At 40.3% G+C, this 67997-nt stretch overlaps 1 protein-coding gene and 1 pseudogene across 3 annotated transcripts; one reads left to right on the forward strand and one right to left on the reverse strand.

Moving 5' to 3' along the window:
• Positions 1-11680: 11680 nt before the first annotated feature.
• On the reverse strand, positions 11681-12918 carry LOC136156583 (olfactory receptor 7D4-like; annotated as a pseudogene).
• Positions 12919-32628: 19710 nt separating this feature from the next.
• LOC136155704 (zinc finger protein 26-like) lies at positions 32629-60227 on the forward strand. Of its 3 annotated transcripts, none has more exons than XM_065917700.1 (6): positions 32629-32669; positions 49417-49506; positions 51376-51502; positions 52114-52194; positions 53032-53114; positions 53598-60227. In XM_065917700.1, the coding sequence occupies exons 2-6, from the start codon at positions 49474-49476 to the stop codon at positions 55476-55478; spliced, it is 2205 nt and encodes a 734-aa protein (XP_065773772.1). In that variant the 5' UTR covers positions 32629-32669; positions 49417-49473; the 3' UTR covers positions 55479-60227. The 3 variants fall into 3 exon arrangements, with proteins under 3 accessions (XP_065773772.1, XP_065773770.1, XP_065773771.1); XM_065917699.1 differs by lacking the exon at positions 32629-32669 and adding an exon at positions 32713-32842; XM_065917698.1 differs by lacking the exon at positions 49417-49506 and having other exon boundaries at positions 32638-32842.
• Positions 60228-67997: the final 7770 nt, after the last annotated feature.

Consider the following 67997-nt stretch of genomic DNA (forward strand, 5'->3'; position numbering starts at 1 on the left):
AGCCCAACCACAAGGAAATTGGTTACAAAAACAGGGCCACTATGTCCTTCCCCGATTTTGGTCCACACAGATTCTTAAAAACATTCATCAGGCCCTACACATAGGCACTAAACCTCTTTATCATCTCTTAAGACTTCTTATCACCTAACCTTCTCATTCCTAAAACAAATCAGTCACTCTTGCATTATCTGCTCTTCAGTCTCACCACAGGGAGCCCTAAGGCCTATTCCCTCATTCCCAACACGAGGATATGTCCCAGGAGAGGGCTGGAAAATTGACTTCACTCACAACCTCTTTAAATTACTACCAAATCCTTTTTGAAGACCTCACTGAGAACCTAGAAGAAATAACTACTAGCCTTATCACTGTCCCAAACCAGCCAGATTCTCTGGCAGCCATGGTCCTCCAAAACAGAAGAAGGTTAGACCTCACAGCAGAAAAAAGAGGCCTATGTCTATTTTTGGAGGAAACTTGCTGCTACTATGCCAACAAATCAGGCATTGTAAAGGAAGCAGGAAGAAATCTGACAAACAGGGCCCCAAGAATACGTCAACACCTCAGTAATTCATGGGAAAACTGGCTAAGCAATTGGAATTGGATACCCTGGGTCCTAACTTCTAGGCCCTCTCCTTCTTAGCCTTGTTCTAACTTTTGACCCATGTTTAATCTTTTTCAAAATTTTTTCAGGACCACTTACAAGCCTTCACCAACCAAACTATCCATTATCTACTTCTAACTCACTCAAATTATAAAAAATTTCAACCCCACACAAATCCCCTTGACTCACATTCCAGCCTTTTCTTCTCTTACCCCCATGACACCCCTGTCCCACAGGAAGCAGTTATGGAAGATTGACCTTCGGCCCTTATTCCAAATCAGAAAGGCTGGAATGATAGGGCCTCCATGGGGACTCATGGTTGAAATGGCTCATTATGTTGACCTCACAAACAATAAAACCACAGTGACCCTTGAGACTGAACAAATTACCCAGATGACATTCTGTTTGCCCACTGGCACCTACCTTCTTAAGGCTACAAGACAACCAGATTCCAGACCTCTGGCTATGTGACCACAGGACTTAGCTACAGGCTAAAATTTAACCATCCCTTTAGTGAATTTTTTATTGGTGAGGCATAAGAAACTACTCCATCAGAAAGGGAGGATACTGGTTCTCCTTAAGGGCCAGTCTCCCTCTCATTTCCCTCTAATAAGTTTTGTTTTCTTGTCTGACTGCCTGGCTCACTCTCTTTTTCTTTGTACTTGCCTTATACCATCTTAATAAATGATAGCTTTATTATTTTTTCTTCCTATGAAAATAATTTTGATACATAATTCTCCTGAAGTACAGTATAGAGTTGTGGTTTAGACAATGGGACCTTGAGTCAGGCTTTCTAGAATGGAATTTTGGTCTATCTGTGTGACCTTGACAAAGTTATTTAACCTCTTTAGTTGCAGACATCTCAACAGTAGGAGTAATAAACTGTAAAGTGTAAAATCAATGAGTGAATTAAATGTATCTGAAAAGAGAAAATTAAAGCTACAATTTAGTGAATTTATGGGGTCACATCTAATTTCAAGTGTAATGATGGTATTTAGTGCAAGCATTTGAATTCAACAGGAATTTCTGGGTGCATAATTCACAGAATGCTTTATACACTCTAAACCAATGACAGTCATAATATGCTGTATCTCCAGTTTATAGGACATGGATCCAGGAATCAAGGGTTGATAGCAGAAGTTAACCCTTTTAAGGTCACTCCCAGGAGCCATATGAGGAATTTGTGCTTCAGATCTCCACATATCTGGCCCCTGTAGGTTTGAAAGCCTTGACACCTAAAATGACAGTACTTCCAAAGACACGAAAAATGTCCCACTGAACTTCATTCAATGCTACTGCACGACATTTCAGGTTCTTCATGGTAAGAACAGGAATCATCCTCCAGGCAAGGGTAACTGACCCTGGTGATCAGTGTCATTGTGTCACCATGGCAATGAGCACTGGTTCCCTGATGTGCTCAGTCAGTGGCTGGGAGCAGGAGCAACCTCAGGGCAAGCACAGTGGTGGATACAGATGGTGGTCAGTTATGCTCCCATGGCAAGAGATTCAAGTGATGTGATCTTGTGTGAGGCAGCTTCCTTAGCTGAGCACAGTACTTAAAGAGAAGGCCCAGGGCTGCTGGAAAAATAAGCCTTTAATTCTGAAGGGAGAAGTGGGTGACAGCCCAGGATTGGCTACAGTCCATACCATAGGCTATTTGGAGTGCCGTTTGCAACAACATGGACTGTGTCCCCTGGGAGCTTACCTGTAGTGCATGGGTGTCAGGAGGTGGGAAGGATTTTCCTATGGATGTGAGAGCCAATCCAAGAACTGAAGCATCATGTATAAGACTCAGCCAGGCATAATCTACTTACTACCACTGCTACCATAAAACGGAACACCAGACCAACCCATGCCGCTCTGAAATCGAAGTTCTCAGTGGGGTATTTCACAAACACAGAAAATCAAACCTTAATAGGGTTAAACTAACATTTTTTCCTTCCTTTTAACTCCAAAAACTTGGTCAGAGTAACACCACTGGGAAAGTAAACAGATCCACACATGGAATTGTTCTAGATAGCTATGTAATATAACCTTTTGTTAAAATAATTTTCCTAACTAGACTTATGCTTTTCTTGGCACTTATCTGAAAGTCTAGTTTTACCATGTATTTACATGTTATTTTATTTTCTGTCAATAGAATGTATGTTCTATGAAACTCAGGACTTGATTGTCTTCCAAATCATTGACCAGTAACTAGAAGTGAAAAACTGCTGTGAGCTGTGTGCTATGCCAGGATTCTTGACCTCCAGAGGAGAGGATTTTGATCCGGGGCCAGAGATGGGCTTGGCCACTTGGAGATTTTGTGTAACAGAATCTTATTAAAGTGTAAGAGAAATAGAAAGCTTCTGACATAGACTTCAGAAAGTGGGAAAAAGAATGTCCCCTTGCTAGTTTTTTGCAAGGTGGTTTATGTCTGTTAGCAAGCAGTTAATCAGGTAAGAGAGACACCTCAAGGCTGAGGGAGTTTCACCAGACCCCTCTCCCACAATATGCATTTTTGAGATAGGATGGCATGAGTTGTGTCATCCCCATTCACACAACAATTGACATGAATACTGGCTTTTTGAGCCATTATCAGCCCAAGGTTTGAGGAAAGAAAAAAAAAGAGTCTTAGGTGGACCCATTTTGAAGAAAGGCAGATTCCAAAGCAAATACATAGTTTCATTATCATAGCTTAAGAGAAATCTTAACATAAGAAAAAACGCATTGGTTAGCTCAATGCCGAACCAGGTGTTGTCAACACAGAATTAAAAGAAACCTCTTAATTTTGTGTGTGTGTGTGTTAGTCACTCAGTCGTGCCCGACTCTTTGCGACCCCATGGACTGTAGCCCTCCAGGCTCCTCTGTCCATAAGATTTTCCAGGCAAGGATGCTGGAGTGGGTTGCCATTTCCTTCTCCAGGGGATCTTCCCCAACCTGGGTCTCCTGCACTGCAGGCAGATTCTTTACCGACTGAGCTACAAGGGAAGCCCAATGTAGAGAAAGGAAAAAAAAAAAAGTCTGCCACTTGCAGTTTATTTCCTCCTGCCACTTGGGGACCTCTGGCCTTCCTACCTGTTACCCTCAGAAGGTAGCAGGAAATATTTAAAGGCATGGGTCAGTCAATCACATCACTGCTATTACAAGAACTAAAAATAAACTTGTTTCATCTTCGTGGGGGGGGAGGGGGAAGGAAAGAAAAATAGAAAAAGAAACTCAAAAGCACAAAAATCTTCCCATTTTTTCTTTTCTCTTCCCTAGTCTTTCCCTGACACAAAACATTACCTATACAATATTTGTAAGTATCAGAAATTTTATAATAGATGTAATGCATCTATTAGTTCCAAAATGTCTTGCTTTCTATATGCTTTTTAATAATGTCAATTATAGGTAATTTTTCTATTTTAGGAAAAATTTCAGATCTAATAATGGTGTAAAGGAATATGAAAGAAAAAGAAACTACGGTCTAACAGCACCACCAAAGAAGGTGGTGATATGTATGTGGTACGATTGGAAGGGAGTCGTCTTTTGAGCTCCATGCGAAAAGCCAAATGGTTAATTCTAAAAAGTACTGCTCCCAATTAGAGCAACTGGAAGTAACACTTGATAAAAGCATCCAGAATTAGTCAACAGGAAACACATAATCTTCCATCAAGATAACTAACGCAAGACCACATGTTTCTTTGATGACTAGGCCAAAACTGGTACAGCTTGGTTGGGAAGTTCTGACTGACCCATTGTGTTCACCAGACATTGATTGCACCTTTGGATGCCCATTTATTTCAGTCTGTATCAAATTCTCTTGATGGAAAAAATTTCCATTCCCTGGAAGACTGTAACAGGTACCTAGAACAATCCTATGTTCTAAAAGACAAAAAGATGGAATTGTAAAGTTGCCTGAAAAAAATGGCAGAAGGTAGTGGATCAAAATGGTGAATATGTTGTTCAATGAAGTTCTCGGTGAAAATGATAATTGTATTTGCTTTAAAAGCAAAGGAAACTTTTGGCCAACCCAATATTTTGGACGGAGTTGTATTCACTGAAAATTTCTATGTTGGTGTCTTAATCCCAGTGCCTCAGATTGTGATTTTATTCAGAGAAAGTGGCTTTAAAAAGAGGTAAGTAATTTTAAAATGAGGTCATTAGGGTGCACCCTAATGCAATCTCACTGCTGCCCTTATAGGAAAAGAAGATTAGGAAATACAGAGAAACTAGGGCACACGTGCTCTGTGGAATGACCATATGCAGAGGCAGTGATAGGATGTCTATATTCAATCCAAGGAGACATGCCTGAGAGGAAACTTTGGCAGCCCCAGCAAACTAATAATGGCACCAATGCAAAAATCCTCCTGCCCCATCATTTATTTGGGCCATGCTGCTGTAATTATTTAAATGAAAGCAGTGACAAACTTTGCCCAGCTCCAAGTAGACAGCACCTTGCCATAGACCCATGCTAAATACCTCCTGCTGCTTGCCCTGAAGCTCGTCTGACACCATACTATAGGACATCTGAGGGAATCTGCTCTGTATTCAGACATGTGCAACTCAGAAAGTTGGTGATGGGCCTTCCCTGGAGGTCCAGTGGTTAAGACTGCTTTTCCAATGCAGAGCGTGCAGGTTTGAGCCCCTGGTCAAGGAATTGAGATCCCTCCACATACCAAGTAGCACAACCAAAACGGGGGAAAAAAGAAATATGAGGATGCTAATCCCTCCTGGATGTACTTGTTCAGCAGAAGATGTGCACTGAAGTTTTTTTCATTTACTGAGTGGAAATTTCTGAGACATATATCATATTGTACGTAAGAAGGACCTGGTGGGATTGAACAACAGTCACCAAAGAAATCAAGATTATGATTATTTAGATTGGTTTGGTTTTTCTTCCTTCTCGCACAGTACACAAGAAGAATGAATACATACATGTATTTTTCACAAAAGCATTACTCATAACATGTACAAACTGGAAACAACACAAAGGTTCATCAACTGATGAGTAAATAAAACATAATGTATTCATAGTATGGACTATCAATCTGCAATACAGAGAAATGATAGATCCTCCAGCACATATTGAACCTGAATATAAAATGAAAAATTAAATAATTTACTTTATTCACATTAAATATCTAGGAAAAACAAATCTCTAGAGAGAGTAGAATCATGAAAGCTTGGATGTTATGTAGGGATATGGGTGTATAACAACAAAGATGTACTTTATAGTGGAACCAAATTCCATTCTGTTTTTGAAATGGAGCAGGACCATATGGTCCTTGTCCCCCCACCCCCACCATATCCTCTGCATGCCTTTTGCGTGTGGAAAACTTTAATCAAAGAATAAGTTTAATCAGAGAAGTGAGAAATGCTGAAACAAAAACAGTCTAAGCAGACTAAATAATTAATGACCTAGGCATTAATGACCTAATCATTAAGTATAGTCAAGGACCTTTAGTTCTTTCTCAAGGGCTATAGATAATATTCTGAGCTATATCCTGTGAGCTGTCTTAATAGATACCAAAACACCAGGTGGAGAAGTTAACTACATGATGACCAGACTGTACCCAGGACTTAAGCAGCTACAATTCCAGAAATTGACCTCAAAGATATGGGAACAAGTACACCCCAGAACTGAAGATTAACTGTACCTAAAAACAACCAAGATGATGCTAGTCAGACCACTGATGACCAATTGAAGATGACTGTTAAAGATGACTGTGCTGTTTCTGCATGTACCACCGCCCCCCCCCCCCAACTCTGTCTATAAAAGCTCTCACTCCCTGTTTGTGGGGAGGGGTGTCAGTCTTTGAACAAATGCCTGCCATTGTTCCCCCCACAGTTTCTGGCATCTGAAATAAAGCAAACTTTCCTTTTGACCAACCTGGCATGTTTATGTTTTTGAATGGCAAGCAGCTGGACCCCCACATACATTTTGGTAACATTTTGATGACTAGATATTAAAATATCTAAAGTATTGTTATAAAAAGGGTCTGATACAGGCATAAGTAAATATTACTGGCACACAAGTGTCTAAAACCTAATGTAAGTATGCATACAAATTTACTGTTTAATAAATGTAGAATTTCAAATCAGTATGTCAAGAATGCCAACAAAGGTCCATCTAGTCAAAGCTGTGGTTTTTCCAGTAGTCATGTATGGATGTGAGAGATGGACTAAAAAGAAAGCTGAGCACTGAAGAATTGATGCTTAAGTGATACTACAATTGATCATCTTTCTAGGGAATAAGCAACTGATCCACTCTCCCATACTACATGCCCAAAAACATTCTTTGAGGATTAAACATTAAAATGACCTTAGAAACAACAATTTTAGAAGATATTTAAGAAATCTGCTTGTAACCCAGTGTTTGAAAAGAATTTTTAAGGCAACGCAGGAAACTCAGAAGTGTTTTTAAAAAGAAAAGGGGTCCTTTGAATTCATGGAAAGCAAATATTTTGTACAACTAATGAAACATTAACACAGCAAAATATGTTTCTCATAATGCATATGAACACTTCTGGTGAGAGGTGCTCATAAATAGTACTATTCTTTATTTTTTTTATTAAAGGATAATTGCTTTACATAATTTTGTTGTTTTCTGTCAAACCTCAGCATGAATCAGCCATAGGTATACATATATCCCCTCCCTTCTGAACTGCCCTACCATCTTCCTCCCCATCCCACCCCTCTAGGTTGTTACAGAGCCCCTGTTTTAGTTTCCTAAGCCATACAGCAAATTCCCATTGGCTGTCTATTTTACATATGGTAACATAAGTTTCCATGTTACTCTTTCCATACATCTCATCCTCTCCTTCCCTCTCCCCATGTCTACAAGTCTATTCTCTATGTTTCTCCACTGCTGCCCTGTAAATAAATTCTTCAGTACCATTTTTCTAGAGTCCATATATGTGCATTAGAATACGGTATTTATCTTTCTCTTTCTGACTCATTTACTCTATAATAGGTTCCAGGTCCATCCACCTCATCAGAACTGACTCAAATGCGTTCCTTTTTATGGCTGAGTAATATTCCATTGTGTATATGTACCACAACTTCTTTACTCATTCTTCTGTCGATGGACATCTATGTTGCTTCCATGTTCTAGCTATTGTAAAAAGTGCTGCAGTGAACAATGGGATACGTGTATCTTTTTCCATTTTGATTTCCTCAGGGTATATGCCTAACAGTGGAATTGCTGGGTCATATGGTGGTTTTATTCCTAGTTTTTTAAGGAACTTCCATACTGTTTTCCATAGTGGCTGTATCAAGTTAGATTCCCACCAACAGTGCAAGAGCATTCCCTTTTCTCCACACCCTCTCCAGCATTTATTGTTTGTAAATTTTTGATGATGGCCATTCTGACCGATGTGAAGTGAAATCTCATTGTTGAACTAATCTTGAATGAGTGAAGAATGCCTGGTATTGATACCAAGCAGGACACTGTGAGGCTCCTAGGCACATCCCCCACTTCTGCAACCCTTCCCCCCCCCCTTTTTTTTTTTTTAGAAAAGTCGGCTGACAGTTTTATTGCTTTGGGGAGACAAGAGATTGCTCAGGAGCTCTTGATGGGGTGGTTGTTTCCTTGTCTCCATCACTTGCTTGCCATCTGGACAAGCAAGGTGGCACTGGCTCTGCAGATGGCGGCCATACACAAATCCAGGGAGTACCTGTTCTTTCAGATCATGTGCCAGATACTGCTGGCCTGGGCATCTTCATTAATAGTGGTACGCACATAGAAAATGGCCGACTTTCACTGACTGGGTCTTTGCTTTATGACCACCATGATGCCTTGCCCTCCACTGATGGATCTACAACCATAGTCTTGAGGAAAATGAGCCCACTGTAGCAGATGGAATTACGGGCCATCAAGTTTTGTGTTTGGTGTTGTATGTCTGCTTATGGCTGTTAATCAAGAAGCTGGAGCAGTTGCATGGCCATGGTGGCAACTTCTGTTATTTTGGTGGCCAGAAACAGAAAGAGACCCTGTTTCTTGATAACAGGAAATAGGCTTCATTCAGTGTTCATAACCTTCCCTGAGTTCCAATGAGCTGTTTCAAATAGTTGCTAATAAGAGAAAATAGGATATTTATTTGACTTTTTTCTTGTTTCTTGAGGTAAGCCTGTAATGCTATGAACCTTCCCCTTAGCACCAGCCCAGGCTGGATGCATGAGACAAGTGCTCGGGCCTGGTGCACTGGGAAGACCCAGAGGAATCGGGTGGAGAGGGAGGTGGGAGGGGGGATCGGGATGGGGAATACTTGTAAATCCATGGCTGATTCATGTCAATGTGTGACAAAAACCACTACAATATTGTAAACTAATTAGCCTCCAACTAATAAAAATAAATGGAAAAAATAATAATAATAAAATAAAATCTAAAAAAGAGAGAGAGAGAAAATAGGAGATGTGGCTTCCCTGGTGGACTAGTGGTAAAGAAGCCACCTACCAATGCAGGAGATCTAAGAGATATGGGCTAGATCCTTGGGTCAGGAGGATTCCCTGGAGAAAGAAATGACAACCTACTCCAGTATTCTTGCCTGGAGAATCCCATGGACAGAGGAGCCTGGTGGGCTACAGTTCATTGGGTTGCAAAGAGACATCACTGAAGCGACCTAGCTTGTATGCACAGGGGATGTGGACGTAATGGAGGAACATTCAAAAGAAACAATACTGCAGCCTTGGGGCAGAGGCCTGGTTCCCCATCTAGCAATACGTATAACAAGATCTTTGAGCAGTTTTGAAGGTAGTGAAAACCCCCTCATGTGGGAGAAGTTAATGGTATGGTGCACACAAGCAAGTAGACCCCAGACTGGAACCAGAACACTGATGATGCTGACTCTCACATACCTCAGTACCAGCCAATCACAAGAATGTGTTGCCCTCTTTGAACCATTACTATTAAACTTCTCACTAGCCCCTCCAGGTTGGGACACACACTTCTGAGAGAATTAGCCTGCTATATCCCTTTTGCCTGGCAAAGCAATAAAACAATTCTACTTCAATTCTCTGAGAATTGATTTGGAGTCAGAATACAGAGTCCCAATTCCATTTCAGTATCAATGCTGTTTCTCAATTTAGTTTTGGAGGCCTAGCTGGTATTTGAAGATCATAACAATTACAAACAGAAATACATATTTGAAGAAGAAAAACAGAAAGGTTACAGAAAATTGTCACTACTTTGAAAATGCAAAGAAATCAACGAATAGACTTTACCACGCCATCCACAGTTCATAAAAAATATTTATATATAAGGAGACATATATGTAAGGTTAAATATGAGATTGACTGAATTTGGGAGATAGACCCTTTCATGGATTGGCACATTGATCAACAGATCAGAATCTTATTCTAAGCCCTCCAGGAAACTGAGAACAGTGAAGTAGAAAAGGTTTTGGAGGAGCATCCCATTGGATGAGTACCCATCCCCAGTCTCTCCCTTCTGACCTCTAAACACAGAATTGCTACCGGTCCAACCTTCAAAACCACTTCCAGATATGGGCCCATCCTCCAAACGCAGCCCTGCCCATTGGCTTAGTCCTAGCCTCAGGCTCCTCTACTGAACCTGTTTGTGCTTCCAGTCCATGCTGTTAAGTCAACCCAGGGTCCCCAGCCCCAACACCAGAAGTTACTATTTCCCTGCTAATAGGGATGGAACTTGACTGTCTGCAAGAGTCACAGAATCCCGCCCCTCTACAGACAAGGCACAAAACAGCAGTGGCCTCACTGGTTCAGGAAGGCTTTTTTGTCCAAGAGCTCTGCACCTAGGGCATCCAGTCGTGCTGGTTGGTTGTGTGGGTCAGATTGTTCTTGGTAAGTCCCGCATCAAGGGAAGGCTCTGGAATACAAGGACATCATTAAAGAGCATGTTGGGACCAGGCCCCTGATGGGACTCCTTAGAGAGGACTGGCCCCTCTGCTTGGGTCCACCTGCACCTGAGGCATTTTTGAGGGTGGAACATGCTTTAAGGATGCATCTGCAGGTTATTGTCGTTCACTGTGATTCCCTATTCAAAAGCCACCTACGAGGAAAAGAATTTCTACTGTCCAGTCATTGTTATACCATCACCTACATCCTCCGAGTATTATGAACCTGACAACCCTGCCTTATTGTCCAGTGTATTAGGGAATGTTGGCTTATGTGTCACCTCTTCTTTATGGAAAAGAACGTTTCACCTGAGAATCTGGCTCTGTGCATTCTTTATTTTTGAATATGGCATAGTGCTTTAAATCTAACATTATAAATCTTAAAGTGAAAGTGAAGCTGCTCAGTCATGTCCAACTCTTTGCGACCCCATGGACTGTAGCCTACCAGGCTCCTCCATCCATGGTATTCTCCAGGCAAGAATACTGGAGTGGATTGCCAGTGCCGTCTCCAGGAGATCTTCCCGACCCAGGGATTGAACCCAGGTCTCCCATATTGTAGGCAGATGCTTTATCATCTGAGCCACTGGGGAAGTCCTATAAATATTAAGGGGATGACAGCAAAAATCTGGCTAAACATGGAATTTTTTTGGACAACATATAAGTAAAAAAATGTCAAAAGGAAAATACTGGAGAGGTTGTTGAGGAAAAACCAATACAAAAATAAACATGGGCCTTCACTAGTGGTCCAGTGGTTAATAATCTGCCTGCCAATTCGAGGTACATAGGTTTGATCCCTAGTTCGGGAAGATCCCACGTGCTGCGAGGAAACTAAGCATGTGCTAAAGCTACTAAACACATGCCCCGCAGCCCATGAACCCCAATTGCTGAAGCCTGGCCACTCTTGAGCCCATGCTCTGCAACAAGAGAACCCACCACAAGGAGAAACCCATTCAACTAGAAAGTAGCCCCACTTGCTGCAACTAAAGAAGCATGTGGGCAGCAACAAAGAGATTGTGCACTGCAACGAAGACCCAGTGTAGCCAAAAATAAATAAAGAAACAAAGAAATGTGAAGTCAAAAATCCTTTGGAAATAGAAGAAATCAAGCATGCCATTTAGGGGAGGAAAAGAACCAAGATAGTTAAATTCAAAATATGTGCCTTGGACATCACTGACCACTTGGTTCTGAAGCCAGAGGCCCATCACAGACAAGGTGCTCCTCGACTGAGGAGCCTTCCCAGGGCCCCCTACACGTCCTTGTTCCTCAGGCTGTAGATGAAGGGGTCCAGCATGGGGGTGACCACAGTATACATCACTGAGGCAATGGAACTTCTCTGGGAAGAATAGGTCACAGAAGAAGTGAGGTAAACCCCCAGGCTTGTCCCATAGAACAAAGAAACCACAGCAAGGTGAGACCCACAGGTAGAAAATGCTTTATACTTGCCCTCAGTGGAGGCCATATTCATTAAGGTGGAAACAATCTGAGAGTAAGAAAAGAGGATCCCAGTCAGAGGAAGCATACACAGCAGGGCAGTGGCCGCAAACAAGCAGATGTTATTGATGAGGGTGTCTGAGCAGGCTCCCTTGAGTATCTGGGTCAGTTCAGAGAAGAAATGTGGAATTTCCATGTCAGTGCAGAAGGTCAGCCTCATCATCAGTAGAATATGAAGCAGGGAGACCCATAAAATGATGAACCAACACATCAGAGCCAAGAGCCTACAGAGGCAAGGGTTCATGATAACCATGTAGTGCAGCGGGTGGCAGATGGCCACACACTGGTTACAGGCCATCACAGTTAGAAAGAAATCATCCATTCCAGTGAAAACCATAAAAAAGCACCTGAGTGAGGCATCCTAGATAGGAGATGTCTTTACTCTGTGTCTGAATGTTCACTAGCATCCTCGGGATAGTAATAGTGATGAAACACATGTCAACAGATGACAGGTTGGCGATGAAGAGGTACATTGGGGTGTGGAGATGGGAGTCAGAGCTTTTGGCAGGATGATGAGAAGGTTTCCAAGCACAGTGACCATGTACATGGATAGGAAAAGTCCAAAGAGGAGGTTCTGCAGTTCGGGATCATCTGAGAGGCCCAAGAGGAGGAACTGTGTTACTCCTGTGTGGTTTCCCAATCCCATGTAGCTAGTGTGTCTGCTGGGGAAGGAGACAAAAAACACTTTCAGTGCTCAGCCAACTGGCATCACAGCTAGTTATCACCTTTGATTCCACATTTTCATGGATATCATTCTCCGTTAGTCCTTCCAATACGTAATTCACTCATTCAAGTGGTAGCCCATTTCCATTTTAATTGTAGGTAATTATTCAGACTTTAATGCAGCAGAAATGCCTGTGTCTCTTTTTGTCTCTCACTCACTGGTTCTAATTTTCCTACCCAAATCTATGAACATAAACTGAGTTCTTCTTTGATAAGAAGTTTTGAAAATAACTGAAGATACCTGATAGTCTTTGCTTTGAAAATCTCCATACTTCTTTCATTCAGTAACTCTTTTAGTTGTGATTAAGATATGGGGTCCAGTCCATGGGGTTGCAAAGAGTTGGACACGACTGAGCAACTGAACAACAAAAAAGATATGGGTTATCAATTCCAACAAACTTAATTCTGTGACCCATATTGATGTCACAGTTAACTCTCATGTATCTCATGTGATTTTTTTCTTACTTTTTTTCTTTCTAAAATTGTGATTACTGTTATTACATTCTTTGTGAGGTTTGAAAATGCCATCTTAATAAATGATAGCTTTATTGTTTTTTCTGTTTTTACGACAATAATTTTGATATGTAACTCTCCCAAAGTACAGTATAGAGTATAGAGTTGTGATTTAGACAATGGGATCTTGAATCAGGTTTTTTAGAATAGAATTTTGGTCTGTGAACATATTATCTGTGTGATCTTGACAAAGTTATTTAATCTCTTTCAGTGCAGACACGTCACCTCAACAATGGGAGTAATAAACTGTAAAGTGTGAGACTGAAGAGTGAATTAAATGAGATGATACAATTTTTCAAGTGTGGTTCTTATCACATATACAGCAGACCCTTGATAAATGTGAGCATGTTCAAAAAATGATAAATTTGTCCTGTACAACTATCATTGATCACTAGTCCCCTTAAATAAGGACAGCCATCAAAGATGGAATTCTGATTCAAGCACAATGGATCTGTTACCTCTTTTGCTTGCCATGCAGCACTTCTGGTTACTGATGATTCTTATGGCTGTCTCTTTCAGAGACTGCCTGCCAGGTGGATTCTTCCAAGAAGATGAAAGAAAATAAATGAACTACACATAGACAAAGATGGGGAAACATGATTACAAAACCATTAATATAAAATACAAAGTGTGTGGGAGAGTTTGAGCTCATGTGTTCGTGCTCACAAGTAGGGTTGTATTTTATTAAAAATCAGTGGACATAATTGCAAAAAAGTATTGAAAGTTTTAATTAAAAATATTCAAAGCCTCTATGGATCATCCTTAAAATTGAAAGGCAAATTTAAAATGGAAACAAATGTGTATTTTCTCCATAGTAAAAAAAAAAAAGTATTGACATTGTAAAAGCCTAGAAAATGCAGTTCATTAAAGAGAGAAAAAATCATTGAGAATCACTTTGCCCTGGAGAGGTAGGTAGGAAAGGTCTCTCTGACATATGAATATTAAGTTATGAGCAGAAAACTGGGTAATTGTTAATCAGAGGAAATAAGGAATGGGCAAGCATTTTGGATGAGAGGCAGAATTCCCATTTGCCAAATGGGTCAGTGAGCTTGGTAACAGAAGGGACATGAGAGGCCTGTGAAATGGAGAGCACAGTGAGGCTCAGGAGTGCTACAGGGAAAAACAAAATCTGACCTGTTGGATCTGTTTCTTTCACTTTAACCTTTGCTTCCAGTTCCTTTTGTTCACTAAAAGGATATTGTCTATACATAATAGCCTGCCTGGTGGAACTCTGCCCCTGTGTCTGAATGTTAAACTTTTGTGCCTTTATTCAGGACCTTGTCACCTGTGAATGGCTGCAGGAAAGAAGAAACTAATACATCCTTCTCTGACGCTGACCATTCCAGGAGATAGTTGCAAGATTAATAGCCTTTTTACTTTACTTCCTCACCTACCCCCATCTCTGTTCTATAAAAGAATCTGGCATCTAGACCCAGATAAGATGGTTGTTTTGAGATATTAGTCTGCCAACTTCTCAGTCTGCTGGGTTTTGAAATAAAGGTATATTCCTTGCCTCAACATCTCATATGTGGATTTATTAGCCTATCATGCAGTGAGCAGAGTAAACTTGGACTTGGTAATGGAGCACAAAGTATGAAGCCCCAAAGTTGAGCATCCTGTACTATTTTTTATTTGCTTCTCATGTTGATAATTTTGTATTTATTTGTTGGCCAGAGGTCATGACTGTATTTGCTCATCATTGTCTTTCCAGGGACCTGCATGGTGCCTGGCACATAATAGGTGCTCAACACACGCAAATGATGCACATGTAATAAAGATTGAGTTGAAAAGCATAAACTATTACACAAACAAAGAAAATTTCAAGCTTATCATACATTGAATTTAGAAACAAAATTGAATACTAGTATTAGTTAAATGCATTCATATCTATAATATATCATGAATAAGTTATAACTATTCTCAGAATGTAGAGCTGATTTAATACAACAATGTTTGTTAACATACTTCAACATAAAAATAGGTCACTGAAGAGAAATCATAATCACAATTACAATAAAAAATTCATTTGAGAAAATGTACCAATCATTACATTTAACAGTTGTGGTTATCAGACAGGACAAAGCTTCTCATTAACTGAAGAAATCAAGGACAATTTTTAACTCAGTAAAAATGCTTTTAAAACTGTATCCAAAAGGCTATTCTACATTAAAACATGAAAATATTTTTTATTAAATTTATGAACAGAACAAGTCAATCTATTCCAACGTCAATATTTCATTAGTCTCCTGAACAACTAAAAAGATGGTAAGATGAAAAGAGAAAAATAGCCTACATAATGAATGTCAGATTTAATTAAATTGTGATCAGATAATATCATGGACACTAAAGTGAAACAAAAATAATCAATACAGAACTATTAAGTGCTAACAGTACTCAGTTCAGTTCAGTCACTCAGTCATGTCCAACTCTTTGGGACCCCATGGACAGTAGCCCGCTAGGCCGCCCTGTCCATCACCAACTCCTGGAGTTTACTCAAACTCATGTCCATTGAGTCAGTGATGCCTTACAACCATCTCATCCTCTGTTGTCCCCTTCTCCTCCCACCTTCAATCTTTCCCAGCATCAGGGTTTTTTCAAATGAGTCAGTTCTTTGCATCAGGTGGCCAAAGTATTGGAGTTTCAACTTCCACATCAGTCCTTCCAATGAACACCCAGGACTGATCTCCTTTAGGATGGACTGGTTGGATCTCCTTGCAGTCCAAGGGACTTTCAAGAATCTCCAACACCGTAGTTCAAAAGCATCAATTCTTCGGCACTCAGCTTTCTTTATAGTCCAACTCTCACAGCCATACGTGACTACTGGAAAAACCATAGCCTTGACTAGATGGACCTTTGTTGGCAAAGTAATGTCTCTGTTTTTTAATATGCTATCTAGGTTGGTCATTACTTTCTTTCCAAGGAGTAAGCGTCTTTTAATTTCATGGCTGCGGTCACCATCTGCAGTGATTTTGGAGCCCAGAAAATAAAGTCTGCCACTGTTTCCACTATTTCTCCATCTGTTTGCCATGAAGTGATGGAACCAGATACCATGATCTTTGTTTTCTGAATGTTGAACTTTAAGCCAATTTTTTCACTCTCTTCTTTCACTTTCTTTTTTTTTTTTTTTTTTTTCTTCTTCTTCTTTCACTTTCATCAAGAGGCTCTTTAGTTCTTCTTCACTTTCTGCCATAAGGGTGGTGTCATCTACATATCTGAAGTAATTGATATTTCTCCCGTCAGTCTTGATTCCAGCTTCTGCTTCATCCAACCCAGCATTTCTCATTATGTACTCTGCATACAAGTTAAATAAGCATGGTGACAATATACAGCCTTGATGTACCTTTCCCTATTTGGAACCAGTCTGTTGTTCCATGTCCAGTTTTAACTGTTGCTTCCTAACCTGCATACAGATTTCTCAAGAGGCAGGTCAGGTGGTCTGGTATTCCCGTCTCACTCAGAATTTTCCACAATTTATTGTGATCCACACAGTCAAAGGCTTTGGCATAGTCAATAAAGCAGAAATAGATATTTTTCTGGAACTCTCTTGCTTTTTCAATGATCCAATGGATGTTGGCAATTTGATCTCTGGTTCCTCTGCCTTTGCTAAAAGCAGCTTGAACATCTAGAAGTTCCCAGTTCACATCCTATTGAAGCCTGGCTTGGAGAATTTTGGACATTACTTTACTAGCATGTGAGATGAGAGAAGATACCTCATGTCCAATGTCAGGAGTGGCAGCTGCACTTTGCTGGACCGACCATGTGGAGATACCCCACGTCCAAGGTCAGAGAAACCCTAATAAGATGGTAGGCACTGGAGTGGCTGTGAGGAGATACCCCACATCCAAGGGCAAAGGAGAGGCCCCAGCAAGATGGTAGGAGGGGCGAATTCATGTTTAGAATCAAACCCCATTCCCACCAGAGATGCTCAGAGGGCTCAAAGAAACCTTGTGCATGCCAGGACCCAGGGCCCCCACAGTCTGAGACAGAACTGTGTTTGAGCATCTTCTGTGGAGGTGCGGGTTGGCAGTGGTCTGTCACAGGTACAGAGGCTTTGGGTGCAGCAGACTTGGGTATGGCATAAGCCCTCTTGGAGGAGGTCACCATTAACACAACATAGAGCTGCCAGAACTTACACAGGACTGGAAAATAGATTCTCAGAGGGCACAACAGAACCTTGTGCACCAGGACCCAGGAGAAAGGAGCAGTGACCCCACAGGGGACTGACCCAGACTTGTCTGTGGGTGTCCAGGAGTCTCTGGCAGAGGCATGGGTCAGTGGTGGCCTGCTGCCATGGGTTGGGGGCACTGAGTGTAACAGTACATGCATGGGATCTTTTGAGGGAGGTCACCATTATCTTCATAACCTCCACTATAGTTTGGCCACCCACCAACAGAAAGTTGGATTAACAATTTACTGAGCATGGCCCCGCCCATCAGAACAAGACCCAGATTGCCCCTCAGTCAGTCTCTCCCATCAGGAACCTTCCATAAGCCTCTTACACTTCTCCATCAGAGGGCAGACAGACTGAAAACCACAATCACAGAAAATGAACCAGTCTAATCACATGGACCATAGCCTTGTCTAGCTCAATGAAACTATGAGCCATGCCATGTAGGGCCACCCAAGATGGACGAGTCATGGTGGAGAGTTCTGACAAAATGTGGTCCACTGGAGACGGGAGTGGCAAACCACTTCAGTACTCTTGCCTTGAGAACTCCATGAACAGTATGAAAAGGCAAAAAGATAGGACACTGAAAGATGAGCTCCCCAGGTCAATAGGTGCCCAATATGCTGCTGGAGATCAGTGGAGAAATAACTCCAGAATGAATAAAGAGACAGAACCAAAGCAAAAACAACACCCAGTTGTGGATGTGACTGGTGATGGAAGCAAGGTCTGATGCTGTAAAGAGCAATATTGCATAGGAACCTGGAATGTTAGGTCCATGAATCAAGGCAAATTGGAAGTGGTCAAACAGGAGATGGATGGCAAGAGTGAAGGTCAACATTCTAGGAATCAGCAAACTAAAATGGTCTGGAACAAGTGAATTTAACTCAGATGACAACTATGTCTACTACTGTGGACAGGAATCCTTTAGAAGAAATGGGTTAGCCATCATAGCCAATGAAAGTCCGAAATGCAGTACTGGGATGCAATCTCAAAAATGACAGAATGATCTCTGTTCATTTCCAAGGCAAACCATTCAATATCACAGTAATCCAAGTCTATGCCCTGACCAGTAACACTGAAGAAGCTGAAGTTGAATGGTTCCATGAAGACCTACAAGACCTTCTAGAAATAACAACCTAAAAAGATGTCCTTTTCATTATAGGGGATTGGAATGCAAAAGTAGGAAGTCAAGAAACACCTGTAGTAACAGGCAAAATTGGCCTTGGAGTACGGAATGAAGCAGAGCAAAGGCTATGGAGTTTTGCCAAGAGAATGTACTGGTCATAGCAAACACCCTCTTCCAACAACACAAGAGAACACTCTACACATGGACATTACCAGATGGTCAACACCGAGATTAGATTGATTACATTCTTTGCAGCCAAAGATGGAGAAGCTCTATACAGTCAGCAAAAACAAGACCCAGAGCTGCCTGTGGCTCAGACCATGAACTCCTTATTGCCAAATTCAGATTTAAATTGAAGAAAGTAGGGAAAACCACTAGACCATTCAGGTATGACCTATATAAAATCCCTTACAATTATACGGTGGAAGTGAGAAATAGATTTAAGGGACTAGACATGATAGACAGAGTGCCTGATGAACTATGGATGGAGGTTTGTGACATTGTACAGGAGACAAAGAGAAAGACCTTCCCCAAGAAAAAGAAATGCAAAAAAGTGAAATGGCTGTCTGAGGAGGCCTTACAAATAGTTGTGAAAAGAGAAGCAAAAAGCAAAGGAGAAAAGGAAAGATATACCCATTTGAATGCAGAGTTCCAAGGAATAGCAAGGGGAGATAAGAAAGCCAAAGAAATAGAGGAAAACAATAGAATGGGAAAAACTAGAGATCTCTTCAAGAAAATTAGAGATACCAAGGAACATTTCATGCAAAGATGGGCTCAATAAAGGATAGAAATGGTAGGGACCTAACAGAAACAGGAGATATTAAGAAGAGGTGGCAAGAATACACAGAAGAACTGTACAAAAAAGATCTTCATGACCCAGATAATCACGATGGTGTGATCACTCACCTGGAGCCAGACATCCTGGAATGGGAAGTCAAGTGTGCTTTAGGAAGCATCACTACAAACAAAGCTAATGGAGGTGATGGAATTCCTGTTGAGCTATTTCAAATCCTAAAAGATGATGCTGTGAAAGTGTTGCACTCAATATGCCAGCAAATTTTGAAAACTCAGCAGTGGCCACAGGACTGGAAAAGGTCAGTTTTCATTCCAATTCCTAAAAAAGGAAATGCCAAAGAATGCTCAAACTACCACACAATTGCACTCATCTCACACGCTAGTAAAATAATGCTAACAGTACTAGAGGATAGTTAATGGAATATAATAGAAAAATCCAGTCACATGAAGAACAAATTAGACAATATCTTGTGCACAATAAATCTCCAGTGACTAGTTAAATAAAGGATGCGGCATGAGAAATCAGACAGGAGCCTACTGTAGGGAATATGCTATGCACAGCCCTGTACTATAATTAACAGGGCTTCTTTGAAAAATAAGAACGACTTTCTCATTACCCCCAGGCGAAGGGCTGGGAGTAGTAAAAAGTTCATCATGGGAAAACATCTTGAAAACAAGATGCTGAAGTACCGATGTGACTCCTGTGAGCAGAGCCTTGAGGGGGTTGCTGAGAAAGGGCATCACTAACCTAAGGGCTAAACAAAGTCATGAAAGGCCTGAATGTTTGACATTGAGGACTGTGCATTGTATATCTTTATCCCCAACCTGAGATTGTAAAGAACAAATATGTCTAGAACAGGAACCAGGAAGTAGAAGTTAACAATAAAAGTCATGCAAGGATTAGGATCTGGGCTTTTGCCTGGGAATGGCATCAGCCCCCGATCCCACTTTATTTCTGAGTCTTCTTTCTTCTTATTCTTCTGCAGCACCGCTCCCTCACGTTGGTTTGTTGTTGGGCTGGTCCCAACACCTAGAATTTGGGAAAGTAGGGAAGAGGTGGAGACTCTCTGGAAAAATACTCTTCACTGGAAGAGGCTCTAGATCCCAAGAAGGGAGAGAAAGAAACAGCCAGAACTAGAAAAGACTAATTTCACTTGAAACTAAAGCACCTTCAAAAAACAGGGACTTCAGTGTTACACATCAAGTAAATATGAGACTCTCCCAGTCTCACTATTTTACAAGTCAAGCCAATGAGAATGGGTTGTTTCCTGCCACATTAGTAAACAAGGATGTCACAGTCTTCAATAATTGCAGCCCTCCTTCATGAACCTGTGAGCCCTGTGAGCCCTGAGGAAACCTAGGATGTGAAAGCTCAGGATACCGGCCCTACTTAGCCGATATGCATATCAAAGGAATGATCTCAGTAAGCCCAGACTCTTGAATCTTCACAGGCATAGAAAATCACTAAATTCCTAAAGTGGCATACCCAATTTCTTTAATTAACAATAATCTTTTGACATTCAGATTACTTGTCCTTGGTTATAAAACTTCTATATAACCTGGCTGCCCCCCTCCTCACCTTCTCAAAGTAGTTCTCTCAGAATTCCTTTAGATGCTGCCTCCCAGGCTTGAAGTCCTAAAAATTCCTGCTAAATAAAACACAACTTTCAACTTTTAGGTTGTCAGTATTTTAAAGTCAACACCCAGTACCCACTATCTCTCTATTCCTTCTTATTCCAGCAGCACATTCTGAAGGACATACTCTGTTGTTTTCACTGAAGTTCTCTGTTCTCTATTGTCTGTTCTTGGGAAGCCCGATTGTGTTTTCACTTGGCTAGAGTCAGAAAATTATAGGAATGGGACAATAGAAGATTTTTAAAGTCTTCAGCATCTCCGAGGTTGGATCCTCATAGCTCCTCATCAAATAAACTGTTCTATTGTCTTTCTGCTCTCCAAACAATTCACCTCCTTTGGGGTGCAAAGATAAAAGAATGGAAATTTTTCAGCCGGTGTGGTGTCCTTGCAAGTAGCATTGGAGGGAGATGGATTTATTTCCTCCAAAGGAGAAATTTTTCTTTCTTTGTCTTGACTTAAAATTACAAGGTGTCCCCCAGAGAAACTTTAATTTCTACAGGAACCAACTTTCTATAATGCTCTTCCCTTGATGAATCTTTGGAGGTTTCATGGATTATTTGGTGTCCACAATATCACGGAGAAAAAAATGTCCTTTCTGAAGAAAAATAAACTGGTTGATAGTTTTGGTTTTCTTGAAATAACTATCAAAATGAAGACTGAAAAATATCCCCTGGTATTTGCTGATGTCAGGAGACCTTTGTTACTGTTAGAGAGGGCTCCATTTATTATCTCTAAAGAGAGGGACAGGAATAACACAGGTAAACTGGGTTGAAAAATATTAAGGACATATATGTGGCAAATATAAAGTAACTATAAAGAGAAGGAAAGAGGAACGTATAGTCTAAAAGGAGTGTAAAATATAGGAAAGGTTAAAAATTTTAATAGAAGACATAGGAAGAGGTTTAATTTCAGAAAGAATGATAATTTTCAGTGTAGGCACTTGAAGACACAGGTTATTCTAACTAATTTGCAAAATGCAGTATACGCTCTAAGTCAATGACAATCATTATTTGCTGTATCTCCAACAGAGTACATGGGTCTCTAAATGAAGAATTTGATGTGGGGAAACAGGCTCATGGAACATAACTCCTGTTGGAAAAAACTGTACAACATGACAGTTACGAGTTGTTTTGTTGTTGTTGATGTTGGGTTTTTTTTTGGCCGCACCTCATGGCATGTGGGATCTTAGTTGCCCAACCAGGGCTCAAATCTGCACCCCTTGCATTGGAATGCAAAGTCTTAACCACTGAACCACCAAGAAGGTCCCCAGCAAGTTAAGTTTTAGTGGGGGCCAAATAAGAAGTGTATCCTGGGAAACAGCATTTCAGATATTCTGAGAAACTGTTTCAAGGAGGTGAGGGGTGAGTGAGCTAGGATACAGAGGAGCTTTTGTGACAAAGACCAGGTAACCTGAAAGTCAAGAGATTATTGTTAATTAAAGAAATCAGATATGTCAAGGTAAGGAATTTAGCGATTTTCCACGTACAAGGAGATGCAAGGGTCTGAGCTCACTGAAATAATTTCTTTGATACACTCTTTCATAGTTTCCATGGGTTGTTTTTAGGGGTGAGGGTGAGTGAGATAAACTACTACTAAAAAGAGGGTCAATGGGTCAATCTATAGCCTCTGCTACTGTAGGTGGCCTCAGGACCACAGTTGATTCTCATTGTCTCCCTCCTGCACTATCCATTCTCAACTCTCACCTCCAGATAATACTCTGCTAGATCAGATGGTTTAGTTGGTAGGGTGACCCTGAACCTCATCCCTGAGTGTTGTCAACCTGGTTATCATTTCTTTCTCATGTTGTATTTAACCATTTACTGTCAAAACTGGGAAAGGCAATTCCAAGAAATGCCCATTTTCCAATTTTTAAAACTTTTTCCTAGAGACATTTTTGGCTTCTCTGGTAGTTCAGCTGGTAAAGAATCCACCTGCACTGCAAGAGAACCTGGTTCAATTCCTGGGTCAGGAAGATCTGCTGGAGAAGGTATAGGCTACCCACTCTAGTTTTCTTGGGCTTCCTGGTGGCTGAGCTGGTAAAGAATCAGCCTGCAATGTGGAAGACCTGGGTTATTTTTATCACCCCAACAGGAAACTCTGTACCCATTCAGCAATTACTATTTTGCTTTCCCTACCAGGCCCTGGAGACCACCAATCTGCTTTCTTTCTCTATGAATTTACTTATTCTGGATATTTCAGATAAAAGGAGTCATACAATGTGAGACCTTTGTATCTGGCATCTTTCACTGAGCATGTTTGTGAAATTGGTATTTCTTTCCTTAGAAAAAATTTCTGGCTGTGGTTGGTTCAGTTCAGTCGCTCAGTTGTGTCCAACTCTTTGTGACCTCATGAACCGCAGCACGCCAGGCCTCCCTGTGCATCACCAACTCCCAGAGCCCACCCAAGCCCATGTCCATCGAGTCAGTGATGCCATCCAACCATCTCATCCTCTGTCGTCCCCTTCTCCTCCTGCACTCTGGCTGTGTAATTGATACTTAATTGCTCCATTCTTTTTTTTATGACTGAATAATGTTCCACTGTATATGTGTACCACAGTTTGTGTATCCGTTCATCCAGTGATGAGCATTTGGGTTATTTCCATAATTTTTTAATTGGGAGTAGTGCTGTACATATTGGATTGCATGCACATACTGGTTTGGCCAAAAAGTAACATCTTATGGAAAAACTCAGACTTTTTTGCCAACCCAATATATTTGTTTGAGTGTTTTCAATGATTTAGGAGTAGAATTGCTGACTCATATGGTAATTCTGTTTATTCCCAAAACATGCTCCAAAAAGCTTCCTATAAGTCTGTCCTTGTCTCAGAATCAGCTTTTCAGGTTGTGTGACCTACAGTAGTATGAACAGTGTCTGATGAGAACTTATTTGTGCTGCATGGGGTTCTATAGTTGGGAAAGGCTTCTCTTAAGAAGTGACAGCTAAACTGAGAACAAATTCAATGTTTTTTCCTTCTTTCCTTCATTCCTCCCTCCCTTTCTTCAGAGGGAGCATAGATTTTTTTTTTTACACAGTATGTACTTTCAAAACTTTTGCATTTGAACCCTGAACTTATTGATAAGACAAAAAATATAAGCAGGGTATTAAGGTTCAAATTATTAATATCATAGAAGCATTTTAGTGAGAACTTGGATTGGAAACAATTTATTAGTAAAAACTATGGGAGTTTTTTAAAATAATTTTTATAGGAAACTTGACAAATGAGAGTGTATAGAGAGAATATTGATTATTTGGAAAATTGGAAGCGCTTCCTTAGTGGTTAAGTGGTAAAGAATCTGCCTGCAGTGCTCAAAAGGTGGATTCAATCCCTGGGTTGGGAGGATCCCCTGGAGAAGTCAATGGCAACCCACTCCCGTTTTCCTACCTGGGAAATCCCATGGACAGATGAGCCTGGTGGGCCAGAGTCCATGGGGTCACAGAAGAGTTAAACAAGACTTAGCAACTAAACAACAACATCATAATATTGATGGGTTACACAAATTCTTCCAATTACTTGAAAAAAGGAGTGTTAAGTCAGCTTGGGTTGGTGTAAAAAAAAAAAAAAAGTACCATAAGTGGGGGTGGGGTGGGGGTTGAAAACAACAAAAATGTATTTCTCACAGTTTTACAGGCTGGAACTCTGAGATCTAGGTACCAGCAAAACTGTGAGCCTCAGATCGGGACTTGAACCCATTACAATCACTCACCTCGTGTCTGAACTTAGCAAGGCTCGGATTCTTTGTGTCTCTGCACAGATGGAATTCAGCAAGAGGCAAAGTAGTAGGTGTGAAGTTGATCTGTTAGTATAGGACACTTGTGAGAGATGCAAGCAGGCCATGTGGAGGGGACTCCACCCCGAGGATTGGTGGTGGTTTAATTGCTAAGTCGTGTCTGACTCTTGCAACCCCATGGACTGTAAACTGCCAGGCTCCTCTGTCCATGGAATTCTCCGGTCAAGAATACTGGAGTGGGTTGCCATTTCCTTCTCCAGAGGATCTTCCTGACCCAGGAATTGAACCCGTGTCTCCTGTGGCTATTGCATTGCAGGCGAATTCTTTACCTCTGAGTCACTAGGGAAGCCCTCCCAAGGATTAAACAGGCTATATTTTTATAATCAAAAGAGAGTGGGGGAGAAAGAAAAGACCTCTTTCTTCCTTGTTGTTCAAGTAGATGTTAAGCTTTTGTTACCAGCTCCCCCTTCGTATGGGGCAGAAGAGTGTCTGACCCTATGAGGTCAAAATAGGACTTTCATAGTGCTTATTCACATCATCAGAAGATTGATAACACTTTTTTCTTTCACTTAATGACCTGGGGCATGTCTCATACTTTATACTTAAGAAAGCCTACTTCATTTCCTGAGGTTCTGATAGCCTTCTTGAGCGATCATTAACTAACAACATTTGCTAGGTTTCTTCCCCTCTGTATCTGTAATTCCCTACCAGGATTTCAACAATTATCTGTATGACTATCCTGTTCCATCTCTTTCACCAGGATCGTCAAGTTATCTTCCGGTTTGCAGATTGTTTCCTTCTCATTGAGTCCTCACAGGGCAGAGGGCAGAGAGAAAAAGCAAGCTCTCTCGTGATTAACAAGGGTAAGAATCACGTCATAAAGGCTTCATCCTCGATAGAAATGAGAGCTTCTATCGAGGATGTGAAGCACTGCTACAAAGATCAATAGACCATGTGTTTACAGAGAGAACTACTGGACTGGCTGAAAAGATCATTTGTGTTTTTCTGTAAGATATTATGGAAACAATACAATATATAATAAGCTGCTCACAGAATAGATTCATCTGTCTTCCCCCAAAACAGTCTCTGACATCAGTAGTCCATTGTTGGAAATTCACTCTTCCTCAAGGAAATCTGTACTCTCATTAAAAAAAAAAAAAAAAAAAAAAAACTAATAAAGCTACATGGAAGACAAAAAGGACTTTTCCAGCTCTAAGATTTGTTGATTAAACCTGTTAGTCCAAACTTAGTTCCAAAAGTTACCTCAAATATGGTTTCATTCACTTAACAATATTTGAGAGGCTCACTATGGTATAGACTTGCTATGCACAAAGTTGGCCAAATATATATCTTGACTTTCAGGGAGCATGTAGTCTAGACTTTAGAAAAGAGTAGGGAAGAGAGTGAGTCAGGGAGGAGCAGGACTAGAAAAAACCCAAACAGGAGGCTTCAGATAATTTATCAATATAATCAAAGGTATTTAGGCAAATTGGGTTAATTTTATTTCATCCCTGCAGACTATATGCACTTCCTTTGATTCTGAGAGTGTTAGCTTATGCAGTTCTTAGCAACCCCATGGACTGCAGCCTACCCATGTGGTTGCTAAAAGTTGGACACGACTGAGCGACTTCACTTTCACTTTTCACTTTCAGGCATTGGAGAAGGAAATGGCAACCCACTCCAGTGTTCTTGCCTTGAGAATCCTAGGGACGGTGGGCTGCCGTCTATGGGGTCGCACAGAGTCGGACACGACTGAAGCGACTTAGCAGCGGCGGCAGCAGCAGCTTATGCAGTCCAGGCCCTTTTAAGGAGGAGGTGAACATTCTCAGTCTTGCTTTCCTTAAGCCTTGTGCAGCAATGTGTTTTGCCTGAGAACTGACCTTTCTTTCGGAGCTAATGATTACACAGCATAATGTCTTACTTATGGAAATGCTTTTCTTAGGCTCTATGTTAAGTATTATAATTGTAACAAATCTTGCCTGGGAACCTGTGTCTCAAGACTTGTAGCCCTGATTACACAGCAACAGTATATCTTGATCAGAGAGGTTGCCCACAACCCGTTGTCTCTGGCTAATCTTGTGCCAAAGTTATCTCAGGATGTATGCCTTGGTAAACAGTCTGATGGAACTCTTTCAACCTTGAGGTATTATTTTTTATTTATTCTCAGCAGCCAGTTGAAAAGTATATAATGCCCCACTTAAACTAGTGATGCGGGCACTCTTGTGCCCCTTCCAGTGATTTTGTTGGAAGCTTTCTCTATCACTGTTACTTTAATAAACTTTACTGCACAAAGCTCTGAGTGGCTGGGACAGCGTCTTTTGGTCCCGGACTGAAATCATCTCTTCTGGAGCCACAAACCTGTTTGACAATGGTCTCAATGCTAAGCTATCAATTCTAAACTTCATATAGTAAATAAAACTTAAATTTTGAATGATATATATTAGTTTTGAAGAGACAGTTTTCAGTGAACATGATGTCACTACTTTATATAATTGGCATTATCTCATTTTTCTTAAATTAAAAAAATATGTATTTGTTTATTTATTTGACTGCACCAGGTCATAGCTGTGACAAACAGGATCTTGTATTGTGGCCTGTGGACTTCTCCCTAGTTGTGGCTTAGTTGTTCCATGGCATGTGGGATCTAGTTCCCTGACCAGGGATTGAACCCATATCCCCTGCATTGGAAGATAGATTCTTAACCACTGGACCACCAGGGAAGTCCTATCTCTTTTTTATTTTAATTGAGGCATAATATAATGTAATAACATACAAAAATCTTAAACATGAAGAGCTTTTACTAATATATAACTTCATAGCTACTCACCTCTATGAAGATATAAAACACTTCCATCACCCAGAATGTATCTTTGTGACCTTTCTCAGTCAACACTTCCCACACCCAAGGTACCCACTACACTGACTCCTATGTCAATCAATGAGTTTGCCTGCTCCTAGATTTCATAAAAATGGCATCATATAATGTATACACTTTCATGACAATCTAACTATGTCTGAGGTTTGTCAATGTTGTTGTGCACAGGAGTATATTTCTTTTCATATTAATGTGGAGTTTTCTGTATTTTGGTATGCCATATTTCGTTTATCCATTCTAGCACCGATGGGCATTTGAATTATTTCCAGTGCGGTGCTATCTTTCAAATTGCTGCTGTAAACACTTTCAGACATGTTTTGTGGATATAAGCACTCATTTCAGTCAGGTATATACCTAACAGCAGGAGAGCTATGATGTAGAGTAGGAGTATAATTAGATTTAGTGCATGTACCAGTTTCCAAAGTAACTGAATCCATTTATGCTCCAGTATAAATATCCTAGTACACTAGTAGTGTATGAAAGTCCCCATTGCTCCATGGCTTTGCTAGTCCTTGGTATTTTTAATATTTTGAACTTTAGCCATTCTGGTGGGTGGATTGATTATTTTTTTTTGCAGGGGGGAGAGGGGCACATATTGTGCCAGGCAGGATCTTATTTCCCCAACCAGGAATCCAATCCAAGGCCCCTGCAGTGGAAGTAGAGAGTCTTAACCACTGGACAACTAGGGAAGTCCCAGTGGTTATCTTGATATGCCCAATGGTATATGAAAGAGACCAAGGATGAATATCTTTGCATGAAATGTTCCCTCGGTATCTCTAATTTTCTTGAAGAGATCTCTAGTCTTTCCCGTTCTATTGTTTTCCTCTATTTCTTTGCACTGATCACTGAGGAAGGCCTTTTTTTTTTTTTTTTTTTTTTTTTTTAATCTCTCCTTGCTTTTCTTTGGAACTCTTCTTTAATTTAAGTCTGAAACTATACAAAAACTATACAAAAAAGATCTTCATGACCCAGATAATCATGATGGTATAATCACTCACCTAGAGCCAGACATCCTGGAATGCGAAGTCAAGTGGGCCTTAGGAAGCATCACTATGAACAAAATTAATGGAGGTGATGAAATTCCAGTTGAGCTATTTCAAATCCTAAAAGATGATGCTGTGAAAGTGTTGCACTCAATATGCCAGCAAATTTGGAAAACTCAACAGTGGCCACAGGACTGGAAAAGGTAAATTTTCATTCCAATCCCAAAGAAAGGCAATGCCAAAGAATGCTCAAACTACCACACAATTGCATTCATCTCACACACATGCTAGCAAAGTAATGCTCAAAATTCTCCAAGCCAGGCTTCAACAGGATGTGAACCAGGAACTTCCAGATATTCAAGCTGGTTTTAGAAAAGACAGAGGAACCAGAGATCACTTTGCCAACATCCATTGGATCATAGAAAAAGCAAGAGAGTTCCAGAAAAACATCTACTTCTGTTTTATTGACTATGCCAAAGCCTAGAAAAAGCAAGAGAATTCCAGAAAATCATCTACTTCTGCTTTATTGACTATGCCAAAGCCTTTGATTGTGTAGATCACAATAAATTGTGGAAAATTCTTAAAGAGATGGGAATACCAGACCACCTGACCTGCCTCTTGAGAAATCTGTCTGCAGGTCAGGAAGCAACAGCTAGAACTGGACATGGAACAGACTGGTTCCAAATAGGAAAAGGGGTACATCAAGGCTATATACTGTCACTGTGCTTATTCAAATTATGTGCAGAATACATCATGAGAAACACTGGACTGGAGAAAGCACAAGCTGGAATCAAGATTGACGGGAGAAATATCAGTAACCTCAGATATGCAGATGACACCACCCTAATGGCAGAAAGTGAAGAACTAAAGAGCCTCTTGATGAAAGTGAAAGAGGAGAGTGAAAACGTTGGCTTAAATCTCAACATTCAGAAAACTAAGATCATGGCAGCTGGTCCCATCACTTCATGGCAAAGAGATGGGGAGACAGTGGAAACAGTGACAGACTTTATTTTCTTGGGCTCCAAAATCACTGCAGATGGTGATTGCAGCCATGAAATTAAAAGATGCTTACTTCTTGGAAGGAAAGTTATGACCAACCTAGACAGCATATTAAAAAGCGGAGACATTACTTTGTCAACAAAGGTACGCCTAGTCAAGGCTCTGGTTTTTCCAGTAGTCATGTATGGATGTGAGAGTTGGACTATAAGGAAAGCTGAGTGCAGAATAATTGGTGCTTTTGGACTTATGCTTTTGCATTGGAGAAGACTCTTGAGAGTCCCTTGGACTGCAAGGAGATCCAACCAGTCCATCCTGAAGGAGATCAGTCCTGGGTGTTCATTGGAAGGACTGATGTTGAAGCTGAAACTCCAATACTTTGGCCACCTGATGCAAAGAGCTGACTCATTTGAAAAGACCCTGATGCTTGGAAAGATTGAGGGCAGGAGGAGAAGGGGATGACAGAGGATGAGATGGTTATATGGCATCACCGACTCAATGGACATGAGTCTGAGTAAACTCCAGGAGTTGGTGATGGACAGGGAGACCTGGCATGCTGCAGTTCACTGGGTCACAAAAAGTTGGACACAACTGAGCGACTGAACTGAACTGATCTGAACTGAAAGATGAACATTTCTACACAGGAAAGAGGTCATAAATTTCACTAAAGGAAGTTCTTGAGACTCAGTTGCTTTTCTTTTATTTTTTATTACTTATTTTTTATCTTATTTTTAATTATACTGGGAATTCATTGTTACAGGCTGGCTTTCTCTAGTTGTGGCTGGCAGGGGCTGCTTTCCAGCTGTCATTGGAAGGTTTCCCATTTCAATGGCTTCTTTTGTTATGGAGCACAGACTCGGGTGCACTGACGTCATTGATTGCAGAACACAGGCTCAGTCACTGTTGCTAATGAGCTCTAGATCATGGCCTCAGTAGCTGTGGTGCTCAAGCTTTGTTGCTCCTCAGTATGTGGAATCTTCTTGGACCAGGGATCAAACACATGTCCCCTGCATTGGCAGGCGGATTCTTATCCACTAAGCCATCAGAGAAGTCTAAGAATCAATTGCTTTAGGAAGTGAAAACTTAGAAGAAACTCAAGCTATGGTATTTCAGAAAAAGAGGGACAAATCATACACTCAATGAAGTTGAAGATTTGGTATTTCTGATTACCAGTGTATTTATATAGGTTATTACAGTGATTCTCCCATCCCAACATCCATGTCTCCTCACAAGGACAAGAAAGACCTGCTGGCAAGTTTCCTCAGGGCCCTTATTCATATCCCTGTTCCTCAAGCTATAGATGAAGGGGTTCAGTATAGGGATGACTATGGTGTACCTCACTGAGGCAATTGCCTGCTTTGAGAAGGAGGGGGAGAAGGCAAAACTGAGATACACTCCTAATCCTGTCCCATAGAATAAGGAAGTGACTGTTAGGTGAGACCCACAGGTTGAGAAAGCCTTGTAATTCCCCTCCACTGAAGAGATGTTCAATATGGAGGAAATAATCTTAGTGTAAGAGAAAAGGATCCCAGCAAGTGGAGGAATTCCCAGCAATCCATTCACAGAATACAGCATGATGTAATTGCTGAGAGCATCCAAATAGGCAGAATTGAGCACCACAGCAAATTCACAGAAGTTCAGAATTTCCATGTGTGTGCAGAATAAGAGATGCCATCAGACTGTGCAAGAGGCTGACTGGGACACTGAGAGATCCAGAGACTAGAGCCAGCAGGGCTCACAGGTGGGGACTCGTGGTGATTGTGTAGTGCAAGGGGTGGCAATGGCCACATAGTGGTCATTGGCCATCACAGTCAGGAGAAAGTTGTCCAAATACCCAAAAACCAAGAAAAATTACATCTGGGTGATACAGCCTTCATAGGTGATAACTTTGCTCTGTGTCTGGATATTTGCTAGCATTTTTGGAACTACAGTGGAATTGAAACAAATATCAGAAAGAGACAGGTGGGAGATCAAAAAGTACATTGGGGGTGGAAGTGGGGATCAGAGCTGCAGTGAGGATGATGAGATTCCCAAGCACCAGGACCAGGTGAGGGGCTGCTGGTCTGGATCTTCTGAGAGTCCTGAGAAGAGGAATTTTGAGACAACTTTTTGGTTTTCTGCATCCATGTAGTTGATCACTGTGCCAGGTAACCAACAAAGCAATGCTAATTCAAATAAACAGGAGTCCCCAAATATAAAGAAACTTTATCCTATTAATGAACACCCCCAGATAAATGGACATGAGTTTGAGCAAACTCCGGGAGATACTGAAGGATAGGGAAACCTGGCGTGCTGACATCCATGAGGTTGCCAGGAGACACGACTGAGTGACTGAACAATCAGAAAAACGAGGGAAAAAACCCACACATTTTGACTAACAATCTAATATTCCTTCCCTGAGAGCATGATAAACACCACTATCTTGTACAGTTATTATTTTAGGGAAAATTTCTTCCTCTCTTCTAACTTTTTCACAAATAAGTAACTGCCTTCAAGACCATCAACCTTTGTGGTGTCCAGCTCAGCTTCAGGTGTAGCATGTAAACGGCTTGAACGTTCTTCCTTCTTTAGGGTGGAATTTTGCCTCTTGGATAATTCTGCTTTTTCCAAAATTTCTGTAGTCGAGCAGCTCCATGTGTGTTGGTGGTGCATTTACCCCACTTTGCTCTGTGGCCCTACCCCCTGACAACAACTAATTTGATCAGAAAGTGGTGTCTGGCCGAATCTGGCCATCTCAAGGATTGCCAAGTTTGTCAATATGGGAAAATCTAATTTTAAGCGCTCCAGAAATCTGAGAACAGGCAGGCAGAAAAGTTTTTGAGTAGCATCGTTTTGAGTGAGTAACCATCACCAGCCTCTCCCTTTTGCCCTCTAAACCCAGAACTGTTACCCAAAACTCGCCTCCATACCTACATCCTGGTATGGGCCCCGCCTTCTGCTTGCAGCTCCGCCCATAGAGTTAGTTCTGGCCTCAGCCGCTTCCTCTGGGCCTGCTTCTGCCTGCAGTCCGCGCTCAGAGCTGACCTAGGGGTCCGGCTCCAAAGCAGTTATCGCTGCTAACAGAACTTGCCAATCAATCGAACTTGAATAGCAGCCAGCGTCCCGGAACCCCGCCCCTCTACAGCCGTGGTACTAAGCGGAAGTGGCGTCACTGACTCGCGACAGCATTTTGATCGGGCTGGTCTGCGCCTGGTGGAAAGAGGTAGGCTAGTTGTCCTGTGTTTCACATTGTTGTGAGTGAGTCTTGCGTCGAGGCAGGGTTCTGGGATGCACCGAAGTCGTTATACAGCATGTTGGACCTGGCTTCCAAAGGGACTCCTGAGAGAGGCCTGGCCCCTCCTTTTGCGTCCGCGGGATCTGAGTCACCGTCGGGTGGTAAGTGCTGTGAGGGAGCGTCTAAGGGGTGTAGGCATTCGCTGTGCTTCCCTATTTGAAAGCCTCCAATGAGTTCTTTCTGACTTTCGTCCACGAGGAAAAGAATTTCCGCTGTAGTGTGCGTTGCTCCGTCCCCCACATCCTCCAGCTGTCACGAACCTGGCCACACTGCCCTGTTGCTCAGAGTATTGGGGAGAGTTGGTTTAAACGCCTGCTTCTTTTGTATGAAAAATAACGTTTCACCAAACAATTTGGCTTTCTGTTTAAACGTTGTTTTTTAATATTACATAGAGGTACAGATTCCTCGGATATCAAGACTGCGCATGTTGCTCTATATAAATATATGTAGATTACAGAGAACTTGTTTTAAAAACAAACAAAACAAACACACACAAAACGAGAGCAGTTAACTCATCTGAAATACCTAGGGTCGTAAGATCCCACAGTCAAACACGGGTCTCCAGGAGATATGGTGGAGGCTTTTTGATACAGGTTCAAGAATGAGAAACCATAAATAATTTGTTTGGATTAAATGTGTATTTCACCACATTATGTGATTGTGTAACGCCTAGAACCTCAATAAAATATGACCTTCCAGTACAGTGAATGTTCGTTGTTGTAGGTTCATTTAGTTTTAGTATTTTCCATGCTTGTTCTCACCTCGATTTACAAACACACCGTAGTGAGTTGTTTGAGAATAAGTTGAAAATAAATTGCATACATGATGACTTGCCTTTTAAATACTTGGTAATACTTCTTCTAAAGGTGTGAGCATTATCCTACTAAATATCAGAATTCCATTATTTCACATAAGAAAGGTAAAAATAATAATATTTTGAAGTATCTACTATAATAAGTTAGCCTCTCCACGTGGTTCCAAAATATATTTTTGGTACTTTGGGGATCTAGAACCCACTCAGGGCTTATATGTGACAACTGTTAATGCCTTTTCGTCTTTTTTAACCGAGATCACTTGCCATTGTCTATTAAATTCATTATATTGACACTTTGAGGAGTCACACATTAAAAGCCACGGTTTTATATTTGTGCTTTTATATTCACAGTGTGTTTAAGTTTTCCTTCATGTCCTGTAGTTTCTGTCAGTTGGTAATTGGTTGAGAGCCATGGTTGGCAAACTTACTGTCTGAAAAGGTTCAGATTGTTAGTGCTTGATGCATCACGAACATTAAGGTATGGAATTACTCAACTCTGTCTTAGTAGTAGAATAATACTGTCGACTTAGGGAAACAAATGGGCATATCTGTGATCCAGAGAACTTTATTTACAAAAACACACCTGTGACCAAAATGTGCCAACTCCTGGTAGAGAGTATTCTACTGGTTATTTCTTACGCATATTTTGAAGGTGATGTTTTATACATCAAGTTGGATTCCATCAGGAAATGTAAATTTAGGACATCCCTTGGTTGTGTTGCTAAGTAGGACTACTTGCTTAAGCTAGGAATCTTCAGTGTTTTCTATTTTAATGGTAGACTTTCCTATAAAGTCCTAGGTGCAGTGATATTCTGATCCTCAGAATAGCTTGCTTCCCAGCACTTTGCTATAATTTCTTTTAGCATCTGTTATTAACTTGTGTGAATAAACTTATCTGTATATTATTTCACTTTTGGGGGTATATTTTGAGAGTCAGCTTCTAGATTGTTTTTCTAGGTCATCAGGCAAATGTATATTTACTTCAGTGGATATTAAATTCTCTTGCTTAGATCTTGTGCCATTTTGTAGTTTCTGATCAACTTTAAAGGGCATATCTAAAACCAATTATGCAGAAATGCAAGGAACAAATTTTAGCTTTGACATCGGGACACTTGTTTTCAAGAAGAATGTCCCAAAAGAATTTTTTCATCTTCAATGAAAAATACACACTTTCTCAGAACTATAGCATTTTGATTTTTTTTTTTTGTTCCAAGACATTTCATGTGAGTCTTACTTTATTTTTATGCTGCAATTCTGTTTTTTATATTCCCTCAATTGTGTGTACTGTACTAGAATATTTTGTGGAAAATGGCAAATTGGCAGTCCACAAGTGGTTGTGGAATCCCTTTAATGAGTTAGGCTTTGTGCCAGGGACAGAGACACAATGGTGATATGTATACCAGTGGCTGATGCATGTTGATGCATGGTAGAAACTAACACAATATTGTAAAGCAATTATCCACCAATTAAAAATAAAAAATATTAAGTCTGTTGTTGTTCAGTTGCTCAGTCATGTCCAACTCTTTGCAACCCCATGGACTACAGCATGCCCAGCTTTCCTGTTTTTCACCACCTCCCAGAGCTTGTTCAAACTCATGTCCATTGAGTTGGTAATATCATCCAACCATCTCATCCTCTGTCATCAGCTTCTCCTCCTGCTTTGTCTTTCCCAGCATCACGGTCTTTTTCAGTGAGTCAGCTGTTCACATCAGGTGGTGAGAGTATTACAGCTTCATCATCAGTCCTTCCAATGAATATTCAGGACTGATTTCCTTTAGGATTGACTGGTTTGATCTCCTTGCTGTCCAAGGGACTCTCAAGAGTCCTTCAGCACCACAGTTGTAAAACAAACTCTTTGGCGCTCAGCCTTCTCTATGGTCCAACTCTCACATCCATACATGACTACTGGAAAAACCATAGCTTTGACTATATGAACTTTTGTCAGTGAAGTAACGTCTCTGCTTTTTAATACAGTGTCTGAGTTTCTCATAACTTTTCTTCCAATGACCAAGACTTGATTTCATGAGTGCAGTCACCATGTGCAGTGATTTTGGAGCCCAAGAAAATTAGTCTGCCACTGTTTCCATTGTTTCCCCATCTATTTGCTGTGAAGTGATGGGACCAGATACCATGATCTTCAGTTTTTGAATGTTGAGTTTTAAGTCAGCTTTTTCACTCTCCTCTTTCACCTTCATCAAGAGGCTCTTTGGTTCTTCTTTGATTTCTGCCCTAAGGGTGGTATCGTCTGCATATCTGAGGTTATTGATATTTCTCCCAGCAGTCTTGATTCCAGCTTGTGCTTCATCCAGCCCAGCATTTCATGTCATGTACTCTGCATATAAGTGAAATAAGCAGATGACAATATACAGCCTTGACATACTCCTTTCCCAATTTTGAACCAGTCCGATTTTCCATGTCCACTTCTCACTGTTTCTTTTTGACCTGCATACAAGTTTCTGAGGAGGCAGGTAAGGTGGTTCTGGTTTTTTAAATCTCTTTAAGAATTTTCCAGTTTGTTGTGATCTACAAAGTCAAAGGCCTTAGTGTAGTCAGTGAAACAGAAGTAGGTGTTTTTCTGGAAAAACATATAGAAACCCATGATAGAAACTTTTCATGTGAATACTGTGGTGACTTTTTTGTTAGATCTGAGATTAGGACGCATCGAAAATCTCATGTTGGAGAGAGTCCTTTTTTTATGTAAACAATGTGGAAAATACTTTAAATGTTCTTTATGCCTTCAGTGTCACAAAAATATTCACTCTGGATTAAAACCCTACAAATGTGAGAAATGTGGGAAAGCCACATTTGTTGATTGCATTGTTTGTTTTTCTTTTTTGATAGTGAGCTCCATAACCTATCTGTATATTTTGGAGTCTAACCCTTCCGTATTGCTTTCTTAGAAAATTTTTTGCTCCCAATTGGAGGGTTGCCTTTTTATCTTCTCTATAGTTCCTTTGCTTTGAAGAGTCTTTTAAGTTCAATTAGGTCCCTTTCAATTTCTTAAATTTTCAGTAGGTAGGTCAAAAAAGATATTATTGTGACATATGTCAAAGAGTGTTTCTCCTATGTTTTCCTCTAAGAATTTTATAGTGTCTCAGCTTAAGTTTAGGTCTTTAATCCATTTTTAGTTTATTTTTGTGTAGGGTGTTAGGAAGTGTTCTAATTTCATTCTTTTACATGTAGCTGTCCAGATTTCTCAGCACCACTTATTGAAGAGTCTGGTTTTTCTTCATCAGATATTCTTCCCTTTGTCATAGGTTAGGTAACCAAAGGTGGGTGTGTTTATCTCTGGACAAGAATACAAAGAAGAACTATAGAAAAAAGGTCTTAATGACCCAGATAACCACGATGGTGTGGTGACTCATCTAGAGCCAGATATCCTGGAATGTGAAGTTAAGTGGGTCTTAGGAAGCATTATTACAAACAAAGCTAGTGGAGGTGATGAAATTCCAGCTGAGCTGTTTAAAATCTGAAAAGATGATGCTATTAAAGATGATGATGCTGCACTCAGTATACCAGCAAATTGAGAAAACTCAGCTGTAGCCACAGGACTGGAAAAGGTCAGTTTTCATTCCAGTCCCAAAGAAAGGCAATGCAGAGAATGCTCAAACTACAGCACAGTTGTACTCATCTCACACGCTAGCAAAGTAATGCTCAACGTTCTCCAAGCTAGGCTTCAACAGTATGTGAACTGAGAGCTTCCAGATGTTAAAACTGGATTTAGAAAAGGCAGAGGAACCAGAGATCAAGTTGCCAACATCTCCGTTGGATCATAGAAAAAGCAAGGGAATTCAAGAAAAACATCTGCTTCTGCTTTATTGACTACACGAAAGCATTTGCCTGTGTGGATCACAACAAACTGTGGGAAATTCTTCAAGAGATGGGAACAGTAGACCACCTTACCTGCCTCCTGAGAAATCTGTATGCAGGTCAGGAAGCAACAGTTAGAATCAGACATGGAACAACGGACTGGTTCCAAATTGGGAAAAGGCTGTATATTGTCACCTTGCTTATTTAACTTATATGCAGAGTACATCATGTGAAATGCTGGACTGGATGAATCAAAAGCTGGAATCAAGATTGCTGGGAGAAATATCAATAACCTCAGATATGCAAATGACACCACCCTTATGGCAGAAAGCCAAGAGAAACTAAAGAGCCTGTTAATGAAAGTGGAAGCGGAGAGTGAAAAAGCTTGCTTAAAACTCAACATTCAGAAAACAAAGATCATGGCATCCAGTCCCATCGTTTCATGGCAAATAGATGGGGAAACAGTGACAGACTTTATTTTCTTGGGCTCCAAAATCACTGCAGATGGTGACTGCAGCCATTAACTTAAAAGACACTTGCTCCTCAGAAGAAAAGCTATGACCAGACTAGACAGCATATTAAAAAGCAGAGACTTTACCAACAAAAGTCCATGTCATCAAAGCTATGGTTTTTCCAGTAGTCATGTATGGATGGATGTGAGAGCTGGACCGTAAAGAAAGCTGAGCACTGAAGAATTGATGCTTTTGAACTGTGGTGTTGGTAAGGACTCTTGAGAGTCCCTTGGACTGCAAGGAGATCAAACCAGTCAATCCTAAAAGAAATCCGTACTGAATATTCATTGGAAGGACTGATGCTGAAGCCGAAGCTCCCATACTTTAACCACCTGATGCAAAGAACTGACTCAGTGGAAAAGACCCTGTTGCTGGAAACGATTGAAGGCAAGAGGATAAGGGTTCGACAGAGGATGAAATGGTTGGATGGCATCAGTGACTCGATGGACATGAGTTTGAGCAAGCTCCAAGAGTTGGTGATTGACAGGGAGGCCTGGCATGCTGCAGTCCATGGGCTCACAAACAGCTGGACAGGACTGAGCAACTGAACTGAACTTTCCACAAAACATTAAGAAAGATTTGGGAATTGTATTTGAGCCATATTAGAGGATTAGCCCTGGAAGAACATCACAGAAAGCCCTTGTTTAGTGTGTATTTGTGTGTTTATTTATTTGGGGCTTCTTTGGTAACTCAGTAGTAAAGAATCCTCCAAGACAGGAGACTGGGTTCAATCCCTGGGTTGGGAAGATCCCCTGGAAAAGGAATTGGCAACTCATTCCAGGACTCTTGCCTAGAGAATCCCATGGACAGAGGAACCTGGTGGGCTACAGTCCATGGGGCTGCAAGTGTCAGACATGACTTAGCCACTAAACCACCACCATTATTTATTTATGTATATTTTTGGCCCTGCCACAGTGTATGTGGGGTATTATCTCCCGGAGGCATGCAGGATCTTATTACCCCAACAGGTTTTGATCCCTGACCGCTACAGTGGAAGTTTCCCTATGCTTCACTATCTGCCTGAGTTTGCTCAAACTTGCGTCCATTGAGTCAGTTATACCATCCAACCATCTCATCATCTGTTGCCCCCTTCTCCTCTTGCCCTCAGTCTTTCCCAGTATCACAATCTTTTCCAGTGAGTCTGAATAATATTTCATTTTTGAATCTTTTTCATCCATTCATGTGTTGATGGACACTTTGGTTGCTTCTGTAACTTGTCTGCTGTAAATAATGTTGCTATGAACTTTGGGATGTGTGTGTCTTTTCAAATTACTGTTTTCATTTTCTTTGGATATACATCCAAAGGAATGGAATTGCTAGATCATGGTGCAGTTTTTTTGAGGAATCTCCGTACTGTTTTCCACAGTGGCTGCACCAATTTACATTCCCACCAGCCGAATACCAGTGTTCCCTTTTCTTCACAGTCTGGGCAGATTTGTTATTTGTGATCTTTTTGATGACCATTCTGTATGAAGCGATAGCTCACTGTAGTTTTGATTTGCATTTCTCTAACGATAAGCGATGTTAAGAATCTTCTCATGAGCCTGTTGGCTATCTGTGTGTGTTCCTTGGGAAAATGTCTTTTCAGGCCTTCTGTTCATTTTTTAAATAGGATTTTTTTTTTTAATCTTAAATTGTATGAGCTATTTACATATTTTTTATTTTAGTCTATTGGTCATATCATTTGCAGATATTTTCTGCCATTCAGTAGATTGTCTTAACTTTTTTTTGTCTTTACATTTTTTTATTGTTTATTTTGCTTTACAAAAGCTTTTACATTTACTTCAATCCCATTTGTTTATCTTTGCCTCTGTTTTCTTTGCCTTAGGAGACAGCCAAAAGCATTCTGCTAATATGTATGTCAAACAGCGTTCTGTGTATGTTTTCTTCTAGTTTTATGGTTTCTGGTGGTGGTTTAGTCACTATGTCGTGTCTGACTCTTGCAATCCCATAGACTGTAGCCTGCTAGGCTCCTCTGTCCATGGGATTCTCCATGCAAGAATACTGGAGTGGGTTGCCATTTCCTTATCCAGGGTATCTTCCCAACCCAGGAATCAAACCCGGGTCTCCTGCCTTGCAGACAGATTCTTTACTGACTGAGCTACAAGGGAAGCTCAAGCATCTAGTCTTATATTTAGGTCTTTAATCCATTTTGAGCTTTTTTTCATACATGGTATGTGAAAATATTCCAATTTTATTCTTTCACATGAGCTGTCTGGTATTTTCAGCACCATTTATTGGTGATACTGTCTTTTCTACATTGTGTATTTTTGACTGCATTGTAGAAGATTAGTTGACTCTAAGTGTGTGGGTTTATTTTTTGGCTCTTTATACTATTCCATTCATCTATGGGTCTGTTTTCATATCATTTTTATGTGGTTTTCATTGCTGTAGCTTTGTAGTGTAGTGTAGAACCTGCCTGCCATTGAGGGAAACACCAAAGATACACGTTTGCTCCCTGGGGAAGGAAGATTCCCTGGGGAAGGAAATGGCAACCCGCTCCAATATTCTTGCCTGGCATATCCCATGGACAGAGGAGCCCATGGGGTCGCAGAGTTGAACACGACTGAGCACGCACGCACACACACACACACGTAGTGTAGTTCGAAGTCAATGACTGTGGTACCCCTAACTTTGTTCTTTGTTGCCTATACTGCCTTGGATCTTCAGAGTCTTTTCTAGTTCTATATAAATTTAAGAATTATTTGTTCTAGTTCTTTGAAAAATATCATGAGTACTTTCCTTAGGGGTTACATTAAATTTCTGGTTGCTTTGGGTAGTATGGAATTTTAACTGTATTGATTCTTTCAGTCAATGAGCACAGAGTATCTTTCCACTTCTTTGTAATATCATCTTCAGTTTCCTACACTGTTATATAGTTTTCAGGTCTTTTTTTGGTTAAGTTTATTTCTAGTAATTCTTTTTGATTTGTTTTTCAAAGGAACTTCTTTTTTCTGCTTTCTTTTTCTGGTAATTCATTATTACAGTATAGAAAAGGAACAGATTTCTTTATATTAATCCTGTATACTGCCACTTTACTGAATTCATTTATTAGTTCTAATAGTTTTTGGATGGTGACTTTAGGGGTTTTTTATATATAGTACTATGTAATCTGCAAAGAGTGGCAGTTGTACTTCTTCCTTTCCAATCTGGCTGCCTTTTGTTTCTCTCTCATCTGATAGCTGTGGCTGGGACATCCAATACTGCATTAAAGAGATGTGATGAGAGTGGGCATTCTTGTCTTACTTCTGATTTTAAATGAAAAGCTTTCTGTATTCCATTGAGTATGATGTTAGCTGGGGCTTGTCATACATGGCCTTCATTATGTTGAGATGTGTTCCCTCCATACCAACTTTGATGAGTCTTTATCGTGAATAGATGGTGAATTTATTCAATGTTTTTCCTGCATTAATTGAAATTATCTGTGATTTTTAGTATCCTTTTATTAATGTAGTGTATGACATTGCTTGATGATTGGATGTTGAACCATTCTTTCATCCCTGGAATAAATCTCACTTGATCATTGTGAATAATCCATTTTATAGACTGTTGAATTCTATTTAGTAATATTTTGCTGAGAATTTTTGTGTCCCTATACATAAGAAATATTGGCCTGTAATCTAACTTTTTTTTATACTGCCCCTTTCAGGTTTTAGCATCAGGGTAATTGTGGTCTCATAGAAAGAATTTGGGAGTATTTCCACCTCTTCTGTTTTTGGAAATAGACATTAAGGGACTTCCCTGGTGGTCCAGTGTTTAAGACTATTTCAATGCAGGAGGCACTGATTTAATCCCTGGTAGTCAGAGAACTGGGATCCCAAATGCTGTGTGGCACAAGTATATGTATTCAGCCTTCTTTATACGTGGGATTGAATTCTCTTGTGCAGCTGCCTTGCCTGGACTTTTAATTTGGGTGAATTTTGATTGCTGATTCAGTTTCAACATTAGTAATCAGTCTACTTAGATTATCCATGGATTCCTATTCAGTTTTCAAAGGTTTTGTAATTCTATATACATGTTTCTTCTAGTTGTTCGATTTATTGACATATAACTGTTTATAGCATACTTTCTTTTTTTCTCATAGTATTCCCTTTTGATTATTTCTGTGTTTGTGGAATCAGTTATAATTTCTCCTCTTTGATTATTTATTTTGCTTATTTGGGTCTCCTTTTTTCCTTAATGAGACAGGCTAAAACCTTATCAACACTAATTATCTTTTCAAAAGACCTGCTCTTGGGTTCATTGATCTTTTCTAATTTAGGGGGAGTGGGGTTCTCTGTTTTATTTTCTCTCTGATGTTTATTACTTCTTTCCTTCTGCTGACTTAAGGCTTTGTTCTTCTTTTTCTAATTCCTTTGGATGGTAGATTAGGTTGTTTACGTGACATTTTTCTTACTTCTTGAGATAGGCCTGTATCATTATAAAATCCCCCATCATGACTATTTCTGCTGCATCCCATCAATTTGGGGGCATTTTGTTTCTATTTTCATGTGTCTTAGGGTATTTTCCAATATCTTCATTGGCCCATTCGTTTTGTAGTAACATGTTGTTTGGTCTCCACATATTTGTTCTTTTCCCATTTTTCTTTCTGTAATTGAATATCTTTGTTTCACAGCATTGTGGTCAGGAAAAATATTTGATATTATTTCTGTCCATTAAATTTGTTGACCATACATGTCATCTGTCTTGGAGAACATTCCGTGTGCACTTGTGAAGAATGTTTATGTCTCTATTTTGGGTTGGAATGTCCTGTAGGTATCTATTAAGTCCAAGTGGCCAAATGTGTCTTAAGACTACTGTTTTGTTCTGGATTTTCTGTCTGGATGATCTGTCCACTGCTGCTGTTGCTGCTGCTGCTAAGTCGCTTCAGTTGTGTCCGACTCCGTGTGACCCCATAGACGGCAGCCCACCAGGCTCCCCCGTCCCTGGGATTCTCCAGGCAAGAATACTGGAGTGGGTTGCCATTTCCTTCTCCAATGCATAAAAGTGAAGTCGCTCAGTTGTGCCCAACTCCCAGCGACCCCATGGACTGCAGCCTACCAGGCTCCTCCGTCCATGGGATTTTCCAGGCAAGAGTACTAGAGTGGGTTGCCATTGTCTTCTCTGGTCCACTGATGCTAGTTTGGTGTTAAAATTCCCTATTATTATTGTATTACTCTCAATGTCTCCCTTTATGTCTGTAAATACTTAATTTATTTAGCTTCTCCTGTATTAGATACACATATGTTAACAGCTGTTACATTCACTTGTGTTAATACCTTTATCATTACATAATGTCCTTTGTCTTTTATTTAGACTTTGTCTTAAAGTCTGCTTTGTCTACTATGAGTATCGCTACTCCAAATTCTTGTTTGTTTGCCTTTGCATGGACTATCTTTTTTCCATCCTTTTACTTTCAGTCTGTATGTGTGTCTTTAGCCTTACTAATTTGTGATTACCCTGGGATTCATATGTTGACCTGTAACTAATCTGCTTGTTTTAAACTAATAGTGGTCTGCTTGTTTTAAACTAGTAGTGATGTAATTTCAAGCACATTCTAAAAGATCTATGTTATTTCCCCCTTAATGCACATTTTTTGTCTTTAATGTCATATTTCTTGTTTAATACTTACTTGATTGTTGTAGTTACAGTTTCTTTTAATTTTGTACTTGCTTACTTAAATGGTTGTTGCACAGGCTTTACTATATGTTTACTTTACTAATGGGACTTTTCTTTCCTATACATTCTTCTGCTTGTTTTTCCACTTTGAGAAGACGCTTTACTATTTCTCTTAGAGTTGTTTTAGATTTGATGAGCTCCTCTAGTTTTTGCTTACTTGAAAGTTCTTTGTTTCTCCTTCAGTTTTGAATGATAACCTTGCTGGGTAGAGTATCTTTAATTTGTAGGTTTTTTCCTTTCAGCACTTTCAAAGTATATGCCCTTCTGTCCTGCACGGTTTCTGCAGAAAAACCAGCTGATAGCCTTAAGTGGGTCCCTTGTATATGACTCCTTGTTTTTTCTTACTGCCTTTAGAATTCTCTGTTTACCTTTTGAATTTTAATTATGATATTTTTTGGTGTATGTCTCTGGGTTCATCCTGTTTGAGACTCTGTGCTTTCTGTAGCTGGATATCTGTTTCATTCTTCCACTTCAGGAAATTTTCAGTCATTCTTGTTGTTGTTGTTCAGTTGCTAAGACGTGTCTGACTTTGTGATTCATGGACTGCAGCACGTCAGTCTTCACTGTCCTTGAGTATCTCCCAGAGTTTTCTCTGGGAAATCCATGTCTTTGAGTCAATGATGCTATCTAACCATCTTATCTCTGCCACCCCCTTCTCCTTTTGCCTCAGTCTTGCCCAGCATCACGTTTTTTTCCAGTGAGTCAGCTTTTTGCATCAGGTGGCCAAGGTATTGGAACTTCAGCTTCCGCATCAGTCCTTCCAATGAGTATTCAGGGTTGATTCCTTTAGGGTTCACTGGTTTGATCTCCTTGTATTCCAAGGGACTCTCAAAAATCTTCTCCAGAACCAGTTTGAAAGCATGAATACTTTGGCACTGAGTCTTCTCTATGACTGGAAAAACAGCTTTGAATAAACAGACCTTTGTTGGCAAATGATGTCTCTGCTATTTAATATGCTGTGTAGTTTTGTCATAGGTTTTTTTCCCCAGGAGCGAACGTCTTTTAACTTCATGGCTGCAGTCACCATCCACAGTGATTTTGGAGATAATGAAAATATGGTTTCTGCTCCTACTTTTTCTCCCTTCTCTTTGCCATGAAGTGATGGGAACAGATGCCATGATTAACTTAGTTTTTTTAACATTGAGTTTTAAGTCAGCTTTTTTACTCTCCTCTTTCACCCTCATTAAGAAGCCCCTTAGTTCCTCTTCACTTTCTGTCATTAGAGTGGTATCATGTGTGTTTCTGAGGTTGTTGATAATGTCTTCTGGCAGTCTTGCATTTCAAATGATGTACTCTGCATTGAAATTAAATAAGCAGGGTGACAATATACAGCCTTCTTGTACTCCTTTCTCAACTTTGAACCAGTCCCTGTCCACTTCATTTGCTTTTTGATCCACATACAGTTTTCTCAAGAACAGTTAAGGTGGTCTGGTATTCTTACTCATTAAGAATTTTCCACAATTTGTTGTGATCCACCCAGTCAAAGGCTTTAGCATACTTAATGAAGCAGAAGTAGACAATTTTCTGAAACTCCCTTGCCTTAATTCGATCTCTGGTTCCTCTGCATTTTCTAAACCCATGTTGTACATCAGGAAGTTCTTGGTTCATGTATTGTTGAAGCCTAGCTTGAAGGATTTTTGAGCATAGCCTTACTAGCATATGTGAAATGGGTGCAATTGTATGGAAGTTTGAACATTTTTTTGCATTGCTCTTCTTTGGGATTGGAATGAAAACTGTCCTTTTTCAGGCCTGTGGCCACTGCTGAGTTTTACAAATTTGCAGATGTATTGAGTGCAGCACTTTAACAGCATCATCTTTTAGGATTTTAAATAGCTCAGCTGGAATTCCATCACCTCCACTAGCTCTGTTTGTAGTAATGCATCCGAAGGCCTACTTGACTTCACACAGGATATCTGTCTCTAGGTGAGTGAGAACACCATCGTGGTTATCCGTGTCATTAATACTTTTCTTTAAATAGGTCTTCCGTGTGTTTTTGCTACTTTTTCTTAATCTTCCCTGATTCTGTTTGATGATACCATTTCTGTCTTTTATCATGCCCATCCTTGCATGAACATCCTTCATATGTCCAGTTTTCTTGAAGAGATGTCTAGTCTTTCCCATTCTGTTGTTTTCCTCTATTAACTTTGCTTTATTCATTTAAGCAGGCCTTTTTATCTCTCCTTGCAGTTTTCTGGAGTTGTATTTCATTTGGGTATATATCTTTCTTCTTCTCCTTTGCCTTTTGTTTCTGTTCTTTGCACAGCTATTTGTAAAGCTGCCTCAGACGACTATTTTGACTTTTTACATTTTTTTCTTTGGGATGGTTTTGGTCACTGCCTCCTGTACAATATTATGAACCTACATCCATAGTTCTTCAGGCACTCTGACTACCAGATATAATCCCTTGAATCTGTTTGTCACCCTCACTTATAATGGGTATGATTTAGGTCATACCTGAATGGCCTAGTGGTTTTCCCTGCTTTCTTCAATTTAAGCCTAAATTTTGCAATCAGGAACTCATGATCTGAGCTACAGCAAGCTCTATGTTTTCATATTTTTATCAAATACATTTTCCCTCCTCTTTTTCTCTCTTCTTCTGAGACCCAATTACGAGAAAGTTAGAATCGTTTATGTTAAACCAGAGACTCCTTAACCTGTCTCCTTTTCTTCCACAACACACAGTTTGCAGGATCTTAATTTCTCGATGAGGAATCAAACCCAGGCCCACTAGTCTGCCAGGGTATTGCCAGAAAGTTCTCATTTTTTAATTTGTTTTCTCTTTCTGTTTTTCTGATTTTTGTTATTTTATCTTCCATATCAGTTGTGCATTCTCTTATGCCCCCTGATCTGATGTTAATACTTTCTAGCATGTTTTTTATTTCAGTTATTTTATTGTTCTTCAGATCCAACTGGTTCTTTTTTATTGTTTATGTTCCTTGTTACAACTTTAACTATGTTCATTCATTCTTTTCTCCATTCTTATTTGTTGTTGTTCTTTAGTCACCAAGTCATGTCCAACTCTTTGCGACCCTATGGACTAACAGGTTCTTCTGTCCATGACATTTCCCAGGCAAGAATGCTGGAGTGGGTTGGCATTTCTTTTTCCTGGGAATATTCTTGATCAAGGGATCAAACCCATGTCTCCTGCATTGACAGATGGGTTCTTTACCACTGAATGACCTGGAAAGCCCTAGCATTCTTGTTCTTTACATTTTGTGTTGGTTTCTGCCATATAACGCTGAGAATCAGTCACACGTTTACATGTATGTATGTATGTATGTATCACTTCCCTCCTGAGTCTCCCTCTTCTTCCCACATTCCACCCCTGTTGGTCATCACAGAGCACCAGACTGGACTCCCTTTATTATTAAGCAACTTCCCACTAATATTTTACACATGATAGTGTATATATGTCAGTACTGCTTTCTGAATACACCCCGCCCTCATCTTCCCCTTCTATGTCCACAAGTTGCTTCTCTGCCAGGTTCATAAGTACCATTTTGTTACCTGCCATGTATATGTATTAATATATGATTCTTGTTTTTTTTCTCTTTCTGACTTCACTCTGTATAAGATGGTCTAGGTTCATCCACTATTACTGACTCAGACTTGCTCCCGTTTATGGCTGGGTAAAATCCACTGTATTAACGTACCATAATTGCTGTATCCATTCATCCATCAGTGGACATCTAAATTGCTTCCATTTCCTAGCTATTATAAATATTGCTGCAATAAACACTATAATTTAGTAGTGAGATTTCTGAGTCATATGGTAGATTTATTCTTAATTTTTAAAGGAATCTCCCTATCGTTTTCCATTTGGCTGTATCAGTTTCCTTTTCCACCAGCATTCCCTTGCTGCTTTTATTCATTTTTCTTTGTGTTTAATTTTTGTTAGTTTGAATAATATGTGTGTTGGTACAGTTCTTTTGGGGGTTTTCTTTATGAGACACTCTGGGCTTCCTGGACTTGGGTGACTATTTCCTTTAATATCATTACACTGAATTCTTTTTCAGGTAGACTGCCTATCTCATCTTCATTTGCTTCATCTGGTGAAGCCCTGGAGTTCTTTTACTAATGCTTTAAACTGATTATTTGGTATATTATTTATCTGTGTTAAATTAGTTGTTTCATCTATGTTTTATCTTTGTTCTTTTGTTTGAAACAAATTCTTCTATCTCCTCATTTTATTTCACTTTCTCTGTCTCTGTGAAATTAAGTGAAATACTTACCTATCCCATCTTTGAAGGTGTGTCCTTTTGTAGGTCCCTGTGCAGTCTTTGGGAGAAGGCAATGGCAACCCACTCCAGTACTCTTGCCTGGAAAATCCCATAGATGCAGGAGCCTGGTAGGCTGCAGTCCATGGGGTCGCTAAGAGTCGGACATGACTGAGCAACTTAAAACTTTCACGTTTCACTTTCATGAATTGGAGAAGAAAATGGCAACCCACTCCAGTGTTCTTGCTTGGAGAATCCCAGGGACGGGGGAGCCTGGTGGGCTGCCGTCTATGGGGTCCCCCAGAGTCGGACATGACTGAAGTGGCTTAGCAGCAGCAGCAACACGCAGTCTTTGTGTGCAGTAGCTTTGGTGGGAGAGTTGAATTTAAGCAGAGGAGAATCTTCCTTGGCAGTCCCTTGATTGAGGCACCACATTCCACTACAGTGCTTGATCCCTGGTAGCGGAGCTCGGATTCCACAAGCTGTGTGGCATGGACAAAATTTAAGAAATAAAACTCTAAAAATACAAATAAAGGGGCTTCCTTCGTGGGTCAGTGGTGAAGAGTCCACCTGCCAATGCAGTGGACATGGGTTTGATCTCTGGTCCAGGAAGATCCCACATGCCACAGGGCAACTAAGACTGTGTGCCATGACTATTGAGCCTGTGCTCTAGAGCCTGGGTACTGTAATTACTGAGCCCACATGCTGCAACTACTAATAAGTCTGTTCACCCTAGAGCCTGTGCTCCAGAACAAGAGAAGCCAACCCAGTGAAAAGCCCATGCACAACTACAGAGTAGCCCCAGCCCACTGTAACTGAGTATGGCAAAGAAGACCCAGCATAGCCAAAGAAATAAGTAAATAAATCTTCAAAACAAAAAATAAAATGTGGTGAGCATAGGTTATGTCTTTCCTCAGGGTGTCCTTGTTGGGAAGTTGTGCTGGAGATACAGTGGCTAGAACCAGAGCCCTGTGTGAGCTGTTTTTCTCCTGTGCACCATGGTTATCACTACCTGATCATCAGGAGCAGGAGCCAGGTCTGGTTCCAAGGTCCTGGAAGCAGAAGCCCTGAGTGTTGCCTCTCAGTCGGTTCTGTTCTCTCCATGTTTGCACTCTCTCTGCTCCCAGCAAGGGTACCTTTGCCTTGGAGGAAGCAATGCTGGAACAGGAGGGTTTTTCTGGCCAGACACACACTGAGACTATCTAGGAAGCCAGTCAGGTATACAGACAGCTCCTGATCCACCACCTCCACAAGTGTCAGCACTGGGTTAACTCATCTTATTCAGATGCAGTGCTGGGTCCAGATCTGCTGCATATCCTCAAGTGTGCACACTACTTGGCAGCGAGCACTAAAACCAGATCAATTCCCCTCCTTTCCTAACCTGACTCTATGGATCATTTTTACAGCCTTGGTTTTGGACATCATTTTGAATGTCTCCAGTTTGTTTTCAGTGGGAAGGGGCTCCATATAGATGTATTTTTGATATGTTCCTGAGGGGGAGGTGAGCTCAGGGTCCTACTTCACCTGCTTTCCTCTCAGTGTGACATTTTCTGAGTGTGCAGGGATATTCAGGGATGTTGAACTAGAATGGAATGACTTTCACACAGTGATTGTGGGAATTATGATCATCTCTGAATGCCCATGCCTTCTTTCTTTTCTCATAGATCTTCCTTCTAAGGACCCTTTATGCGATCCTGAGGAAAGGATAAAGGCAAGACAGAATGGTAGCTGAGTGTTTGAGTGATTGTTCTCAGGTAAGAAGACAGGGCATCCTAATACAGAGTGAGCCACTGCATGCACCATATGGAAACATTTCCTTCTGGTTAGACCTATGTACACAACTTCTTAAATAAAGCCAGTCTGAGTCCCTTTTGAATTTCCTCCCCATGTGAAAGGTCTCATATTGCTAAGGGATTGCTCTCAATAATCTTAGTATTTTGGTAATTACCTTCTGATATTGTCTCATGATTGCTTCTGCATGTGTTTTATTTTGACTGTTTTGACATGGTACAGAATGAGAGTATATATTTCTCTTTTTTTTTTTGAAGTACATGTTTGCATTTTTATTGTATTTAAGAGAAGCATTTCTTATTTATATGAACTTTAAATTAGGACAAAAATCAAATGAAAACACAGAAAAACACATTAAAGCTGAGGCTTCAATTTTCTCAGATGCAACAAGTACAACAAAGTGAAGAGACAGTGCCTTGGGTAGCCATACGTCTGTAAGCAGGAGGCAGATCAAACACTTCTGGAGGGAAGTCAAAGTTTTTTTAGGACAATTCACCACAACTGGGACCTGTTTTTTGAATTACCCCTAACAAACAAAAATAAACCTCGTTTCACCTTGTCACAGGATCATCATGTGTTAATAATAAGTAACAGTTTAAGAAAGCTGGGGTCTTCATAAATTCTGTGGTAACCTAAACACTGCAGTGCACGGTAGAGAATATAAAATTGTAAGATGCTTCAGTTCAGTTCAGTTCACCCGCTCAGTCGTGTCCGACTCTTTGCAACCCCATGGACTGCAGCACACCAGGCCTCCCTGTCCATCGCCAACTCCCGGAGTTTATTCAAACTCGTGTCCATTAAGTCGGTGACACCATCCAACCACCTCATCCTCGTCGTCCCCTTCTCCTCTCGCCCTCAGTCTTTCCCAGCTTCAGGATCTTTTCAAGAGAGTCAGTTCTTCGCATCAGGTGCCCAGAGTATTGGAGATGCTTTGGGAGATGATTTCGGTAAGCGTAAGATGCGTTGGGTGCCCTAAAAACTTCACTTAAATATTGCGCTCAAATTATTTAGTGTCTGTTGCTTCATAATCGAAAACTGCACCCTGTCTGGTTAAACCTTCCGTCACGGGAGTTCCTTGGTAACAAGGGCGATCCTGGATCAGAATGTGTTTATACCAGTACCCCATGGGGTCGCAAGAAGTCTGACACGACCAAGCGACTAACACTTTCCCGGAGGGAAACGCCGAGTCTTCACTCTGAGCGTGGATCACCTTAAGGAAAGGTGCGCCTGAGCAGACAGCTTCCCTGACAGACCCAGGGAAAGGCCGGCCACACAATCTCGTCAACTGTCCGACTAGCTCTGAACTTCTTAAGTGTGCCATCTTCTAGAGACGAGAGAAGGGTCCGGGAGAGAGGGGGCCTTTAGAGACGGGGAACGAGCCTCACTCCCCGATTTACCTGTTTTCGATTTCCACCGGATCCGCGTTGGGCGGCTGCACCTTCACCTTCACCTCGGCCATGAAGGCGGCCGTGCCGGGCCCTTGTGGGAAGAGACCCCTCCTGGGAGGCCGGACTGCGAACCGGGGGAAGCGGGACACAGTTGAAGACAGCGTCCAACTGGCGCAAGGGGCTTTTTCCAAGAGTATATATTTCTTAGTGACCTTATTTATTAGCTTGCACAAGTATGTGTAATTTGTTTAGGATTGTGTTACTGGTTCCATATCAGTCACGAGTGGCTGTAGCTAGAAAGGAGAGCTAAGACCGTTGTATCCTGGGAGAGATGATGAGAGACCTTAAGGCCCTCTGTTGATATTGGGGCTCCCTTCCTCATTCTCTGCTGTACATGGTTGGAGATCTTACTTTACTGAAACTACCGTGTGTGCAATGGTTTAGGACTCAGTGACCTTCGCTGATGTGGCTGTGTACTTCACCCAGGAAGAGTGGACTTTACTGAACCCCTTTCAGAGAAAGCTATATGGAAATGTGATGCTGGAAAACTACAAGAACCTGACCACAGCAGGTAAGGCTGCCATCATTCCTTATAGACTCTTAGGGAATGGACATATATGTGCTGTACCTTCTATGTTCCAAGATGGGTGATGCCAATCTGAACACAATGGAAACTAGTAGACACTCGTATCTAAGGAATGAGTTTTACTCCAGTATGCTTTCTGTAACAATGTGCTTTGAGAACTAACAGCATTATCATGACTCTTGTTTGAAATATGCATTCTCAAGAGTTCACCTTTGGCATAGTGAATGAAACTTTGGAATTTGGGCCCAGTTATCTGTGTTTTAACAAGCAGTGGGCATGATTCTTGAAACCAACATTTGGCAACCACTAGTTTAGCGGCTTCTCCATGAGACCAAACATCTTTTTACATTTACTTTATTTCCCATTTAACAACATTCAGTGCTTTGTAAATGTTCACATAGGTGTGAATATGTTTTTCACTGGCCACAGATAGTCTCTTTGACACACTGAAAGAGGAGCTATTTGCCTTTTTATCTCTTTGAAAATTATTACCGCATTCATTCTAATGACTTGATTAGATATAGGACCTGATTCATGGGAAGGTTTGTCGTGTTTGACAGGGACTTTTTCATTAATATATCTTTCCTTGTGAACAGGATATCAGGCATTCAAACCCACTTTAATCTCTTGGCTGGAACAAGAAGTATTAAAAACTGTGGAGAGAGGAATCCTCCAAGGTGAGCAATTATAAAGAACTTCCCATGTCAATTCAATTTCAGTGTGTTTTGAATTTATAAGAAGGAAGCTTATTGAAATGGGCTTTCTCTCAGAAGGCTGAGGACATTGGTTTCTAATGTTCTGTGACTTCTTGAACTTCTCATACATACATAAATTTAATCAGACTTTCCTGTGGTCTCACAAAATAGCCTTTTGTTTCTGTATTAGTTTTATATATATTTATTTATTTATTTATTTATTTATATTTTGGTGGGGTGAGGGTGCTGTATATAGGCTCTCTGTTGCTGTGTGCATACTTTCTCTAGTTGCAGCGATCAGGGGCTACTCTACTTTTGGTGTGCAGGCTTCTCATAGGGTAGTTTCTCTTCTTGCAGAGAATGAGCTCTAGGGCCTCCAGACTCACTAGTTGTGTCACTTGGGCTCTATAGTGCAGGCTGAGTTGTAGCACACAGCCTTGGCTCTTGCCATATTAGTTAGACGAGGGATCTCACATGTGCCCCCTGCATTGGCAGGCAGATTCTTAATCACTGGACCACCTGTGAAGTCCCTTAGTTTTATCATGTTGATGTATATTGTCCAGAACTTTCCCTAATAATATTCTCTTTTCTTCCTTTTTACTCTTCATAGACTCGTCTTTTAAATCAAGTACTCAATTTTGACTACATATATATATTCTTGCTTAATTTTTGTCATAGTCAAATTCCTCATGTCTGTGTTGCCTTTTTAAAAGATATGTTAAATTGGAAACTTATACAGATGAGCCTTATTGTTTTTAACCCCATTAACATCCATTTCTTTTTGCAAAGTCTTAAATTTGTTATTCTCTTTTACTTTAGAATGGGAAATGCAACTTACATCCAATGACTTGGGAATTCAGCAGGATATTTTGCAGGAAAAAACATCAAATAGGGTACAAATGGTAAGATCAGTAAGTTTCATTTATAAAAAATACTTATTTTCCTTTTAATTAATATTGGGATTTCCATACAGCATGAACATTAGTGATAGATATTTGAGTGGCATTCACCCCAGAGACAGCAGTGTCTGTCAACAAATTCTGATTATGATCAATTTGGGAATTTCCTAACCCAAGGTTAGGAATAGTTGCTGCAGACTTCCCACAAGGAATCATTACCATGTATATAATTAGACAATGAACTTTGAGAACAATTCAATGAAATTGTATTGAACTGTTTTACCATTAGAGTATATGGCACCTCATTGTGTCAAAAGGATTTCATCATTTGACTTTAAAGAAATCAACAGGGCAGAAAGTGTATGAATGTAACAGAGATGGTAAAAATCATCATCCTCTCTGTAATGATGTTTCTGTTTTGAGATGGGTAGGATCAGTTAATGAATCTGAGAGATCTTGAATCATCATCCATCCATTTCTCCACAGACACAGAGCCACAATGGACAGGAACTGTATGACTGTGAGCACAGGTGGAAAGACTTCAGTGACAGTGACTACTCATACCTTAGTAGGAGAACTGAAAATGGAGGCAAGTCTTATGAATATAATCATTATGGAAAAAGCTTCCTTACTCTGCACAACGAATCCTTTACTGGAGAAAAATGTTCCATGTTTAATCAGTGTGGAAAAGCCATCAGGCTGACTCCAGATACTGTGTACTGGCAATGTAGCATACCAGAGAAAGCCTTAGAACACAGAGATCTTGGGCGATCCTTTGCTAATGAGTCTTTTCTTCAGGCACAAATGAGAGCTCAGAAGAAAAAAAGACATGACAATTGGAATGAATGTGGGAGAGCTTCCATTCAGTCAACAAGCCTCCATGCACATGTACCAACTCACACAGCTAACAAACACTACATACATGGGGATTCTGGAAAATTCTCTGATGCAACCCTAAGCCGTAGACGACATATAAAAACACACACTGGAGAGAAGCCTTTTCATTGTGACACATGTGGGAAAGCCTTTGGATCATCCTCATACCTACGCATTCACATACGAATTCACACCGGAATAAAACCCTACAAATGTAAGAGATGTGGGAAAGCATTTGTATCCTCCTCATACCTTCAAGTTCACAGTCGAATTCACACTGGAATAAAACCCTACAAATGTAAGGAATGTGGGAAAGACTTCTGTCAATCCTCAAACCTCACTGGACATATGAAAACTCACACTAGAGACCTGGCCTATAAGTGTAAGGTATGTGGGAAAGACTTCCATCGATTCTCAGACCTCACTGGACATACGAAAACTCACACTGGAGAGCAGCTGTATAAATGTAAGGAATGTGGGAAAGCCTTTGGGTCGTCCTCACACCTTCGTGTTCACAGTCAAATTCACACTGGAATAAAACTATACAAATGTCAAGACTGTGGGAAAACCTTCACTGGTTCCTCTCGCCTTATTGAACACATGAACACTCACACTGGAGAGAAGCCTTTTAAGTGTGAAACATGTGGGAAAACCTTCACTCAATCCTCATGCCTTACTAAACATATGAAAATACACACTGGAGAAAAGCCTCTTAAGTGTGACATATGTGGGACAACTTTTACACAAACCTCATACCTTACTCAGCATATGAGAACACACACTGGGGAGAAGCCTTTTAAGTGTGACAAATGTGGGAAGGCCTTTGCTGCTTACTCATATCTTAGTAACCATTTCAGAACTCACACTGGAGAGAAGCCTTTTAAGTGTGACACATGTGGGAAAACCTTCGTTCAGTCCTCAGGCCTTTCTCAACATAAGAAAACTCACACTGGAGAAAAACCTTTTAAATGTGACACATGTGGGAAAACCTTCAGTCAGTCCTCATACCTTTCTCGACATATGAGGACACACACTGGAGAGAAGCCTTATAAATGTGATACATGTGGGAAAGGCTTTGGGTTTTCTTCTATTCTTCGTAGACATTTACAATCTCATACTGGGGAGAAGACTGCTAAATGTGAAAAATGTGGGAAAACCTTCACTCGAGTCTCAGGCCTTACTCAACATATGACAACACACACTGGAGAGAAGCCTTATAAGTGTGACAAATGTGGGAAGGCCTTTGCTGATTCCTCGTGTCTTACTAAACACGTTAGAACTCACACTGGAGAGAAGCCTTTTAAGTGTGACAGATGTGGGAAGGCTTTTGCTGTTTCCTCACGTCTTACTAAACATTTTAGAACTCACACTGGAGAGAAGCCTTTTGAGTGCAATATATGTGGGAAAACATTTACCACTTCTTTGTCTGTTACCATGCACAAGCGAAGGCACACTGGAGAGAAACCATATTCTTGTAAGGAACGTGGGTAGACCTTTTTATGTTCCTCAATACTTACTTTCTATGTACAATGACATTGGGAGAGAAGCCATTGGAACATGATATGTGGGAAAGCCCTTGCTGATTCCTCCTGTCTTAACATATTGTTTTTAATATTTGACTGCACCATGCAGCATGTGAAACCTTAGTTCTCCGACTGGAGATCTAACACATGCCCCCTATATTGGAAGGTAGAGCCTTAACCGCTGGACATCCAAGGAGGTCCCCTACTAAACATTTTCAAAATCAACACAGGAGAGAATTCTTTTGAGGGTAATAAACATGGGAAAGGATTGACTCACCAATTCTTCACCCTCTACCATTCACTAGTGTACTCACACTGGAGAAACACCATAAACTTCAGGAATACGGGGATCAATCTTATCATTCATATCTCAGTAGTAATGGGAAAAGTAAGGAGACTAGTTCAGGAATGCCTTTGCCTGAATCTATCATGTCTTGTCTCTAGAACAAAGCCTAGAGTTCTTGATCACAAAACATGTTTAGACACATACATACAGTTCAACCCATGGTGACTCTTGCATACCAGGTCCCTGCAGTGGCATGAAAGATGAGGTGATGCCTTTGCACCAGCCAGGTAGATTGGAGCCCAGATATCTCCAAAGGCAGTTCCAGGAGCTATTGGGCTCCCCTGAGCTGGGAATACATAGCACTGTTGTGCAGGCTTCTTCCTTGAAATACATCTTGCAGGCTGATGTGTGTCAAGACTCACCTTTCTTTTTGTAGATGACATGATACTATACGTATAAAACTCTAAAGATGCCACCAGAAAATCATTAGAGCTAATCAATTAATTCAGCAAAGTTGGAAGAAATAAAATCAATATGTGGAAATCCCTTGCATTCTTGTATACTAACATTGAAAAATAAGAGATACTAAGGAAACAATTCCATCATCATCACAACACAAAAAATAAAATACCAAGGAAAACCTACCTAAGCATTCAAAAGATCTCTGTACCGAAAATTATAAGATACTGATGTAAGAAATCAAAGGTAACACAGTTGGAGACATGTATCATGTTGTTATTAGAAGAATCCATATTCTGAAAATGACTGTACTATCCAGTGATATCTACAGATTCAGTGCAATCCCTGTCAAATTACTGATGGCATTTTTCACAGAATTAGAAAATGTTTTTTAACTTGTCTGGAAACACAAAAGACCCCAAATAGCCAAAGCAGTCTTGAGAAAGAGTGTAGAGGTGGAATCAACCTTCATGACTTCAGACTATACTACAAAGCTACAATCATTAAGACAGTATGGCCCTGGCACAGAAACAGACCAGAAGTAAACCCACATACCTGTGGGCACCTTTTCTTGGACAAAGGAGGCAAGAATATACAATGGAGAAAAGATAGCCTCTTTAAAAAGTGGTACTGGAAGAACTGGACAGCCTCATGTAAAAGAATGAAATTAGAACACTTCTTAACACTGTACACGAAAGAAATTTAAAATGGATTAAAGACCTAAATGTAAGGCTGGGAACTATAATACCCTTAGAGGAAAATATAGGCAGAACACTCTTTGACATAAATGATAGCATTATCTCTTTGACCCACCTCCTAGTGTAATAGAAATAAAAACAAAAATAAACAACTGTGACCTAATTAAATGTTTTAGCACATGAAAGGAAGCTATAAACAAAGTGAAAAAGATAACCCTCAGAATGGGAGAAAATAATTGCAGTGAAACAACTGAAAAAGGATAAATCTACAGAATATATAAGCAGCGTAGGCAGATCAAATACCAGAGAAACAAAGAACCCAGTGAGAAAATCAGCACAAGACCTACACAGACATTTATCTAAAGAAGACATAGAGGTGGCCCCCAGACACATGAAAAGATGCTCCACGTCACTCATTATGAGTGAAATACAAGTGAACTCTACAATGAGGTATCATCTCACATTGGTCAGAATGCCCATCATCAAAAGATCTAAAAACAGTAAATGCTGGAGAAGGTGTGGAGAAAAGGGAACCTTCTTATATTGTTGGTGGGAATGTAAGTTGATACAGCCACTATGAAGAACAGTATGGAGATGTCTTTAAATACTAGGGCTGAAACTAACATGACCCAGCATCCCACTGCTGGGCATATACCATGAGAAAACCATAATTGAAAATGACACATGTACCCCAGTGTTCATTGCACCACAGTTTGCTGTGGATAGGACAAGAAAGCAAGCTTTATGTTCATTGACAGATGAATGGATAAAGAAGTTGTGGTACATATATACAACTGAGTATTACCAATACAAGCAACGTACTCGAGTCAGTTTTGGTGAGGTGGATGAACCTAGAGCCTGTTACACAGAGTGAAGTAACTCAAAAAGAGAAAAACAAAGATTGCATATTAATACATATGTATGCGGTTTAGTTGCTAAGTCATGTCTGACTTGTGACCCCATGGACTGTAGCCTGCCTGGCTCTTTGTCCATAGGATTTTCCAGGCAGGAATACTGGAATGGGCTGCTATTTCCTTCTCCAAAAACATACATATGGTACCTAAAAAATTATATTTGCGAACTTATTTTCAGGGAAGACCTAGAAATGCAGACCTGGAGAACAGACTTTTGGACTTAGGCTGAAAGGCAGGAGGTGGGGTAGATTAAGAGAGCGGTGTTTGGATCTGCTTGTAACACGGGAGACCTGAGTTTGATCCCTGAGTTGGGGAGATCCCCTGGAGAAGGGAACGACTACCCACTCCAGTATCTTTGCCCAGAGAATTTCAGGGACAGAAGAGCCTGGTGGGCTACAGTCCATGGGGTCCCAAAGAGTTGGACACAACTGAGCAACTTGGAAAATCACTGAGTCAGACATGACTGAGCAACTCACTCAGTGACATGTATACACTACCACGTGTACAATAGCTAGTGGGAAGTTGCTGTACAGCACAAGGAGCTCAGCCTGGTCCTGAGTGGTAGGATGGTGTGCAGGTTGGGAGGGAGGTTCAAGAAGGAGGGGACATATGTATCCTTATGGCTGATTCATGTTGTATGGCAGAAACCAACACAACATCGTAAAGCACTCACTCTCCAATTTAAAAAACATTTTAAAAATAAAGTTCCTTCCCCCCCCTCCCCCAAGCACTGGCTGTCAGTGACATCTGTCCACTACTGTCCTTGCATGACCCCCTGTATTTGACCCACCCTCTGGTACCTGCCTGTGAACAGGGAATTCCTGTTTTTGTACGACTGAAGCAGCTGTACTTGTGAGACTACTGACCTTCCCCAACAGGCTGCCTACAGAAGTGACCCTGCTTGTGGGTATTTTAAAATACTGTTTTGTGGGACTTCCCTGGTGGTCCAGTGGTTAAGAATCCACCTTGCAATGCAGGAGATTCAGGAGACACAGATCCAGTCTCTGGATGGGAAACAAGCATCTCAACATGCAGTGGGGCAACTAAACTATTGTGCCACAACTGGAGAAAAACCCCTTAGAACCTTGAAGTCCCAATGCCTCACACACAAAAAATAATGTTTTGTGTGAGATGTTTTGTTCAGTATATTAAGTCTTTGAAATAACCAGCTAACCAGTCTCTTTATATTCTCTTTATTCATACTCTACATTTCTCCATTTACAATCTGACTTTAGTAGTTTTTTTAAAACTAACATTTTCTAAGAATCTGAGTTTTGATTTACTAATTGATTTAAAATATCCATTTTAGATAAACAGCTGAAATATATAAAATTCTATATATTACTAAAGAAGCCTCTAGCACTTTAGGGTCCTCTGCACAGATATTTTATACAGCTGAGTCTCTAAGAGAAGAAAAGTCTCTCAGTCATGTCCAACTCTTTGCGACCCCATGGACTGTAGCCTACCAGGCTCCTTGGTCCATGGGATTTTCCAGGCATGAATACTGGAGTGGGTTGCCATTTTCTTCTCCAGTCTCTAAGAGAGGCACTGCCAATCATGCTGGTTTTAAAACTTTTTCCCCCAGATGTGTTATTTCTGGAGGATCCATTAGATACTACTGTTAGTAATTCTCTACTCACAATTTTCTACTATTGTAAGAAGTACATCATGTAAAATTTACTGTGTTAACCATTTTAAGTATGCAGTTAAGTCGAGTTGCATTAAGTATACATTTTTGGGTAGGTGTGGCTGCTATGAGGCTAGTGGAATGTTAGCTCCCCAACTAGGGATTAAACCTGTGCCCTGGGAATGAAAATACAGAGTCCTTACCACTAGACTATCAGGAAGTTCCCAAGCATATTCTTATTGTTATGCAGTCATTGCCACCATCCATCTCGAGGTGTTTTTCATCATCCCAAATTACTACTTGGTACTTGTTAAATAATAACTTGTTATTGTCCCTTACTCTATTTCTGGTAACCACCATTGTACTTTCTATCTCGGTCTTTATGAAATAAATTCCTCTAGTTAAGTTATGGAGTTGGAACTATATATTAGACTTGGCCCTTTTGAACACCATGAATTGGAAATGCACAGGGATGGTATTCACAGGGACTTGGGGAAAAGTACAAATTGGAGTTTTGACCTATGGAAATTCCTTCAGTTGGATATAAAGCCACCAGAGAAGCTGTCTATACCACTAGAGCATTTTAAATTTATGTTACTCTTTTATGTAGAGTTACAGGACTCTACATGGATATTTATTATATGCCACAGAGGACTGTGTATTACATCAAGCAACATACGAGTTGTGATTTTGCAATATCTAGGTATCCTTTAATAATCATGAGAAGATAGCCAACGGGAATTTGCTGTATGTCTTAAGAAACTCAAACAGGGTCTCTGTATCAACCTAGAGGGGTGGGATGATGAGGGAGATGGGAGATGGTTCAAAACGGAGGGGATATATATCTGTCTGATTCATGTTGAGGTTTGACAGAAAACAGCAAAATTCTGTAAAGCAATTATCCTTGGATTAAAAAATAATTTTAAAAATTACTCGTGAAAAGAAATGCAGTATGTGTTAGTCACAAGTCACTGGGTTCCTTCAGTGTACAAGGCTCTGTGCAAGGTTCTATGCCATTGGTAATCAAAAGATAGAGAAAATGCCCATGATGTGCAGAAACTCTCAAAAGGAGATCCTAATGAGACAATGTAGACTTTAAAGCATTTCTACATACAGGATTAATTGGATAAAACATTCCAGTCCTTCAAAATAGGAAAGGTTAAATGTGTCTCCTCTTAACACTTATATAAACCATATAAAGGAATGTTTGACAGAAATAAAAGAGATAGTACATTGTTCCACAGGGGGACTTAATCATCTTTCTCCCCATAATGTTTCTCCAAGCAATAGGAGATAATCAGGACATTTGTGACAATGAGTAAGGGTTTAATACATGTGTACTGAATACTGTCTCTAGTAACAGAAAGTGCTTGTCTGGGGATGGAGGTGAGGGGATGGACTAGAACAGGCAGTTGGTTTCGGAGGAAGATTATATTCTGTATCTTTTTGCAGATGGTGTTTACTCAAGTATGTGCAGTTTTCAAAACTCATTGCCTGAATTCTTAAATGAGCACTTCATTGTACATGAAATATATCTCAACAACATCCTATGCAGTAGGAAACATCCTATGCAGTAAACGTCCTATGCAGTCACCAGGAAAATAAACAGATGTCTGACCTTGTTCAGTACAAGGTTTCCCAGTTGGAGGAATGTGGTATTAAACAGAATCTCTACTAGGAAATAGATAGCTGGTGTGTGTGTGTGTGTGTGACTTCACAGTTAACAAAGGACATACAAAATCTTTCCAAAAGAATGCAGATCCTAATGCCAGACTCACAGACTTGATGTATATGGTTTCAGGCTTTATACTTCTCATCTGTGGTGTTATCATGATGGTGGGTTGGTTCACACATGAGAACTCTGGAACTTTCCACCTTTGTCATTCTAATACCATTGGAGATGACCATCTTAGACTGCTCTTTGGTTTTTTATTTTGTTGAAGACTGAATTCCCAGTGGTGGTTCTCTGAGACACACGTCTATGGAGACCCATACAATACACAGATTTTGGAACAAGTCTGACTTGCCACTTCCCATCTACAAAGGTGAGTGGGAGAGAGCAGACCTATTTCAATTGAATGTTCTCAACCAAAACATTCTTGAAGTTGCCCAGTAGTTAAAATTTATTCAAAGGGTTTTGGGTGGAGGTGGGGGGATCATAACATTGTTTTTCTAATATTTTTTGGTAAAAAGGTATAATATTTATTTTCCTTTTCTGCCATTATCTGCCCCAGAGTACTTTGCCATTGTGTGTGTGTCTGTGGTACCTTCTCTTTTTTTCTTACCTGCTTCACCTTTCCCATAACACTTTTGAACTGATATATTTATCATTAGTTTATTATCTACCTCCTATGTTCCTAACAGATCATTTGGGCCTTATGTATATACATGTATATATATGTATATTATATATGTGTGTATATATATTATATACATGTATATATGTGTATATGTATATATGTATACATGTATAAACATATATGTGTATATGTATACATGTATACATATGTATATATGTGTATATATATACACATATATATACAAGGCCCAAATGATCTGTTTATTGCTTTTAACTTTTTATTGAAATACTACATACAGAAAGTACACATGAGTGTTTACCTCCATACATTTTCACTGTGGAACAGCCTCATGTGACCAGGACACAGACCAAAACAAAGAATGTTACTACCACCCCATTGTCCCCTACTGTACCCTTCTACACACTCACCTCCCAGAGTTAGAACTTTTGTGATATCTATTAGGACAGAGTGAATTTTATGTCTTTGCTGTTTGACATTGATGGAATGTTACAGTGTCACTTTTTTTATTTAAATAAACTTCTAATTTTTGAAACAGTTCAGATTTGCCCAAGAAAAACAAAAAATACAGAAAGTTCCAATGTATGCCACACCAAGTTTTTTCTATGGGCACAAGGGAGCTTTCTAGGGTAATAGAAATGTTCTAAAACTAGATTGTATTAAAGGTTGCATAATTATAAATTTACCAAAACCATTGATTTTATGCTTTCAGTGACTGAATTTCATGATATATAAATGATCCTTCAATAAACCTGTTAAATATATTTTAAAAAAATTTTTTCTGGACTGTCTCAAGGTGAATTGAAAAGTGTTACCTTTGTATTCAGCATGCCTTATTACAGAGCCATATTATGGTTATTACTGTGTATTGCAAATAGATGGGGGGAAAATGGAAACAGTGACAGACTTTATTTTCTTAGGCTCCAAAATCACTGCAAATGATCACTGCAGCCATGAAATTAAAATGCTTGCTCCTTGGAAGAAAAGCTATGACAAACCTAGACAGCATATTAAAAAGCAGAGACATCACTTTGCTGACCAAGGTCCGTCTAGTCAAAGCTGTGGTTTTTCTAGTAGTTGTGTGTATGTGAGAGTTGGATCATAAAGAAGGCTGAGCCCCAAAGAATTGATGCTTTTGAACTGTGGTGCTGGAGAAGACTCTTGAGAGTCCCCTGGACAGCAAGATCAAACCAATCAATCCTAAAAGAAATCAACCCTGAATATTCATTGGAAGGACTGCTGATGAAGCTCCAATACTTTGACAATCTGATGAGAAGAGCTGACTCTGGATAAGACTCTGATGCTGGGAAGAGGAGAAGGGAGCAACAGGATGAGATGGTTGGATAGCATCATCAATTCAATAAATAGGAGTTTGAGTAAACTCTGGGAGATAGTGAAGGACAGGGAAGAGTGGTGTGCTGCAGTCCATGGGATCACAAATAATCAGACATGACTGAGCAACTGAACAACATCATAAAAAAATATAAGAACAGTCTTGATGTGTGAAGCTGATTATCAGTATTGTGTGATTTTCATTCCTATTCTTTAACAGAAAAGCACAACAAATTAAGGAGACAAATATCAATATTTGAGAGGATAATTGTGGGGAAGACCATGCCACATTTGATATAAGTGCTTCAAATCTAATGCTGGAAATCACTGGAATGGCTCTAAGAAAGCTGGCCCAACATAGAAATGTATGGTCTGCAAATAGGAAAGAAAAGAAGGAATTACTGATGAGGGTGTTGAGGAGAAACTGATAAAACAACAAATAAATGTCAGGAGCTTTGAGAATAGAAGAAAAGAAGCATGTCTTTTAGGGTCAAAAAAGGATGAAGATATTTAGCTTCACAATGTGTCTTTGAGCCTTGTGATGTCCATTTAGTTCTGAGGCCAATGACCCATCACAGACAAGGAGCAGCTCGGCTGAGGGACCTTCCCAGAGCCCCCTTCACATCCCTGTTCCTCACGCTGTAGATGAAGGGATTCAGCATAGGGGTGACCACAGTGTACATCACAAAAGCAATAGAGCATCTCTGGGAAGAATGGGTCATATCAGAACTGAAATAGACCCCAAGGCTTGTCCCATAGTACAAGGAGATCACAGAGAGGTGAGACCCACAGGTGGAAAAAGCTTTATGTTTTCCTGCTGCAGAGGACATTCTCATTAAAGAGGAGACGATTTGGGAGTAAGAGGATTCCAGTGAGGGGAAACACACCCAGGAAGGCAGTGACCACATACAAGCAGATGTCATTGATGAAGGTGTCAGCAAGCCACCTTGATAATCTGAACCAGTTCACAGAAGAAATGTGGAATTTCAGTGCCAGTACAGAAGGTCAGTCACCTCAACAGAATATGAATCAGAGCAACCAGAAAATGATGAACCAACACATCAGAAGAACCAGGAGGCAACAGACACATGGGTTCATGATGACTGTGTAGTGCAGGGGTTGGCAGATGGCCACAAACCAACCATAGGCTATTCCAGTCAGGAGAAGACCATCCATTCCTGCAAAAATCATTTAAAAAAATAAACCTGAGTGAAACATCCTGTGTAGATGTCTTTGTTCTGTGACTGAATGTTCACAAGCATCTTGGGGACAGTGGTGGAGACATAGCAAATGTCAACAAAGGACTGGTGGGAGAGGAAGAAGTATATGGGGGTGTGGAGGTGGGAGTCAGAGCTGATGGCCAGGATGATGAGCAGATTCCCAAGCATGGTGACCAGGTACATGGACTGGACAGTAACACTCAAAAGAGGAGGGGCTGCAGTTTAGGATCATCTGAGAGGTCCAGGAGGAGAAACTGATTCTCCCATATGATTTCCTGCTCCCATGTAGCTGTGTGTCTGCTGGGGAACAAGACAAAGTTTCACCTAATAGCCAAGTGGCAACTCAGCTAGTTATCAGTTATGATTCCACCTTCTGGTTGATATCCTTTACCCTCTATTAGTCCTTCTTGTGATAGTGATTCACTCAGTCAAATGGTAGACCATTTGCATTTAAAATGTTTTTTCAGCTAAAATATTTAGCTGAAAAATTTTTTATCTCCTATCATAAGTTCTAATTCTTTTGTTGTTGTTTTTATTGAAGTATAGTTGATTTATAATATGTTAATACGTGCTGTATAGCAAAGTGAATAAGTGAATTATATATATGTATAATATATACATATTATATTCTTTTCCATTGTGATTTAAGTGATTTATCTCAGGATATTAATTTTAGTTCCCTGTGCTGTATACCAGGAACTTTTTTATTCACTGGTTCTAATTCTATATGAAGCTATAGACATAAACAGATTTTTATAATATGACAGTTGCAAAATGATTAAAGGCATTTAATATTGCTAAATGATAATCTTTCATTCAAATAGTTTAGTAATAGTTTTTAAGACATGGTATCCCAACTCAGACAAAATTAATTCTATGACTTGATCCTCCCTGTTATTGTGACAGTTAATGCTTAATTAAAATTGCCTTTTTTTTTTTTTTTTAATTTATAAAGGTATGGTTACTCGGGACTTCCTGCTAGTACAGTGGATAGAATCCACCTGTCAATACAGTGGACATGGGTTCAGTCCCTGGTCCAGAAGATTCTGATGCCGTGAGGCCACTAAGCCCATGTGCCACAACTACTGAGCCTGTGTACCACAACTATTGAAACCCATGCACCTAGAGCCTGCGCTCTGCAGTGAGAGAAGCCACCAGAATGAGAAGCCTATGCACCACAAAAGAGAGTAGTCCCTGCTCACTGCAACTAGAGATGTTGAGCTTTAAGCCAACTTTTTCACTCTCCTCTTTCACTTTCCTCAAGAGGCTCTTTAGTTCTTCTTCACTTTCTGCCATAAGGGTGGTGTCATCTGCATATCTGAGGTGATTGATACTTCTCCCAGCAATCTTGATTCCAGCTTGTGCTTCTTCCAGCCCAGCATTTCTCATGAGGTACTCTGCATATAAGTTAAATAAGCAGGGTGACAATATACAGCCTTAAGGTACTCCTTTTCCTATTTGGAACCAGTCTGTTGTTCCATGTCCACTTCTAACTATTGCTTCCTGACCTGCATACAGGTTTCTCAAGAGGCAGGTCAGGTGGTCTGGTATTCCCATCTCTTTCAGAATTCCCCACAGTTTATTGTGATCCACACAGTCAAAGGCTTTGGCATAGTCAGTAAGGCAGAAATAGATGTTTTTCTGAAACTCTCTTGCTTTTTGTATGATCTAGCGGATTTTGGCAATTTGATCTCTGGTTTGTCTGCCTCTTCTAAAACCAGCTTGAACATCTGGAAGTTCATGGTTCACATATTGCTGAAGCCTGGCTTGGAGAATTTTAAGCATTACTTTACTAGCGTGTGAGATGAGTGCAATTGTGCGGTAGTTTGAGCATTCTTTGGCATTGCCTTTCTTAGGAATTGGAATGAAAACTGACCTTTTCCAGTCCTGTGGCCACTGCTGAGTTTTCAAAATTTGCTGGCATATTGAGTGCAGCACTTTCACAGCATCATCTTTCAGGATGTGAAATAACTCAACTGGAATTTCATCACCTCCATTAGCTTTGTTCGTAGTGATGCTTCCTAAAGCACACTTGACTTCGCATTCCAGGATGTCTGACTCTAGGTGAGTGATCACCCCATCGTGATATCTGGGTCATGAAGATCTTTTTTGTACAGTTCTTCTGTGTATTCTTGCCACCTCTTCTTAATAGCTTCTGCTCCTGTTAGGTCCCTACCATTTCTGTCCTTTATTGAGCCCACCTTTGCATGAAATGTTCCTTGGTATCCCTAATTTTCTTGAAGAGATCTCTAGTCTTTCCCCTTCTATTGTTTTCCTCTATTTCTTTGCACTGATTACCGAGGAAGGCTTTCTTATCTCTCCTTGCTATTCTTTGGAACTCTGCATTCAAATGAGTGTATTTTTCCTTTTCTCCTTTGCTTTTCTTTTCCCTTCTTTTCACAGCTATTTGCAAGGCCTCCTCAGACAGCCATTTTGCTTTTTTGCATTTCTTTTTCTTGGGGATGGTCTTGACTCCTGCTTCCTGTACAATGTCACGACATCTGGTGATGTCCATGTGTAGAGTGTTCTCTTGTGCTGTTGGAAGAGGGTGTTTGCTATGACCAGTGCATTCTCTTGTCAGAACTCTATTAGCCTTTGCCCTGCTTCTCCCAAGGCCAAATTTGCCTGTTACTCCAGGTGTTTCTTGACTTCCTACATTTGCATTCCAGTCCCTTATAATGAAAAGGACATCTTTTATGGCTGTTAGTTGACCCTGTACTATTCTTGATGCAACTCTCATGTTGGTAATTGTATATTTATTTGTGGGTCAGAGGTCGTGACCATTTTTGCTCATCATTGTGTTTCCAGTGACTTACACAGTGCTGGCACATATAGCTGCTCAACACAGGCAAGTGTTAGACAGGTAATAAAGACTGAGACCAGTAAGTATCAACTGTAACACACAAAAAGGACCCTCCAAGCCCACTATCTGCCTGAATATAGACACTTAGAATTGTAAAATTAGAGTACACTCATACATATATTTTAAAAGAATAATATATTGTGAATAAGTAATTCTTACTCTAGCAATGGAATTCTGCTTATTACTGGGATGTTTGCTATCATAATTTATCTCAAAAATAGGTCAGGGGAGAGCAATCATAACCATAATTATAGCCTAAAATGCGTTTGAGGGAATGTAAGAGCCATTACTGTGGTTAGCAGCCAGGACAGAGCCTCTCACTAAATAAGGAAGCTAAGGACCATTTCTTAAGTCAGTAAATAATATGCATTTTAAGACTACAGCCAACTGGATATTCTATTTTAAACACTAAATCTTTGTGTTAAATTCATGACAAGGACAAGGCAGTCTACTCCTTGATATTCTCTTAAACATTTAAAGAGAATGGTAAAATGTGCCAATGAAATGAGTACCAAATGTCAGTAATAATTACATTGTTTGTAGATGATATCGTGGACACAATGAGGTGGGTAAGGTGAAACATCAATACAGAGAACTAAAGTACCTGCTAACTATAGACTTCCCTTTTGTAGACTAAATAACTACGGGACTGTCCCAGCCTCATTATTCTAGAGGAAAAGCCCAATACCCATCTCGCTTTGTTTCCTTCTTACTCACCAGCCTTTACTGGGACACCATCTCTGATGCTTATCAGCGAAGCTTTCTTGTTA

Source organism: Muntiacus reevesi, chromosome 1 (genome assembly GCF_963930625.1).
Source record: "Muntiacus reevesi chromosome 1, mMunRee1.1, whole genome shotgun sequence".
Lineage (NCBI taxonomy): Eukaryota > Metazoa > Chordata > Mammalia > Artiodactyla > Cervidae > Muntiacus > Muntiacus reevesi.

Coding starts and splice junctions, on each gene's coding strand:
- LOC136155704 (XM_065917698.1), top strand. CDS start 32,735: ATGCACCGAAGTCGTTATACAGCATGTTGGACCTGGCTTCCAAAGGGA. Junction 32,843..51,375: donor ATCTGAGTCACCGTCGGGTG/GTAAGTGCTGTG, acceptor GCAATGGTTTAG/GACTCAGTGACCTTCGCTGA. Junction 52,195..53,031: donor GGAGAGAGGAATCCTCCAAG/GTGAGCAATTAT, acceptor CTTTTACTTTAG/AATGGGAAATGCAACTTACA.